The sequence below is a fragment of the Suillus paluster genome, assembly GCF_016628075.1.
Source record: "Suillus paluster strain FC165 chromosome Unknown EDB91scaffold_45, whole genome shotgun sequence".
Classification (NCBI taxonomy): Eukaryota; Fungi; Basidiomycota; class Agaricomycetes; order Boletales; family Suillaceae; genus Suillus; species Suillus paluster.
Window position 1 is genome coordinate 266 of NW_024537605.1, and position 71,276 is coordinate 71,541.

Consider the following 71,276-nt stretch of genomic DNA (forward strand, 5'->3'; position numbering starts at 1 on the left):
AGGTGTCCCCCCCCTATGTAAGCGTCCCCCTTCTAATGCAAGTGTCCCCCCCGTGTAAGTGTCCCCCTCCCAATGCAGACATCCCCCTTATGTAAGGGTCCACCTCCCAATGCGGGCATCCCCCCCTATGTAAATGTTCCCCTCCCAATGTGGGCATCCCCCTTTAGGGCATGGAAACTTTAGTTAAAAAAATGTTGTAGTGCTTGTGAAGGGCTGTCTGTTCATAGTCTTGCAACATAAATGGGACAAGATGGTAGTGAGATACAAGGAAAACAGTTGAAAGTGGTGGGTTCCAGGAAGTTCAGGCACACCAGTCATGTGACCAATGGCTTTGGACTTTTGGTTGACAGTTCACAAGTGTGATTACTGGGGCTAGAAGTTGACGAAGGATAAGGATAGGGATGAGGAATGACTAGGGTCAACCATGGGAAATTGGACAGAAAAAAAACACAACTGATAAGAAAGACAAGGACAAGGACAAGGATAAGGAACGAGAAAGACTACAACAGCCAAAGCGAGGATAAGGAATACGATACAACGCAAGATAAGAAAGACTACAATAGCAAAAGACTAAAGAGATACCCTATGATGATGGCAGGAAAGTCATGAAGAATGAGATGCAACAAAATGAATGACCGTGCAAGCCAAAGGGTCGATTCCCTAATATTGACCGTCCATGTGCTGAATAGGTGCACAGTAAAGCCAGCGCACAAAACAAGCGCGCCATCCAGTAACAGTGTTCTGAGGACGTGATGGTGCTCCTTCCCCATTTGCACTTAGTACTTACTTCCTGGATCCATGATACCCCCAATAACCGCTCAACTAACTGATCCGATGTGTACATATTGATATCCACTCTGACTTATGTTTTCCACCTGTGGTCACTTACAAATTGTATCCTTAGTACATAGCCTCATACCAAGGACTACTAGTCACTGCCTCCTACATAGAGTATATAAAAACCACCTCCTGTACATAGCTACTCCCCAGACTTAATATTACTTGTCTTCCCGCTGTCTCTACTAGTGGGAATTCTCCGTAGTACTTTGCTCCCTCTCCGGACACAAAGTTTACCTTGTCATCACCTCTGACCCTCCGCTCCAACTTAGAGCCACGCTCTAAGTATTCAATCTCACCTCTCTGACTCCACCAATCACTCCCCTTGCTCCCCTCCGTCCCAATAAACTTCCTCCACCTCCTCCGCTCCGCTCCTAGTCGGATTACCGCTAGCAGCACTTACTTCCCAACCCACCAAGCAGACCAAAGCAGTCCACCCGTCCTATCATCGGACATTGTCGGATCCACTCCAAATTCAGGGCATGTACTTGGCTAAGGGTGCAGCACAAGAGCTGCAAGTCGTTGGATTCAGAAGTCGGGTGTTTCAAGTGGAACTCATGGATGCACGAGCATTGTGATTCTGTCAAGAATAGATTCGGGAAGATATTTTAAACAGTGAGTGGAGTACTGGGAAGTACTTTGTAAGTGGAAGTGGAGTCAAGTCTATCAAAAGGTAAAAAAAAACTAAGATCCCATCTATTGCTATCTATATAGGAAGGGTTCCGAAAAGCACTATGCTACAACCAGGCGAGGCTGTGAGATAAGGATCCGGTTCTGAGTAGCGGAAAGATCTGTATAAGTATCATAACACATGTGAAATGAGATAGCAACATGTCAGCAACACAAGGAACATAGCAAGTACTCACCAGTGAGGATGGAAGGACAGGGACAGGACAGAGGAGGACATTCCGAAGGCTAAAGGGATATGATGTGTGTGATGCGTGGTTGTTCTGCTTGGTTCTGCATTGTTCCACTTAGTTCCATGTAGCGGGCGAGTCAAATAAGAAGTGGATAGGTAGTGGAACACATGGAAAGATACTGGTAAGGCTTGGGAAATATACGGGATACAGGCCTACAGTGGGGATGCTCCCCCACACCGTGCTTGTTGAGTTCTTGATGTGGCATGGGGTTCACCAGCTCTGGCTTTACAGCATGCGTCTGAAGATCGGTTCTCCTGATGGCATGGACCTTATGCAGAATATGACTACTTCCCACATTCCCATACATGGCTTGCACTCTCTCACTGGACCACACTGGTACCTTTTGTCTCTATTAGACAAGGTTTGTTTGCCTCTATGCATTCAAACCCTCGACTTGGAGCTGGATGGTCACTTTCTGGCGTCCACTCCCAATTACTTGTCGGCAATCCTAGATATTACCCAACAATTTATTGCCATAGATCACCTGCAACTCAGTTTTTACAACTAACTGCTGATTTCTCCAAGTTTTGATGTCCCATTGGACAAATATTGAACCATTCTGGTCAAGAATCTCACCATCTTTCTACCACATTGGTACAAATATTCAGGTCAACACCCCTTGGTGAGCACTATATATGAAGCCATTTCACATTAAACTAATGTCATGTAGTTCAGCTGCAGTCCTTGGCTACAAGTCTTCCAGCATGTTGAAAAGGTTTGTCTCAGGCCTGGAGACACAACAGCATCTGAGCTGCAGGAGCTCAAGGCTGCTTTTTGTCATCCAGAAAATTCTTATTGTTTGGATATTAGCCATTTTATGTAACATTTATACCTATGTCATACCACTTCAGTGTATTTGTCCTCAATACTTCTCTCCACTATGATACACGCAAACATTTGATACTGAGTATCAGGTGAAAATGACCAGGCCACTAGAATTCAACTGGGAATATCCAGTTCACCATTTAAACCTGTCATATACCTGATCCAACCGCTCCAATATCAATATCCACTCCGCCTTCCGACCACCTCCGCCTCATCCATCCTCCGCTCCATCCAATCACAGTCTGCATCCGCTCCTATGGTTCCACTCGACCACCCGACTGGTCACCTTCTAGAACGTCTCCATTCAACTGGAACCTCTTTCCTCTTTTAGATATATACTTTCCCCTTCAGTACATAGACCCTTACTTCTGGATCACCGGTAACTCCTTTTACCGCTTGATCGCTGATCTGACGCGTACATATTGATATCCGCTCCGACTTATGTCTTTGCCTGTGTAAGTACTTACAAACTATATCCTTGGTACATATCTTTACAACATAAGTCTCCTAATCACTGCCTCACACTTAGAAGTATATAAAATATCCTGTACTTAGATATTTTCCCCAGTCTTAATATTACTTGTCTTCTTGCAGTTTCTACTTCAAGGTGAGAATTCTCAGTAGGACCTTGCCTCCTCTGGACACAAGTTTCATCTTGTTGTCACCTCCGACTTTCCGCTCCGACTTAGAGCCACTTAGAGCCGTGCTCTAAGTCTTTCCCCTTACTTCCCCGCCTCTATCAATAATCCCCCTTTGCCCCTATCCACTAGCACTTGTCCACTTGTCCTATCGTCAGACAACGTCGGACCCACTCCAAATTCAGGGCACATACTCAGCTAAGGGCGCAGCACAAGAGCTGAAGCCAAGCCCCGACCCCTCCACTTCTTGAGCCCGGCACGGTACCTAACAAAACCCCGAGATCATCTGTTAATGTCTTTTCTTTTCTTCCACCATCTATGTACCCCTGACACATTCATAGTAGCTCTTGACTTATGATTGGATGTTACTATCAATGTACAATGGCTCAAGTGTGATGGTTCATGCTATATAGACACATAGGAGCCAAAAACATACCATGGGAAAGACGCTGATCTTCATTGATCCATTTTTAGGCCATATTGCACCATAGCCTAGGTTGCACTCATGATCAATCTGTATGAGAATATCTATAGGTATGTCCCAGTCTGAGAGTTACTACTGTTTCTCAATCTCATTGGGATACTTTGTTGCACTTTGTTGTCATCTGGAGTAATGATCTATACTTGCAGCACTCATATAAATTGGTATTGAGAAGTCAAAGGAGCTCATCTAAGAACCATTCGGGGCGATGGTGAATGAGACAGACAAGATATAGTACATCGTCACAATGAAGGGTATGAGGATGACCACAAATACCAAATGTATGCCTAACAATGTCTCCGGTTTCGTGCCAGAGCTTGAGGATCCACCAGAACATGCTTTCTGAAAATCTGACACAAGCAAGAATGTCTTTGAGTGCAAGGTGTTGATGCTCGTGAAGATTGATTGCGGCTAGTTTGACGTCATGACTGATTTTCCGATACATGATGGTTAATTTGTGATGTATGTATGTGGCTATTATTTATTTATTTTGTTCTTTCTCAAAATGTCGCTACTCAGCTGTAAAACCTTATTAATACAATGTGGAATGTCATTCTTCTCCCCACAACGTCATTCTTCCACAATATCATCCATACACAGACAAAGCCAAACATGTACTGTAGACTGCCTGAGGACCACCACTGGTTGCGGATTTCAGGAATACCTGGCTGAGTTCTATTCACTATTTAATGCTTCAAACCATCAATTTCTGTTTTTTTTTCTCCATCATCATCATCCCAGTGTATGGGGTTTGCTGCCGGAATTTGCCATCATCATTATTTCATAGATCACCAAGATACGTTGTAATACTATATTTACAAATATTATATATGAGTCTCATGCACTGGAGGTGTGTCATATACCTGATGCGACCGTAAGAGGAATTACCGGTGATCCGGAAGTAAGGGTCTATGTACCGAAGGGGAAAGTATATGTCTAAACGGGGAAAGCGGTTCCAGTTGAATGGAGATATTATAGAAGGGGACCGGTTGGGCAGTCAGATCAGGTATATGACAGGGATACTGTCATATACCTGATCCGACCGCTCCAATATCAATATCTGCTCCGCTTTCCGACCACCTCTGCTCCATCTGTCCTCCACTCTGTCCAATCATCATCTGCATCCACTCCTACACTTCTGCTCGACCGCCCAACCAGTCCCCTTCCATAATGTCTCCATTCAACTGGAACCTCTTTCCCCTTTTAGATATATACTTTCCCCTTCGGTACATAGACCCTTACTTCCGGATCACCGGTAATTCCTCTTACCGCTCGATCACTGACCCGATGCATACATATTGATATCTGCTCCAACTTATGTCTTTGCCTGTGTAAGTACTTACAAATTATATCCTTGGTACATAGCTTTACAACATAGTTCTCCTAATCACTGCCTTGCACTTAGAAGTATATAACATATCCTGTACTTAGATATTTCCTCAGTCTTAATATTACTTGTCTTCTTGCAGTGTCTACTTGTGAGAATTCTCAGTAGGACCTTGCCTCCTCCGGACACAAGTTTTATCTTGTTGTCACCTCCAACTTTCTGCTCCGACTTAGAGCCGTGCTCTAAGTCTCCCCCTTTTACTTCTCCGCCTCTATTAATCACCCCCCTCTGCTCCTATCCACCCTCTGCACTATCCTCCACCCTTCTCCACTCCGCTCCTAGTCAGCCTGCTGCTATTAGCGCTTACCTCCCGACCCTCAAAGCGGACCAAAGTGGTCTACTCGTCCTACCGTTGGACAATGTTGGACCCGCTCCAAATTTGGGGCATGTACTCGGCTAAGGGTGCAGTGCAAGAGCTGAAGCTAAGCCCCAACCCCTCCACTTCTTGAGCCCAGCACAGTACCTAACAAGGTGCTTATCAACGAGACTAGCACCACTGTACAACCAAGCATGTTTCAGACACCCCCACAGTTTCCCACCAAGGACTTACAAAACACCCAGCTTACTCCTGCAATCACCGACACTCCTTTCAAACAGGGTAGTTCCACAAAGTTCCCCTGGACAACCAATGCGCGTTGCCGGCATTTCACAGTTAATGCCATGGGCACAGAGATGAAAAATTATTGCGTTGGCCTGATGCTAGTCCAGGAATTTCTTGAGGAGTTCCTACAGACTTCAGAGATACCAGATCTCCCTGCTTTAACCTTCAAGAGTGGCATATTTGATACCACAATCTCTGTCAAAGATGAGGTGCTGGCTTATGAACCATTTGTGAGCACTCCATAACTACCATATTGGGATTGCTGACAGTCTAACTTTAATGTTACAGATTGGCACTTTGAAATCCTTTGCCCCCGCTTTATCATTCATTGACACTTCCAATCATGCAGACACAAAGCTTTCTCAAGCTTTCTCATTCACTGTCAAGCCGGACATCAGCATATATGCTGATGGAACATCCCACAGCTGCAATGTTTCTATTGCAGAAGTTCTTGTCAAATTGAAGTGGGCTGCCGTTCATGATGCCTTTTGCGACCCTCCTCTTGACTCAAAGGACAAATCCTCCTTTATCAACCAGACTGTCTGTGAAGACCATGCTCAGGGGTAAAGTGGAGTCTGAGGGGCTTGGCTTCAGCTCATACGCTGTGCCCCTTACCCGAGTATGTGCCCCTAATTTCGTATTGTAGTCCGACTCAAGTTCTATGAGCTCCGACAGGACGTCGGAGCGGAGGTCCTCTGAAGGAGGACCAACAGACTACTAGGTGAGCGCAGGAAAGTCAGGTGGGGGTTGTTCCGCCCGACAGGAGGGAGGCCGGAGACTACTGTGGTCGGAACCAACAGTAGCAGCGGAGTGGAAGGAACTGCTTGGACAAAGTCCGAAGCAGAGCGGAACAGAGGGGACGGATGCGAGAGTGCGGGGTCTAGTTCTGATGGACGGGAGGTCAGGGGAGCGGAGGAATGGGGGAACGGGGGAACGGGGGAACGGGGGAACGGGGGAACGGGGGAACGGGGGAACGGGGGAACGGGGGAACGGGGGAACGGGGGAACGGGGGAACGGAGGATCTGAGGATGACTGACCTAGGGAGTCAATCCCCTAGGCCGGCTTAACAGGAGTTGACTAGGATCAGGCCCAAGTCAAAGAACAGAAGAGCAGGGCTTAGAAAAGGTAATATTCAGACTGAGTATCTACAGACAAATGTACATATGTTTATATACTCTAAGTAATGAGCATAGCATAGCAGAAGGCTATATGCTGAGTGTACAGGAATACAATAGGATGACTGAGACATACGAGAATAAGGCTCGGGGAACAGTATGTACGCGACGGATCAATAATTGCTAGGGTATAGGGATTACCGGTGATCTGAAAAGCGGAACTATGATACTAAATGGGGATAGGACCAGTTGAGTGGTTCCTAGTCTAGGAGTGGACCGGTGAGGCGGTCAGACGGACTAATAGTTGGGTGGGGGAATATGAGCGGAACTGAAGGATCCGTGCGAGTCGGAAAAGCGGAGGGAGTAGGAATAGGATTGGGCGGACCAATAGGGTGGAGGAGCAGAGATCCAGATAGGGTCGGATGGTAGGGATATGGTGTTGGAGGAAGTAGGGGTAGTGTCAAAGGAGCGGAGTGGAGTTGGGTGGAGGTAGCAGGGCTAGTCCTGCTGAGATGCACTTTGTGCATTGTCGGAGGAGGAGGGATGGAGCGGATGGGAAACAGGGGGTCGGACCAGCAGTAGGGATGTTCACAGGTGGTATTGGAGGTGCTCAGATCCGGTATATGATAGACACATTAGGACAAATCACAAGCTACACTGCAGCCCAGCTTGGTGCTCAATACCGTACTCACACTTTCTCGGCCCTGATTGTGCACAATTTTGCTTGCATCATCAGATGGGACAGGGAGGGAGCCATTGTTACTCACCCCTTCAATTACAACAAATATCCACACTTAGCCAACTTTTTCCATCATTTTTCACAAGCATCACCTGCATTGTGTGGCATTGATACATCAGTGACACCCACTAGTACTGAGGAGGCCATTTGCACACAGTTGAAGTTAAACCTTCATGCTGACAGCGCATGTTCAAGCTTACCATGCCTGCTGCTGAGGGTGTTGGTTCATTCACATTGATTATTCCTGCACCTGTTGCCCATGGTCTTTCACCTGTTGACTGTAGGACACATACATGTCCTGCATTTGACCTTGCTGTTAGGTACCGTGCCAGCTCAGGAAGCAGAGGGTTCAGGGCTTGGCTTCAGCTCTTGCACTGCGCCCTTAGCCAAGTATGTGCCCCAAATTTGGAGTGGGTCCAATGTTGTCTGATGATAGGACAAGTGATCCGCTTAGGTCTGCTTTGAGGGTCGGGAGGTAAGTGCTGCGGGCCAACTAGGAGCAGAGCGGAGAAGGCAGAGGATAGTGCGCAGGGTGGATAGGAGCAGGGGAATACTTGATAGGGGCAGGGAAGTAAGGAGAAGACTTAGAGCATGGCTCTAAGTCAGAGTGGAGGGTCGGAGGTGACAACAAGATGAAACTTGTGTCTGGAGGTGGCAAGGTCCTACTGAGAATTCTCACCTTAAAGTAGAAACTGCAAGAAGACAAGTAATATTGAGACTGGGGAAAATATCTAAGTACAGGATATGTTATATACTTCTATGTATAAGGCAGTGACCAGGATAACTATGTTGTAAAGCTATGTACCAAGGATATAATTTGTAAGTACTTACACCGGTGAAGACATAAGTTGGAGTGGATATCAATATGTATGTGTCGGATCAGTGATCGAGCGGTAAGAGGAATTACCGGTGATCCGGAAGTAAGGGTCTATGTACTGAAGGGGAAAGTATATATCTAAAAGGGGAAAAAGGTTCCAGTTGAATGGAGACATTATGGAAGGGGACTGGTTGGGCGGTTGAGCAGAAGCATAGGGGCAGATGTGGACAATGATTGGACAGAGCAGAGGATGGATGGAGCGGAGGTGGTCGGAAAGCAGAGCAGATATTAATATTGGAGTGGTCGGATCAGGTATATGACACTTGCCAATGACAAGATCATCATGTTCAAGGACTATACACTGTATGGCTGTATATTATATAAAATGTGTCACATTTTTATTGTTTGATGAGTATCTCATTTGATAGAGGGTGTTACTGTGATTGTATTCCACTCACTTTTATAAAATTTGGTGGTCAGGAACATGAGTTATGTCTATTTTACTGTTTGGAAGGTGATACCACTCCATGACCATATTCAACAGGTATTATGTCATCTACAGGGAGTTATATCACTTTCATATAGGTCTATAAGTATTATAATCAGGTAAATTTGGTATCTCCATCTGATGATGACCATACTCAGACATTTGCTCTATGTGAGAGGAGGAGGGGGTGAACTATAGCAATGAAAAAAATTCCTGTGATCCTGAAACTTGGTTTATCATCTTCTCTGACCTTTGAAATGGTGGGCACATGATCAGCTTGGTCACTGGTACATCCAGAGTGATGTGGCTCTGGTGTCTCCTGGTGGGTTGAGATGATCTGAGTTTATCACCTCACAAAAAATTCTGGGGATCCTGAAAACTAGCCTATTATGTTCTCTGGCCTTTAAAATGGTAGGGACATGATTAGTATAGTTACTGGTACATTTAGGATAATCTGGGTTTGGTGTCTCTTTATAGCAGGAGGTGTTCTCAGTCTATGATCTCACAAAAAATTGCTACTGCTCTGAAACTTGGTGCACCATTATTCTTGACCTTTACAATGGTAGGAACATAATCAGCTTGGTCACTGGTGCATCCAAGATGATTTAGTCCTGGTGCCTCCTGATGACTGGAGGTGTTAAGGTTGTACTCAAGGGAAAGACAACTCAAAGGGCTTCAGCTTCAGCTCATGCGCTGCGCCCCTTACCTGAGTACATGCCCTTAATTCCTGAGGGGCAGAGAGGAATTCCAACGGAAGTCTGGGGAAGTCCAGAGGTCAGACATCAGGAGAGTTCAGCGGAACTCCAGAAGACTATGAGAGAATGGAGTAAGGCTACTATGGACAAGTCCAGAGTAGAAACAGAACAGAGTTTAGACTACCCTAAGGTAGAGCCAGAGATTTAATCCTAAGGTTGAACCCTAAGACTCGGAGGTAGACAAGAGATGAGACTCAAGTCTGGAGAAGCAGGAATGAGCAGAACTAAGATGATATTTAAACTGAGGAGTTCCGGAGTATTACAGGAGTTTATATACTGTAGGTATCATGTAAGTAAATCAGTCAGCAAAGTAAGGGCTATGTACAAAGCATGTGGAAAGTCTATTAGTAAGTGTATAATGGATCAAAGCAGTGAGGTCGGAAATGAAGTACGAATGGACGGATCAGTAAGCATAGCGGAAAGGATATAACCGGTAGCCAGAGCAATAGCTATTCTAAAAGGAGCTAGGGGTGAGTATGGAGATGAAGGTGGAGTGCCAGGTGGAATAACAGGACAGAGATCCAGACTTTAGTGAGGGAGTTCTGGAGTTCTGGATCCAGAGGTATGGGATATGACAGGAGGTGACCTAAGTCTATCAGCCCACAAAAAATTCTAAACATCCTGAAACTTGGTCCACCATCTTTCTTGACCTATAAAATGATAAGGACATGATTGGCCTGATCACTAGTGCATCCAAGATGATCTAGTCCTGGTGCCTCCTGATGACTGGAGGACACCTAAGTTTATCACCTCACAAAAATTCCTATGATGCTGAAACTTGGTTCATTATCTTCTCTAACCTTTAAAATGGTGAGGACATGGTCAGCTTGGTCACTTGTCCATCCAAAGTGATCTGGCTCTAGTGTCTCCTGGTGGGTGGAGATGATCTGAGTATATCATCCCATATAAATTGTAGGGATCCTGAAAACCAGCCTATCATGTTCTCTGGCTTTTAAAATGGTAGGGACATGATCAGCCTGATCACTAGTGTATCCAAGATAATTTAGTCCTGGTGCCTTCTGATGACTGGAGATGACCTAAGTCTATCACCTCACAAAAAATTCCTACCATCCTGAAACTTGGTGCATCATATCTCTTGACCTCTGAAACAGTAGGGACATGATCAGTGTGATCACCAGTGCATCCAGGATGATCTGGTTCCCATGTTCCCTGATAGGTGGAGATGATCTGAGTCTAGGGTCAAACATTGTCTACTCTCTAGACATAGCAGCTAGGTGATGCCAGACCCAACTTTGTCCTACCCTCACAGGACTTGTTATTACCACACCGGTGTGGGTACAACAAGTGTAGTAGCAAGAAATCTAACTACTACAAAGTTGGGTCTTTGCTGCCTGCTGCCTCGCTTGAGAACAAGCACATTTGACCCTAAAGGGGATTGCTACTGGGGAGTGCTAGTCTGTTAAGACTGTGCTCAGGGGTAAGGCTGAGTCTGAGGGGCTTAGCTTCAGCTTGTGCACTGTGCCCCTTACCCGAGTATGTGCCCCTAATCCTGGATTGTAGTCTGACTTGAGTTCTACAAGGTCCGACAGGATGTCAGAGTGGAGGTCCTCCAAAGGAGTACCAACAGACTACTAGATGAGCACAGGAACGTCAGGCAGAGATTGGTCCGCCCTATAGGGGAGAGTTGGAGGGCTGCTGCAGTCAGAGCTAACAGTAGGAACAGAGCAGGGGAGACTGCTTGGACGAAGTCTGAAGCAGAGTGGAAACATGGAGGAAAAAGAGTATGAGAGTATTAGCCACAAGTCTGACGCACAGGAAAGGTGGTGGAGGCGTGGGAAGTCGGATGAGCGGAGAAGGGGGCCAACCTAGGGAGTCAATCCCCTAGGCCGGCAAACAGGAGTTGTCAAAGGCTTTGCCCAAGAACAGGGACAAGAGAGCAGGGCTTAGAAAAGGTAATATTCAGACTAAAGATTTATAGACAGATGTACATATGTTTATATACTCTAAGTAAGTGTCATATCCCGTACCTCCAGATCCGGAATTCCGGATCTACTTCATTAAAGTCCGGTCCTCCGTCTTGCTATTCCGCCCGGCGCTCCGCCTTCATCTCCACACTCACCCCTAACTCCTTTTAGAGTAGCTATTGCTCCGGTTACCGGTTATGTCCTATTCCGCTATGCTTACTGATCCATCCATTCTTACTTCATTTCTGACTTCACTGCTTTGATCTGTTACACTTGGTAATAGACTTTCCACATGCTTCATACATAGCCCTTACCTTTGCTGACTGATTTACTTACATGATACCTACAGTATATAAACCCCTGTAATACTCCGGAACTCCTTAGTTCAAATATCATCTTAGTTCTGCTCATTCCTGCAATCTCCGGACTTGAGTCTCACCTCTTGTCCACCTCCGAGTCTTAGGGGTTAAACCTTAGGACTAATCCTCCAGCTCTACCTTAGGGTAGTCTAACCTCTGTTCTGTTTCTACTCTGGACTTCCATAGTAGCCTTACTCTGTCCCCACATAGTCTTCTGGAGTTCCGCCGAACTCCACCGACGTTTGTCCTCTGGAACTCCCCAGATTTCTGTCGGACTTCCCCTCTGTCTACTGGAAATTAAGGGCACATACTCGGGTAAGGGGCACAGCACACGAGCTGAAGCCGAAGCCCTTTGAGTAACCTCCCCCTTGAGCACGACCTTAACAAGAGGGAACAGAGTATCTTGGTTGTGCAGATCATGTATTGAGCACTTCTCATTGAGGGGTGCTTGGCCAAACTTATTATGAAGGTGTTCAGCATATGGCTCAGGAGGTATTTGTCCCTGAGGGTCAACCCTGGCAGTAGGGAGGTTTTCATTAAACTATATACTTTGGTCAAATGGCCACATTGCAATTTCTGGGAGACAATGATTGATTAGTGATGTGACCAAAATATTGTCATGAGGCAGTAACAACATGAACATGCCATCTGGGATAGTCAAAATTGCAACACAGAGCTGCTGTAGGTCATCTGGGAGAGGCAGCATATCTGGGAATATTTGCTCTTGATTGATCCATTGGCTTGCTGCAGCAAGGTGGGATAATGCATTTGGGTCATGCGACTGTTGAAGGAGGTAGAACTCTGGTTGATGACATGGACCAGCCATAATCATTTGGTGAGAGATCTTCCATTCATTGTCGTTGTTGTAATTGTCATGACCCCATTTGTTGTTGTGATACAATAAAATATCACCACTTTTCACCTCAAAGGTGGAAGTGCAACAAGTTAATTCTTTGAGGTGCTGAATTTCTTTGAGATTGTGGGTGATCTCTGTGCACATTTTGCATTTGTCTGCAGTTACAAAAATGTGTCACTTGTGTTTCTTGTCCATAAAAGTTGGCTCCCATCCTTCTGGCCAAAACCTGCCTTTCTCTGCATGACCATGTACAACCAGCAGCAACAGTTAGATGAGAAGCCATAAATGAACAATTGACACACCAAGAGGGCCACATTTCGTTCATTGAGACTCAACAACTTCTTCCCATGGTGAGTTTGCCCAGGAGGAAGCTTCAAATTCCTTCATTTGCTCAGCTTTCATCTCCTCTAATGGTTCCTCTGAGTGAGTAGGGTGTCTAGCAGCTGTGACTCACACTTCCTGTAAGCAACATGTTAGATGCACATTAAATCTTATTACACACCGAGGGCAGATGACCTGCTTTTACTAGCCAACATGACTAGGAGGTTTTTGTGAGGTGGGCAGCCGGGCAGCCTTTCTATGTGAGACTTGTCCAGAGGCTTTGAGTTTGGTGCAAGGAAGGCTTGGTATCAAATGCTGAGCATTTGATGATGTGAGATGTTGCAACAAGACGCAAGAGTCAAATGTTAACGTTCAATATTGGAGATTGGAATGACCAGCTAGAATTACCAGCTAGAGATTCAGGAGTGCCTCAGGGAGTCAAGTCAAATGTTGGCATTCAACAATGGTGAAAGTAAGAGAAAAGCAGCAATGAATGAATTAAACGTTAACATTTAATGTTGGAGATTTGAATGTCTAGCTAAAATTACCAGCTAGAGATTCAGGAGTGCCTTAGAGTGTCAAGTCAAGCATTGGCATTTGACAATGATAAAAGTAAAAAGAAAGCAGCAACATTGAAATGAAATGAATTACTTGAATGTTCCATTATGTAATATTTGGTCCACTGAACCACATGTGGTAAATGATCAACAAATGTGGTGACTGTTAAGGTTGTGCTCAAGGGGAGGAGAACTCAAAAGGGCTTGGCTTCAGCTCATGCACTGTGCCCCTTACCCAGGTACATGCCCTTAATTTCTGAGAGGTAGGAGAGAAGTCTGATGAAGTCCAGAGAAGCCCGGAAGTTAGATGCAGGGGGAGTTTGGCGGAACTCCAGAGATTCAGTAGATGTAAGAGTAAGACTACTACAGACAAGTTGGGAGTAGAAATGGAACAGAGGTAGACTACCCTAAGGTAGAGCCGGAGATATAGTCTAAGAAATAAACCCAAAGACTCAGAGGTGGACAGCAGGTAAGACTCAAGTCCAGAGAAGCAGGAATGAGCAGAAACTAAGATGATATTCAAACTGAGGAGATACAGAGTTTTACAGGAGTTTATGTACTGTAGGTAACAAGTAAGTAATCAGTCAGCATAGTGAAAGGCTGTGTACAAGGCATGTGGAATGTCTATTAGACAGAAAGACAGATCAGTAAGCAAGCCAGAAAAGTGTATAACCGAAGACCACAAAATTTGAATACACCCACATGGTATCAAAATTTAATGTTTGCAGATTTTGTATTAAATATTGGTGTTTGATGAGATAATGATGTCTACTTCAATAGAGATATGAACAATATCAATGAAGGTAACCCTAAAAAGGGACTTTCACAACTTCCAGGACAATTGACCCCAGATGTATAGACACAATCCTCAGGTGTCACAAATTGGTGAAAGCTATGGGTCTGTTAGAATCTATTTTATGGTGTGTGGGAAAACACATTACGTTGAATTGTTACAATGGGAGATTAGGAATGGATGGTAAGAGAAGCATAGGGAGAAAAGGCTTTAAGCAAGCAGGTAAAGAGTGCAGCACAGGAGTATAGGACATGAGAGGAAAGTAATTAGTCTATTACAATGGTTTCTATGGCCTCTTTGATAGCCCATGTCCCAATCTGCACCCAACAATGATCTGTCATTTTCAAATACCTCCCAACCTCCCCTGCTCCAACTAACCCCTTTGCACATATTTTCTTAATGCTTGAGAGCAATCGGATGGATCCTACTCCTGTTTTGCCCTCCATAGCCCTAACTCTTTCACTGTGTGATCCACTGGTTGTGTATGTGCACACTTTGTTACTTCCACATGGTTCAGTCACTAACCCTCAGAGTCTACCTGTATTCATATGCAGGAAGGAATAACCTATACACCCACTTACCTCAAGGCCCACTTTTCTGCTGCATGGATGATTGTATCAGACACCAGACTTGCAGCCAAAAATTATCAACCAAGGTGGCAAGGCTGCATTCAAGTCATACTGTTTGCAGATGATCACTGAAATACAAACCTTCAGTAGCACTTCTCCTCAACCAGCAGAACTCAGTAAGCATGATTGTTGATGACCTCTACTTTGATACACTTACAATATAGTAGGACTCTGACACTATGAAACTGGAAAGACTGAACCCTTGAACATCCAGCACCCAAAATCATTGAAATGGTATGTTATATTGTTGGTTTAGCTCTTCTTACTCCAATATATACCTACAGTCAACTCAAGTTCAGACATCAGCTTACTGAGTGTAAGGGAGTTCAGAACTTTCAAACATTAATGAACATCACAGCCATTTGGAGAACATGTGAGTTACACACTACTAGTAGTACTAATTTTCTTCAATAGTCAAATCAATAGTCTCATCTCCTCGTGTTCCCACACAACAGTGATGCTCAAACATGCATCTTATCATTATAAGCTCACAACCATTGCACCATGTAAGAAAACCACAGAATTTGTTTGTTGTGAGACCAGGCTGGGTGAAAGAGCCCAGTTTCAGAAGCTTCTCAAATGTTTTTCACTTTGCTGAAGTTGGTGCCATTGGATGAGTTCTAGTTTGATATCTATTTACAAATAAGTATCTTTTACTGTACAATCATAACTTGTTCCATATACCATTCCCATCCACAAACATGACTTCATATGATCTGGCCTCATCAGGTGCTGATATGAGACATATTAGATCAATAAGATATTAATGGTTACAGATGCTGGTATAATAGCCTCACCTTGTCTTGGATAATGCTTGAGTGGCAAGCCAAATGAAGTGTGCATTTGTTCAACACAAACTACATAAAGGTTCATCAGGCAATCCGAAGTTTGAAGTTGACCTGAGCTTACTGACATAACCGCATTTGCTTAATGCACAACAGGTGTGTAAGTAAATATGACATCCTTGTCTGAATGATTTTTTCTGTTTGCAGTGCTTGTGCTGTGGCTCAGGCTAAGCCAGGCCAAAGCCAAGCCATTCTGATCTCTGCTCCAGTCTAGCACTCCTCCTTCCTTTTCCATTGTGATCCTGAGTTTCTTGTTTTTCTCTGTGAAGGAACAGCTGCTTGCAACTAAGTCCTATTATGTACATCTGCAATATTGAGCAGGTCAGCATTATAGAAGATGAACACAATAACTGATAGAGGGCAGCCTTGGTCTATGCCGTTCTCAACTCTGAATTCATCTGAGCTGTAGTTCTTAAATGTGAGTGTGTTAGGTACTGTGCTGGCTCAAGAAGTGGAGGGGTCAGGGCTTGGCTTCAGCTCTTGCACTGCACCCTTAGCCGAGTACGTGCCCCAAATTTGGAGTGGGTCCGACGTTGTCCAACAATAGGACAAGTGGACTGCTTTGGTCCGCTTTGAGGGTTGGGAGGTAAATGCTAATAGTGGCGGGCCGACTAGAAGCAGAGGATAAGGCGGAGGGTGGATAGGAGCAACGGGGATGATTGACAGGGGTGGAGAAGTAAAGGGGGAGACTTAGAGCACAGCTCTAAGTCGGAGCGGAAAGTTGGAGGTGACAACCAGATGAAACTTGTGTCTGGAGGTGGCAAGGTCCTACTGAGAATTCTCACAAGTAGAAACTGCAAGAAGACAAGTAATATTAAGACTGATGAAAATATCTAAGTACAGGATATGTTATATACTTCTAAGTATGAGGCAGTGATCAGGATAACTATGTTGTAAAGCTATGCACTGAGGATATAATTTGTAAGTACATACACAGGTGAAGACATAAGTCAGAGCGGATATCAATATGTACGCGTCAGATCAGTGATCGAACGGTAAGAGGAATTACCGGTCTTCCGGGAGTAAGGGTCTATGTACTGAAGGGGAAAGTATATATCTAAAAGGGGAAAGCAGTTCCAGTTGAATGGAGGTGTTTATGGAAGGGGACCAGTTAGGCAGTTGAGCAGAAGTGTAGGGGCGGAAGTGGATGATGATTGGACGGAGCGGAGGATGGATGCAACGGAGGCGGTCGGAAAGCAGAGTGGATATTGATATTAGAGTGGTCGGATCAGGTATATGACAGATATACTCCAAGGGGATTCTCTGTTTTTGCATGTTGTGCAGTGTGCCTTCCATGACTAAACTGGGGAATGTTGGAAATCAGTCCACCAACGTTGTAGTAATACATACTTATCTTCTATCATTTCTGACCTTTGCTCACTATGCCAGCTGACTTACTGTATATAGTAATTCCATGTGCCATAGATTTGCTACACTTGTTTCTCAACTCATACAAGTTCTTTTGCTTTAAGTACACAGTATAATCTCCTATACTTGACTGTTAAGAGTTTGCAAGCCTTGATAAATACTGAATTTCCAACACCATTTGACTCTAGTGCTTTGAATCCTGAGAGTTTCTTGATTACTCTATTTATTTATGCATCAGTGATGCTTTCACATTTGCTGATGGGTTTGGAATATTCAATGTTTGGGTTGATGTGGCTGTTTTTGGGAGCTCACAAAAGAAGGCTTTGTATAGGAGCTTGCTCTTTTCTGTGTTATCTTCTGCTGGTCTAGCGCCTGGTCTCCCTTCCAGGGTGGGGATGTGTGAGCAAATTCAATCAGCTGGTATGTCAATCAGGAAGTTGTGAATGTCCCAGATATGACCTTTGTCAACACTCTCCAGGTATTCCTTCCAGTGCTCTTCTGTTGTGCTCTTCTGCAGCTCCAAGAATTTATTCCTTACCCTGCAGTACTCTTTGTGTATTGGATGGTCAAGTTTGTGGTGCTTCTTGGTTTTTCTTGCTAGTTTCTTCAGTGCCTGGTTTTTGGCATTGAGCTCCAGTGACCACTGGTGTTTGGCATGTGGAGAGGGCTTGCTCATTGGGAATGTCACTTCAATGGCTGTTAGTATTGTGATTTGGAGGAGGTGTAGAACTAAACTTCCATCATGATCTTGGCATATGTGATTCTTGGTATTGGAAGCCTCCAGTGTTGCTATGCCTCTGGCAAGGGCCATGCACATGTCATATTTGGTCAGGAGGTTGATGAGGGTGGCTGAGCACTGTAGGTTGGGTCCTGTGAATAAATAATGGTGAGAGGCATCATCCCACATAGGCTTGTGACAATTAAAGCTCCCATCCATATTATACTGTCAAAGTTAAGCTCAATGATGGTTATATTACTGCTCTTGATGGGGGGTGGTGTATGCAGAATGGAGGAGCATGATTGATGCCCAGAAGGTGTCTGCTATTGCCTGAATGTCTACACCTTGCATGACTTTGCAATAAAGATCACTCTCTTTTATTGTGAAAGAAAATAGCAATGTCTACAGGTAGAGATGGGGGGGATGATAGGCACAGTGAGTCTGAGGGAAACACAACAGGATATAGTGTCCATGAGATTAATGGAAGCATATGTTGACATGGGAATGAAGTGGGCTGCTTCTAGAGGCTACTGGAGTGACCAATAATGATCAGGATTAGAGTCCAGAGTAAGTTGTCAAAGAGGCAGGGAACACTGGACTGTGGAATATGGGTGATGTATGATAAACAAATGTAAACAGACAAGCAACAGCACAAAGGTAAGGGATAACTTGATCTAAACAAGTCCTAGGGATGTCAGGAAAGTAAGTAAATGGACAGTAAAATGTAGGTAGTTGATCTATAGGTAGTCAAGCAATGTCTCTGAAGGGCCCACACCAGCTATCTAAGGTACACCAAAATGCCCATTTATGGTTCCATAGAAGGCCTATGCCTGTACCTGTGGAGGCATCCACCCAGATGTTGTAGTCTTGCATAGAAGGTGTTAGAATAACTATAAGAACCAAGCCACAAGTGAGCTAATGAGAGTGAACAGGACAATAGTCCAGTGTCAGTTGCCCTTGTGTTAGTGTAAACTAATGAGTGTACTATACCTATAGTACAGTGTCAGTTGCTAAAGAGCAACCAACACAGGACTTGCTACCTATGGGCGAGTCTATGTAAACAAGTGTAAAGACCACCTAAGTAAGTAAGGAATTCACATCACATGCTAAGTAAGAGTCCAATAGAGTGAGCAATATCATAACACAAATAACTCACACCATAAGGTGCTCAATCACCATAACAAATAGGAGGTAAGGAAGAGAGGTCTAATGGGGCTTGGTTAGAGGTTAACATATGCAACCACCATTTAAGATCCTAATATAACAGATGGATGGAGATAGTGTGGTGTGAAGTTGTTGTTATATGATAATGTCATATATCAAATCTGAGCACCTCCAATACCACCTATAGACATCCCACTGCTAGTCCAACCCCCAGCTTCCTTAGCCGCTTCATACCTCCTTCCCTGACAATGCATGCAGTGCATTTCAGCAAGACTAGCCTTGCTATCTCCACCCCGATTTCCACTCCAACCTCTAACACTACCCCTATTTATCTAACTCTATACTTCTAGCATCCAACCCTATCTAGAGCTCCACTCCTCTGCTCTGTCAGTTTGCCTGACCCTACTTCTATTCCCTTACCATTTCTGCTCCTCCAACCCCCTCTGTTCCTTTAGTTTCCCTTGTGTCAGCCTGCCTGACCATCAGTTCTGCCTCACTGCCTCACTGGTCCACTTCTAGGACTAGGAACTACTCAATTGGTCTTATCTTTTTTTGGTACTATAGTTTCTCTTGTTAGAATACCAGTAATTCTTATACTCACGTGATTATTGATCTGTTACATACATACTGTTCTCTGAGCTTCCAACTCATACTCAATCATCACCTCCTATGCTATGCTACTTACCTTAGAGTATATAAGACATCCTGCACTTAGTCTATAGTCTTCAGTCTAAATATCACCTTTTCTAAACCTTGCTATTCTGTTTCTGGACTTGGGAATTATCCTTGTTAACTCTTGTTTGCTGGGCCAAGGGGATTGACTCCCTAGGTTGACCACCTTCTCCACCTATCAGACTTCCTGTGCCTCAGCTGCCTTCTCCACCCTTCAGACTTGAGCTTAGTGCTCTTGTACATTTGACCTCCTTGCTTCTGCTCTGCTTTGGACTTCGTCTGATCAGTCCTCTCCACTCCACTTCTACTGTTGGTTCCAACCATGGTAGTCCTCTGCACCTCCCCTGTTGGGTTCTCAGCTCCATGCTGCATGACCTTGTAGGTCAGCAGTTGATGCAGTAATAGCATTGTGGGTCTGCAGCACTGAAGCCACATTCCAAGGTCCAGTCCACCAGTGCCACAGGTGTCAGTTTCTTGGCAACATGTTCCCACTATGTGGTCACTGGTGAGTTGCTAGTATTTCAAGCAACATGTAGGCTCTGGGAGCAGTTTCCAGATGGAGATCTTGCATCCCTTGATGGACATTGTTGGCACTTTCATCATTAGCCTAGATTTCAGTGTGTAAGGAGTTTGATCCATTTCACTCTTGTTAGAAACCTTGAGAGTGCCTACCATCAAGGTATCTTTGGGAATGGAGAGTTGAGGTGACTGGAGAACACATTAGGAAGAAACACCATGAAGGGAGAGAAAGGGTGTACTTGGGATTTGATACTTATAGGAAGATCTAGTCAGCAGTTAATAGCTCATAGATCAAAGCAAACAATTGATCTAGTGAGATTCACATTTGATGTGAGATGGAATGTGGTGTCGAGTGCAGGGCGAAACACTGATGAGCACATGAGAAGTTGAAAAATGCACTTTGCAATGGTATTAATACCATGCTCAGGGGTAAGGCAGAGTCTGAGGTACTTGGCTTCAGCTCATGTGCTGCACCCCTTACCTGAGTACATGCCCCTAATTTCAGATTGTAGTCTAATAAGAGTTTTATGAGCTCCGACAGGACATCAGAGTGGGGGCTCTCCAAAGGAGGGCTGACATACTACCAGATGAGTGCAGGAAAGTTGGGTGGGGGTTGGACCACCCAACAGGGGAGAAGCAGAAGACTACTGCAGTCAGAATCAACAGTAGAAGTGGAGCAGAAGAGACTGCTTGAATGAAGTCAGAACGGCTTCGCCAACAGTGCACTTGATGGGGTCAATCCCGTGTCCACTTCATGGAGCACCGAGACAGTGGAAGACTGAATGAAGGCTGTTCATCCAGAATGACTTGAGTCCAGCATCAGACCAGATACTAGAGTCATATATCACAAGTGAAGATCAAGTTAGAGAAATACATGGTTCTAACTATTGGGTATATATAGGTATCGTCCTATGAGTTCAGGGTAGGCCTATATGGCCAGAAAGTGTCCCAACTAGGTAAGCATCTGTGTGAGTCATAAGGACTCAGAGATAAGAGTCACCGGTTTAACGGTAAGGGTCCAGGGTATAGTACTGGCACAGCGGTGAGTGTCCAAGTCAGGTAACACTATCTGTCATGATAAGCAATAAGGGTTACCAGTGTATCAGTAGAGGCGATAAGGGAGAAGCGTGTGGCTTCTATTGATCCTAGTGTGGGTTTCGGTTGCTACTGTGATATCAGCGTGACTGTGGCCGATTCAAGTGCATTTGACCCTATAGGGGAAGCTATGCAATGCAAACCACAAACAACAAGTTGTATTGTCCAATTTAATAGTCAATGCCGATGCTGATGCCGATGCCGACTTGGCCAATTGAAGTTGAGCAAAGATGGAGTGAAACTGAGCGAAGTGGAGTGGACCTGAGTGGACCTGAGTGATAAATGAGTGGAATAGAGGAGGTGTGTGTGTGGTATGATGAGCAAACATTTAAGAGAGTCAGCCGACGACTCAATGGGAAATCACACAAGAAATCATTCCAAGTGAGAATTTGCTAGAGAAACTAAGAACATGGGCGGAACATATAGTAAGTGAGACTAAGCAATGAAGGGGAACTTTGGGTTGCTTAAGATGCCTCATGGATCACTAAATACTCGTTTCTCTGTGTCCATGTAATAAGGTGTGAGGTGGGGCGATAAAAGGCCAATAAGCAGTCCAATTATGCGAATGGGGATGGAAAGTGATCAAAGTAAGAGATATATGTACCAGTAGACGATGGGCCAATGACATGAGACGATGGACAGTGACCGATTGTGTGTGCAGACGATGTCCGACTTGGATCGATCATGACTGACTGGGCCGATTGTCAGCCAATGTCAATGTGGAGCAGCAGTGCGGGAAAGTGGGTCAGAGAGGATTGGAAAGATAGGGGATACTAGACAATATGCATATTAGTCAACATAGAACTTGCAGAAAACATCACCAGTCTGATGGTGCTGATGTTGCGGAGGAATAAATCAAGTACCATATACAGGAATAAGGCATGCAGCACAGTAGATCAAATCAATATGAATGATGGAAATATGGGGAGTCTCATTTGCATTAAGCAGGCTGTACCACACCCCACATTTTACAAGGTGTTTTGGCCAATTCAACATGTGCTTCAATGTTGGTTGGCCCATCATTGACTTCATTATCATTATTATTCTTGGCCTCTGCGCCATTGACAGCACATCTCCTGTAATGATGCACCTTCCAGTACCATTCCATTGTGTGATGTAACAAGTGATTGTTAGAAACATGAACGAAGCAAGGGCATTAGAAAATAAACCAAGTAACAACAAGTGGGTATTAGAACATGAACAAAGTAGCAAATAAACCTAACAACAACTTCTAAAATAAAGGTCTGTACAATTCCATTGGTGGATACTGGGCATCAGCCAGAGTGCACAACTTTGCAGCATGACTGCCAGATCTGACTTGCCCAGGGTCATTGTACTTAGTGATGGTATATTGACCTTTGGTTTTGATTCACTTCTTATGGGTGAAGATATTTTTCATGTTGTGAGAATCAATGGGGGAGAGACATCTTTGAAACCAACTTCTTGGCCCACTCTCCTTGCCACTTGAGGCACTTTTCAAAGATGTCAATGGGAGACCATAAAGAACTATTTCCAGTGCTGCCTAACAAAAGGTCAATATCAGCATTGGTGGCCTGGCCAGGGCAGCAGTAAACAGACTTTCCGGCCCTCACAGTGCCAGTGCAGGGTTTGACCCCAGGCATTGAGATGGGTGGGGACAGCAATGTGTGTGGCTGTCATATACCAATCCAACCGCTCCACCGACATCAATATCTGCTCTGCCTGACACTTCATCCCTCCTGCTTTCCTGTCACCTCCGCTCCACCTGTCCTCTGCTTGAGCCAGTTGGCTCCTGCATCCACTCCTATGGTGCTGCTCGACCGCCTCGTCGGTTACCTTCTGTGTTGTCTCCATTCAACTAGAACCTCTTTCCCCATTTAGGTATATACTTTCCCTATTGATACATAGAACTTACTTCCCGGATCACCGGTACTTCATATAACCACTCAACTAACTGATCTGGTGTGTACATATTGATATCCACTCCGACTTATGTTTTCATCTGTGTTGTACTTACAAAATGTTTACTCAGTACATAGCCTCATACCAAGGACTACTAGTCACTGCCTCCTACATAGAAGTATATAAAAACATACCATGTACTTAGCAACTCCTCGGTCTTAACATTACTTGTCTTCCCGCAGTCTCTACTAGTGGGAATTCTGTTAGAATAACCAAGTGAACCAAGCCACAAGTGAGCTAATGAGAGTGAACAAGACTATAGTCCAGTGTCAGTTGCTATTGTGTTGTGTAAACTAATGAGTGTACTATACCTATAGTCCAGTGTCAGTTGCTGAAGAGCAACCAACACAGGACTTGCTACCTATGGGCGAGTCTATGTAAACAAGTGTAAACACTGCCTAAGTAAGTAAGGAATTCACATCACATGCTAAGTGACAGTCCAATAGAGAAAGCAACATCATATCACAAATAACTCGCACCATAAGGTGCTCAATCACCACAACTAACACTCCCCCCTGATTGTGCACCTCTACACATCTCAGCTCCCCCTCAAGCTACTCAGTCCCATCATCTGGCAGAACAACTGCACCTTGGGTCGAGCCAATGCCTTGGTCAGGATGTCAGCTGGCTGGTCAGCAGTGGGCACAAACACTGGTGCAATAATCTCCTTGTGCACCACATCTCGAAGCCAATACCAGCTGAGATCAAGCTGCTTCATCCGACCATGGTGCTCTGGGTGCTTGGCCACAGAGATGGCGCTCTGGTTGTCGATCCTAAGGACAGAGGGTGCAGTGGCAGGGAAGCCCATCTCAAACAAGAGATTTCGCATCCAGCGGATCTCCTTGCCTGCCTCAACTGCAGCCATGTACTCAGCTTCAGTAGTGGACAAGGCCACAATGCTTTGAAGCTTCGACGACCAGGAGACAGCACCTAGGCCAATCTTGACCAGGTAGCCACCAGTAGAGCGACCAGTGTCTTTGCATCCACCGTGATCAGCATCAGAGAATGTGGAGAAGAGTTCCATGGAATTGGGATCAGGAGCATAGGTGATGGAGTAGTCTGCAGTGCCCTTCAGATAGCGAAGCAGGTGCTTGACAGCTTGCCAATGGGCAGGGCCAGGGTTGGAGTTGAATCGAGCTAAACAGCCAACAGTGTAGGCAATGTCTGGCCTGGTGGTGGTGGCAAGATACATCAGAGCACCTACAGCTTCAAGGTAAGGGGCAATGTCTGGCCTGGTGGTGGTGGCAAGATACATCAGAGCACCTACAGCTTCAAGGTAAGAATTGAGATAGGCATGTGAGATGTCGATGGAGCGAAGGTGGAGGTCATGGATGGCAGCCATAGCAAGGACAACGCGAATGGTGGGCATACGCACAGTTGGAGCAAATATTTCGACATAGTCAAAGCCAGGACGCTGGTTGTAGCCCTTGGCAACAAGTCTGCCCTTGTAGCGCTCAATGGAGCCATCAGCATTGCGCTTCACCTTGAATATCCACTTGGAGCCAATGACCTTGATTCCAGCTGGTCTAGGTACGAGTTTCCAAGTCCCATTGCTGCGATGAGCATTGAGTTCCTCAAGAGCTGCTTGATTCCACTGCTCTGCATCAAGTCGAGTCAATGCCTCCCTATAAGACAATGGCTCGGTGGAAGAGCTGGTGGACAAGGCAAGCTCAAATCCTTGAGCAAAGTCAGCATCCTCAGTCTCATCATCAACAACATCAGTTAGCTGAGCTGGAGAGAGCTTCCACCAGTCTCTGGGAGGTTGCCTGTTGCGTCGAGGGAGTCTGGCACCAATGCCTATGGGAGATGGTGGTCTAGGAGGTGGATTGGGACGAGCTGCAGGAGGAGGAGTGACTGGATCAGGAACAGGGACGACAGGAGGGACATCAGGAACTGCTGGAGGCACCACATCTCCCCCTTGATCCAGTGACTCATCAGAACTGGACTCATCATAGTCAGAGTCAGAGTCAGAGTCATCTGAATGAGGAGGATAGTAATAGGAGGGCGCTGCTGGGGGCTCAGAGGTAGTCTTCGACTGTCTGGGAGGATGGGGAGCATTGACAGGAGGTGCTGGAGCGATGGGAGCTGGAATGGATGGACCGGATGGGCGCTTGGACAGAGGGAAGTATCTTTCATCAAAGTCAGCCCTTTCACAGATGATTGTCTTCTTGGAGGTGGGGTTGTAGAACTTCCAGCCCTTGTAGCCAGCAGGGTAGCCAATGAAGACGCACTTTTCCATGTGGGAGCCAAGTCCATCTCTCTTGTCCCTCTGGACGTGCACATAGGCAGTGCATCCCCAAACTTGAAGATGTGAGACGTCAGGCTTATTACCATGCCACAGCTCATAGGGTGTAGCGCTGTCCACAGCTTCGGTAGGGCATCTGTTCCAGACATGGACCAGAGCAGCAAGACACTCGCCCCAGAAGGCCTTGGGAAGCCCAGACTCATCCAGCATAGCAGTGAGTCGCTCAGAGAGGACTCTGTTAGCTCTCTCAGCAACTCCATTCTGCTGTGGTCTAGCACGAACAGTGTGCTGCCTCTCAATGCCGCACTGGGTGGTGAATTCAATGAAGGCATTGCTCATGTACTCCCCTCCCTTGTCATCTCTGAGGATCTTTAGCTTTCGCTCTGACTGGTTCTCAGCATAGGCCTTGAATGTCTTAAAAGCCTCAAAGACATCAGACTTAGCTTTAATAGGGAGCACAAAGCGAAATCGAGAGAAGTCGTCGATGAACGTGACCCAATAGCGATAGCCAGAGAAGCTGGGGTAGGGGACCTTATGGACATCGGTGTGGACAAGCTCCAGAGGTCGAGTAGCACGCCATTGAGATGAGGGGAATGGGTTTGCATGCATCTTGCCAGCTAAGCATGGCTCACAGATGGGATCTGGCATTTTCTTTGAATCTAGCTTGAGTCCAGTGACCATGTCATGATCAATTAGCTTTTTGACACCTGCTAAGTGATGGTGGGCGAGTCTCCTGTGCCATTGGTCCATGTCCAGAGGTAGAGTGGTCGCTGCAGAGGCATATTCAGAGAGAGGGATGGTGGAGCCATCTAAGAATGCTGCATTGCTGCTGCTGATGGGTGCAACAAACAATGTGGTGCCTGCAGGACGCTGAAATGACATCTTGGTGGAGTCAATGGTGACATGGAAGCCACTGTGGCGAGTGAGGTAGAGGACAGAGAGCAGGTTGTTGCGAAGGTCAGGGACATGCAACACTCTTGAAAACTCGACAGGTCTAACGCTCTTGCCATCAATGACTGGGTTGAAGACCACAGTGCCAACACCAGCAGAGTAGACAAAGGTGTTGTCAGCTAGCTTGATAGGGATGCGATTGGGAGTGTAATTGCGAAGCCAGTGACAATGAGGGGTCATGTGGGATGTGGCACCTGTGTCTGCATTCCAGTCGACAGTAGCATCAAGTTGAAGGGGACAGATGGTGCTTGAAGGGTCAAAAGAGCGAAGACAAGCAGTGCCAGCAAACTCAATGATAGTAGAGTTGATAGGAATAGGAAAGGAAGTGGGAGAGGGCGATGCAGTGGGGTCTGTGAGACTCTGAGTCTTCCTGGAGAGCTTCTTGGTCTTCTTCCTCCTGCTACGACGCTGTCTAGAGTACAGGGAGGCAAGGGTAGACCAGATAAGCACAGGATGATCTTCAATAGCATCAATCTGGGACCTCATCTCCAATGGGCAAGCCAGATAGAGTTCCCCAGCAGCTTGGTCAGCCTTAAGGTCCCATAGAGCCTGTGCCTCAGGCTGTGAGTCTGCAGGACGCTTCTCAGAGCCACTGACAAGCAGCCACAAGCCCTTGGAGCGCAGGTAAGACTCCATCTCTGATCTCCAGATAGGATAGTTGGAAGAGCTGAGTTGAGCGATAGTCATGGGCGACATAGCAAGGGATGGAGTGGCAAGTAGGACGGTCTAGGATGATGCAGGACGTTCAGGAAAGCAATGGACAGGACAGGGAGCAACAGGGGTGGGAGTGAGCAACAGGGGGTAGATGACCAAAAGGGGCTATGGAAAATTTCAACAAAGCCACTTGGTTGAACTACTCAAAAGCAACACAATGGGTGTTCCAACAGTCCAAATGGTGCTCAGACACAAAGATAAGGGTTTCCTGGGGCGTAGAATGCGATGGAATACACTAGGGAAGGAGTGGAGCAGCAGTTGGATGAGGAATGAATGACTTGAGGTCCTTAAAGCGCAGGGCTCATAACCTGTTAGAATAACCAAGTGAAGCAAGCCACAAGTGAGCTAATGAGAGTGAACAGGACTATAGTCCAGTGTCAGTTGCTAAAGAGCAACCAACATAGGACTTGCCACTTATGGGCGAGTCTATGTAAACAAGTGTAAAGTGAGGAATTCACATCACATGCTAAGTAAGAGTCTAATAGAGGAAGCAACATCATAAGACAAATAACTTGCACCATAAGGTGCTCAATCACCACGAATAACAGCAATGACAACGACATCTGGAGTTATCCGCTCATATCTATTTATGGTGAGAAAGCTTATTATAACATATGCCAGAATTAGTAGTACATAGTGAGCTCAAATTCACCTAAGGTAATGCTGGAGTGCTGGTTTTATTGCTGGTAGGGGGAAGATAGGTAGCCCTTACTAAGTAGTAACGAAATGGGATACCTGATGTTATTACTAATTAGTAAGATTAATGGTATCACTCAGGTGCCATAGGACGGGCCATTGCAAGTCAGGAGGTAAATGCTACTAGCGGTGATCTGACTAGAAGCGGAGGAAGTGTGTTGGGATGGAGGGGAGTAAGGGGATTGATTGGTTGGGTCGGAGAGGTAAGAGTAAATATTTGGAGCGCGGCTCTAAGTTAGAGCAGAGGGTCAGAGGTGACAATAAGGTAAACTTGTGTCTGGAGAGAGCAAAGTCCTATGGAGAATTTGTTAGTTGTGGTGATTGAGCACCTTATGGTGCGAGTTATTTGTGATATGATGTTGCTTTCTCTATTGGACTGTCACTTAGCATGTGATGTGAATTCCTTACTTACTTAGGCAGTGTTTACACTTGTTTACATAGACTCGCCCATAGGTAGCAAGTCCTGTGTTGGTTGCTCTTCAGCAACTGACACTGGACTATAGGTATAGTACACTCATTAGTTTACACAACACAATAGCAACTGACACTGGACTATAGTCTTGTTCACTCTCATTAGCTCACTTGTGGCTTGGTTCACTTGGTTATTCTAACAGGTTATGAGCCCTGCGCTTTAAGGACCTCAAGTCATTCATTCCTCATCCAACTGCTGCTCCACTCCTTCCCTAGTGTATTCCATCGCATTCTACGCCCCAGGAAACCCTTATCTTTGTGTCTGAGCACCATTTGGACTGTTGGAACACCCATTGTGTTGCTTTTGAGGAGTTCAACCAAGTGGCTTTGTTGAAATTTTCCATAGCCCCTTTTGGTCATCTACCCCCTGTTGCTCACTCCCACCCCTGTTGCTCCCTGTCCTGTCCATTGCTTTCCTGAACGTCCTGCATCATCCTAGACCGTCCTGCTTGCCACCCAATCCCTTGCTATGTCACCCATGACTATCACTCAACTCAGCTCTTCCAACTATCTTATCTGGAGATCAGAGATGGAGTCTTACCTGCGCTCCAAGGGCTTGTGGCTGCTTGTCAGTGGCTCTGAGAAGCGTCCTGCAGACTCACAGCCTGAGGCACAGGCTGTATGGGACCTTAAGGCTGACCAAGCTGCTGGGGAACTCTATCTGGCTTGCCCATTGGAGATGAGGTCCCAGATTGATGCTATTGAAGATCATCCTGTGCTTATCTGGTCTGCCCTCGCCTCCCTATACTCTAGGACAGCGTCGTAGCAGGAGGAAGAAGACCAAGAAGCTCTCCAGGAAGACTCAGAGTCTCACAGACCCCATTGCATCGCCATCTCCCACTCCCTTTCCTATTCCTATCAACTCTACTATCATTGAGTTTGCTGGCACTGCTTGTCTTCGCTCTTTTGACCCTTCAAGCACCATCTGTCCCCTTCAACTTGATGCTACTGTCGACTGGAATGCAGACACAGGTGCCACATCCCACATGACCCCTCATTGTCACTGGCTTCGCAATTACACTCCCAATCGCATCCCTATCAAGCTAGCTGACAACACCTTTGTCTACTCTGCTGGTGTTGGCACTGTGGTCTTCAACCCAGTCATTGATGGCAAGAGCGTTAGACCTGTCGAGTTTTCAAGAGTGTTGCATGTCCCTGACCTTCGCAACAACCTGCTCTCTGTCCTCCTACCTCACTCGCCACAGTGGCTTCCATGTCACCATTGACTCCACCAAGATGTCATTTCAGCGTCCTGCAGGCACCACACTTGTTTGTTGCACCCATCAGCAGCAGCAATGCAGCATTCTTAGATGGCTCCACCGTCCCTCTCTCTGAATATGCCTCTGCAGCGACCACTCTACCTCTGGACATGGACCTATGGCACAGGAGACTCGCCCACCATCACTGTTAGAATAACCAAGTGAAGCAAGCCACAAGTGAGCTAATGAGAGTGGACAGGACTATAGTCCAGTGTCAGTTGCTATTGTGTTGTGTAAACTAATGAGTGTACTATACCTATAGTCCAGTGTCAGTTGCTGAAGAGCAACCAACACAGGACTTGCTACCTATGGGCGAGTCTATGTAAACAAGTGTAAACACTGCCTAAGTAAGTAATGGATTTCACATCACATGCTAAGTGAGAGTCCAATAGAGGAAGCAACATCATAACACAAATAACTCGCACCATAAGGTGCTCAATCACCACAACTAACACTCCCCCCTGATTGTGCACCTCTACACATCTCAGCTCCCCCTCAAGCTACTCAGTCCCATCATCTGGCAGAACAACTGCACCTTGGGTCGAGCCAATGCCTTGGTTAGGATGTCAGCTGGCTGGTCAGCAGTGGGCACAAACACTGGTGCAATAATCTCCTTGTGCACCACATCTCGAAGCCAATACCAGCTGAGATCAAGCTGCTTCATCCGACCATGGTGCTCTGGGTGCTTGGCCACAGAGATGGCACTCTGGTTGTCGATCCTAAGGACAGAGGGTGCAGAGGTAGGGAAGCCCATCTCAAACAAGAGATTTCGCATCCAGCGGATCTCCTTGCCTGCCTCAACTGCAGCCATGTACTCAGCTTCAGTGGTGGACAAGGCCACAATGCTTTGAAGCTTCGACGACCAGGAGACAGCACCAGAGCCAATCTTGACCAGGATAGCCACCAGTAGGAGCGACCAGTGTCCTTGCATCCACCATGATCAGCATCAGAGAATGTGGAGAAGAGTTCGATGGAATTGGGATCAGGAGCATAGGTGATGGAGTAGTCTGCAGTGCCCTTCAGATAGCGAAGCAGGTGCTTGACAGCTTGCCAATGGGCAGGGCCAGGGTTAGAGTTGAATCGAGCAAGGCAGCCAACAGTGTAGGCAATGTCTGGTCTGGTGGTGGTGGCAAGATACATCAGAGCACCCACAGCTTCAAGGTAAGGAGTGGATCGCATGTCCTGAGTCTCATCAGCAGTCTGGGGACACTGAGCACGAGTGAGTCGAAGATTGGGCTGCATGGGAGTGGAGACAGGCTTGCAATCAGCCATGCTGAAGCGATCAAGGATGTCAAGGCAGTACTGGCTGCTGGGAGATGGTGATGGAGTGCTTGGAGCGATCCCTGTCAATCTTGATGCCTAGAAGCTGGGTGGTAGGGCCTAAGTCTCGAAGCTTGAAGTGCTGAGACAAGTCCTTGATGATCTGATCAATTGCAGAAGCAGACTTCGATGCAAAGGTCATGTCATCAACAAAGACAGGCAAGATGATCCTGACTTCACCCTTGACATAGATATAGATGCTGGCATCAGAGTAGGACTGGGTGAATCCAATAGACTCGAGAACAGAGCGCATTTTCTTGTTCCAGCGATTGCCACCTTGCTTGGTTCCATAGATGCTCTTCTGCAACAAGCAGACCATCTTCTTTGGATCACCTTCAGCAAAGCCTTCAGGTTGTTCCATGTAGACGTCACAGTCCATCTCCCCATTGAGATAGGCATGTGAGATGTCGATGGAGCGGAAGGTGGAGGTCATGGATGGCAGCCATAGCAAGGACAACACGAATGGTGGGCATACGCACAGTTGGAGCAAATATTTCGACATAGTCAAATCCAGGACGCTGGTTGTAGCCCTTGGCAACAAGTCTGCCCTTGTAGCGCTCAATAGAGCCATCAGCATTGCGCTTCACCTTGAATATCCACTTGGAGCCAATGACCTTGATTCCAGCTGGTCTAGGTACGAAGTTTCCAAGTTCCCATTGCTGCGATGAGCATTGAGTTCCTCAAGAGCTGCTTGATTCCACTGCTCTGCATCAACTCGAGTCAATGCCTCCCTATAAGACAATGGCTCGGTGGAAGAGCTGGTAGACAAGGCAAGCTCAAATCCTTGAGCAAAGTCAGCATCCTCAGTCTCATCATCAACAACATCAGTCAGCTGAGCTGGAGAGAGCTTCCACCAGTCTCTGGGAGGTTGCCTATTGCGTCGAGGGAGTCTGGCACCAATGCCTATGGGAGATGGTGGTCTAGGAGGTGGATTGGGACGAGCTGCAGGAGGAGGAGTGACTGGATCAGGAACAGGGACGACAGGAGGGACATCAGGAACTGCTGGAGGCACCACATCTCCCCCTTGATCCAGTGACTCATCAGAACTGGACTCATCATAGTCAGAGTCAGAGTCAGAGTCATCTGAATGAGGAGGATAGTAATAGGAGGGCGCTGCTGGGGGCTCAGAGGTAGTCTTTCGACTGTCTGGGAGGATGGGGAGCATTGACAGGAGGTGCTGGAGCGATGGGAGCTGGAATGGATGGACTGGATGGGCGCTTGGACAGAGGGAAGTATCTTTCATCAAAGTCAGCCCTTTCGCAGATGATTGTCTTCTTGGAGGTGGGGTTGTAGAACTTCCAGCCCTTGTAGCCAGCAGGGTAGCCAATGAAGACGCACTTTTCCATGTGGGAGCCAAGTCCATCTCTCTTGTCCCTCTGGACTGTGCACATAGGCAGTGCATCCCCAAACTCGAAGATGTGAGACATCAGGCTTATTACCATGCCACAGCTCATAGGGTGTAGCGCTGTCTACAGCTTCGGTAGGGCATCTGTTCCAGACATGGACCAGAGCAGCAAGACACTCGCCCCAGAAGGCCTTGGGAAGCCCAGACTCGTCCAGCATAGCAGTGAGTCGCTCAGAGAGGACTCTGTTAGCTCTCTCAGCAACCCCATTCTGCTGTGGTCTAGCACGAACAGTGTGCTGCCTCTCAATGCCGCACTGGGTGGTGAATTCAATGAAGGCATTGCTCATGTACTCCCCTCCCTTGTCATCTCTGAGGATCTTTAGCTTTCGCTCTGACTGGTTCTCAGCATAGGCCTTGAATGTCTTGAAGGCCTCAAAGACATCAGACTTAGCTTTAATAGGGAGCACAAAGCGAAATCGAGAGAAGTCGTCGATGAACTGTGACCCAATAGCGATAGCCAGAGAAGCTGGGGTAGGGGACCTTATGGACATCGGTGTGGACAAGCTCCAGAGGTCGAGTAGCACGCCATTGAGATGAGGGGAATGGGTTTGCATGCATCTTGCCAGCTAAGCATGGCTCACAGATGGGATCTGGCATCTTTCTTTGAATCTAGCTTGAGTCCAGTGACCATGTCATGATCAATAAGCTTCTTGACACCTGCTAAGTGATGGTGGGCGAGTCTCCTGTGCCATAGGTCCAAGGTCCAGAGGTAGAGTGGTCGCTGCAGAGGCATATTCAGAGAGAGGGATGGTGGAGCCATCTAAGAATGCTGCATTGCTGCTGCTGATAGGGTGCAACAAACAGTGTGGTGCCTGCAGGACGCTGAAATGACATCTTGGTGGAGTCAATGGTGACATGGAAGCCACTGTGGCGAGTGAGGTAGAGGACAGAGAGCAGGTTGTTGCGAAGGTCAGGGACATGCAAGACTCTTGAAAACTCGACAGGTCTAACGCTCTTGCCATCAATGACTGGGTTGAAGACCACAGTGCCAACACCAGCAGAGTAGACAAAGGTGTTGTCAGCTAGCTTGATAGGGATGCGATTGGGAGTGTAATTGCGAAGCCAGTGACGATGAGGGGTCATGTGGGATGTGGCACCTGTGTCTGCATTCCAGTCGACAGTAGCATCAAGTTGAAGGGGACAGATGGTGCTTGAAGGGTCAAAAGAGCGAAGACAAGCAGTGCCAGCAAACTCAATGATAGTAGAGTTGATAGGAATAGGAAAGGAAGTGGGAGATGGCGATGCAGTGGGGTCTGTGAGACTCTGAGTCTTCCTGGAGAGCTTCTTGGTCTTCTTCCTCCTGCTACGACAGCTGTCTAGAGTATAGGGAGGCAAGGGTAGACCAGATAAGCACAGGATGATCTTCAATAGCATCAATCTGGGACCTCATCTCCAATGGGCAAGCCAGATAGAGTTCCCCAGCAGCTTGGTCAGCCTTAAGGTCCCATACAGCCTGTGCCTCAGGCTGTGAGTCTGCAGGACGCTTCTCAGAGCCACTGACAAGCAGCCACAAGCCCTTGGAGCGCAGGTAAGACTCCATCTCTGATCTCCAGATAAGATAGTTGGAAGAGCTGAGTTGAGCTGATAGTCATGGGTGACATAGCAAGGGATTGGGTGGCAAGCAGGACGGTCTAGGATGATGCAGGACGTTCAGGGAAGCAATGGATAGGACAGGGAGCGACAGGGGTGGGAGTGAGGGACAGGGGGTAGATGACCAAAAGGGGCTATGGAAAATTTCAACAAAGCCACTTGGTTGAACTACTCAAAAGCAACACAATGGGTGTTCCAACAGTCCAAATGGTGCTCAGACACAAAGATAAGGGTTTCCTGGGGCGTAGAATGCGATGGAATACACTAGGGAAGGAGTGGAGCAGCAGTTGGATGAGGAATGAATGACTTGAGGTCCTTAAAGCGCAGGGCTCATAACCTGTTAGAATAACCAAGTGAACCAAGCCACAAGTGAGCTAATGAGAGTGAACAGGACTATAGTCCAGTGTCAGTTGCTGAAGTGTTGTGTAAACTAATGAGTGTACTATACCTATAGTCCAGTGTCAGTTGCTGAAGAGCAACCAACACAGGACTTGCTACCTATGGGCGAGTCTATGTAAACAAGTGTAAACACTGCCTAAGTAAGTAAGGAATTCACATCACATGCTAAGTGAGAGTCCAATAGAGGAAGCAACATCATAACACAAATAACTCGCACCATAAGGTGCTCAATCACCACAACTACAGGTCCCCTACCCCAGCTTCTCTGGCTATCGCTATTGGGTCACATTCATCGACGACTTCTCTCGATTTCGCTTTGTGCTCCCTATTAAAGCTAAGTCTGATGTCTTTGAGGCTTTCAAGACATTCAAGGCCTATGCTGAGAACCAGTCAGAGCGAAAGCTAAAGATCCTCAGAGATGACAAGGGAGGGGAGTACATGAGCAATGCCTTCATTGAATTCACCACCCAGTGCGGCATTGAGAGGCAGCACACTGTTCGTGCTAGACCACAGCAGAATGGGGTTGCTGAGAGAGCTAACAGAGTCCTCTCTGAGCGACTCACTGCTATGCTGGACGAGTCTGGGCTTCCCAAGGCCTTCTGGGGCGAGTGTCTTGCTGCTCTGGTCCATGTCTGGAACAGATGCCCTACCGAAGCTGTAGACAGCGCTACACCCTATGAGCTGTGGCATGGTAATAAGCCTGATGTCTCACATCTTCGAGTTTGGGGATGCACTGCCTATGTGCACGTCCAGAGGGACAAGAGAGATGGACTTGGGCTCCCACATGGAAAAGTGCGTCTTCATTGGCTACCCTGCTGGCTACAAGGGCTGGAAAGTTCTACAACCCCACCTCCAAGAAGACAATCATCTGCGAAAGGGCTGACTTTGATGAAAGATACTTCCCTCTGTCCAAGCGCCCATCCAGTCCATCCATTCCAGCTCCCATCGCTCCAGCACCTCCTGTCAATGCTCCCCATCCTCCCAGACAGTCCAAGACTACCTCTGAGCCCCCAGCAGCGCCCTCCTATTACTATCCTCCTCATTCAGATGACTCTGACTCTGACTCTGACTATGATGAGTCCAGTTCTGATGAGTCACTGGATCAAGGGGGAGATGTGGTGCCCTCCAGCAGTTCCTGATGTCCCTCCTGTCGTCCCTGTTCCTGATCCAGTCACTCCTCCTCCTGCAGCTCGTCCCAATCCACCTCCTAGACCACCATCTCCCATAGGCATTGGTGCCAGACTCCCTCGACGCAATAGGCAACCTCCCAGAGACTGGTGGAAGCTCTCTCCAGCTCAGCTGACTGATGTTGTTGATGATGAGACTGAGGATGCTGACTTTGCTCAAGGATTTGAGCTTGCCTTGTCTACCAGCTCTTCCACCGAGCCATTGTCTTATAGGGAGGCATTGACTCGAGTTGATGCAGAGCAGTGGAATCAAGCAGCTCTTGAGGAACTCAATGCTCATCGCAGCAATGGAACTTGGAAACTCGTACCTAGACCAGCTGGGAATCAAGGTCATTGGCTCCAAGTGGATATTCAAGGTGAAGCGCAATGCTGACTGGCTCTATTGAGCGCTACAAGGGCAGACTTGTTGCCAAGGGCTACAACCAGCGTCCTGGCTTTGACTATGTCGAAATATTTGCTCCAACTGTGCGTATGCCCACCATTCGTGTTGTCCTTGCTATGGCTGCCATCCATGACCTCCACCTTCGCTCCATCGACATCTCACATGCCTATCTCAATGGGGAGATGGACTGTGACGTCTACATGGAACAACCTGAAGGCTTTGCTGAAGGTGATCCAAGAAGATGGTCTGCCTTCTTCAGAAGAGCATCTATGGAACCAAGCAAGGTGGCAATCGCTGGAACAAGAAAATGCGCTCTGTTCTGGAGTCTATTGGATTCACCCAGTCCTACTCTGATGCCAGCATCTATATCTATGTCAAGGGTGAAGTCAGGATCATCTTGCCTGTCTTTGTTGATGACATGACCTTTGCATCAAAGTCCGCTTCTGCAATTGATCAGATCATCAAGGACTTGTCTCAGCACTTCAAGCTTCGAGACTTGGGCCCTACCACCCAGCTTCTAGGCATCAAGATTGACAGGGATCGCTCCAAGCACTCCATCACCATCTCCCAGCACCAGTACTGCCTTGACATCCTTGATCGCTTCAGCATGGCTGATTGCAAGCCTGTCTCCACTCCCATGCAGCCCAATCTTCGACTCACTCGTGCTCAGTGTCCCCAGACTGCTGATGAGACTCAGGACATGCAATCCACTCCTTACCTTGAAGCTGTGGGTGCTCTGATGTATCTTGCCACCACCACCAGACCAGACATTGCCTACACTGTTGGCTGCCTTGCTCGATTCAACTCCAACCCTGGCCCTGCCCATTGGCAAGCTGTCAAGCACCTGCTTCGCTATCTGAAGGGCACTGCAGACTACTCCATCACCTATGCTCCTGATCCCAATTCCATCGAACTCTTCTCCACATTCTCTGATGCTGATCATGGTGGATGCAAAGACACCGGTCGCTCCACTGGTGGCTACCTGGTCAAGATTGGCCTTGGTGCTGTCTCCTGGTCGTCGAAGCTTCAAAGCATTGTGGCCTTGTCCACCACTGAAGCTGAGTACATGGCTGCAGTTGAGGCAGGCAAGGAGATCCGCTGGATGCGAAATCTCTTGTTTGAGATGGGCTTCCCTGCCACTGCACCCTCTGTCCTTAGGATCGACAACCAGAGCGCCATCTCTGTGGCCAAGCACCCAGAGCACCATGGTCGGATGAAGCAGCTTGATCTCAGCTGGTATTGGCTTCGAGATGTGGTGCACAAGGAGATTATTGCACCAGTGTTTGTGCCCACTGCTGACCAGCCAGCTGACATCCTAACCAAGGCATTGGCTCGACCCAAGGTGCAGTTGTTCTGCCAGATGATGGGACTGAGTAGCTTGAGGGGGAGCTGAGATGTGTAGAGGTGCACAATCAGGGGGGAGTGTTAGTTGTGGTGATTGAGCACCTTATGGTGCGAGTTATTTGTGTTATGATGTTGCTTCCTCTATTGGACTCTCACTTAGCATGTGATGTGAAATCCATTACTTACTTAGGCAGTGTTTACACTTGTTTACATAGACTCGCCCATAGGTAGCAAGTCCTGTGTTGGTTGCTCTTCAGCAACTGACACTGGACTATAGGTATAGTACACTCATTAGTTTACACAACACAATAGCAACTGACACTGGACTATAGTCCTGTTCACTCTCATTAGCTCACTTGTGGCTTGCTTCACTTGGTTATTCTAACACAAGAGAGATGGACTTGGCTCCCACATGGAAAAGTGCGTCTTCATTGGCTACCCTGCTGGCTACAAGGGCTGGAAGTTCTACAACCCCACCTCCAAGAAGACAATCATCTGTGAAAGGGCTGACTTTGATGAAAGATACTTCCCTCTGTCCAAGCGCCCATCCAGTCCATCCATTCCAGCTCCCATCGCTCCAGCACCTCCTGTCAATGCTCCCCATCCTCCCAGACAGTCCAAGACTACCTCTGAGCCCCCAGCAGCGCCCTCCTATTACTATCCTCCTCATTCAGATGACTCTGACTCTGACTCTGACTATGATGAGTCCAGTTCTGATGAGTCACTGGATCAAGGGGGAGATGTGGTCCCTCCAGCAGTTCCTGATGTCCCTGCTGTCGTCCCTGTTCCTGATCCAGTCACTCCTCCTCCTGCAGCTCGTCCCAATCCACCTCCTAGACCACCGTCTCCCATAGGCATTGGTGCCAGACTCCCTCGACGCAACAGGCAACCTCCCAGAGACTGGTGGAAGCTCTCTCCAGCTCAGCTGACTGATGTTGTTGATGATGAGACTGAGGATGCTGACTTTGCTCAAGGATTTGAGCTTGCCTTGTCTACCAGCTCTTCCACCGAGCCATTGTCTTATAGGGAGGCATTGACTCGACTTGATGCAGAGCAGTGGAATCAGGCAGCTCTTGAGGAACTCAATGCTCATCGCAGCAATGGGACTTGGAAACTCGTACCTAGACCAGCTGGAATCAAGGTCATTGGCTCCAAGTGGATATTCAAGGTGAAGCGCAATGCTGATGGCTCTATTGAGCGCTACAAGGGCAGACTTGTTGCCAAGGGCTACAACCAGCGTCCTGGCTTTGACTATGTCGAAATATTTGCTCCAACTGTGCGTATGCCCACCATTCGTGTTGTCCTTGCTATGGCTGCCATCCATGACCTCCACCTCCGCTCCATCGACATCTCACATGCCTATCTCAATGGGGAGATGGACTGTGACGTCTACATGGAACAACCTGAAGGCTTTGCTGAAGGTGATCCCAAGAAGATGGTCTGCCTTCTTCAGAAGAGCATCTATGGAACCAAGCAAGGTGGCAATCGCTGGAACAAGAAAATGCGCTCTGTTCTCGAGTCTATTGGATTCACCCAGTCCTACTCTGATGCCAGCATCTATATCTATGTCAAGGGTGAAGTCAGGATCATCTTGCCTGTCTTTGTTGATGACATGACCTTTGCATCGAAGTCCGCTTCTGCAATTGATCAGATCATCAAGGACTTGTCTCAGCACTTCAAGCTTCGAGACTTGGGCCCTACCACCCAGCTTCTAGGCATCAAGATTGACAGGGATCGCTCCAAGCACTCCATCACCATCTCCCAGCGCCAGTACTGCCTTGACATCCTTGATCGCTTCAGCATGGCTGATTGCAAGCCTGTCTCCACTCCCATGCAGCCCAACATTCGACTCACTCGTGCTCAGTGTCCCCAGACTGCTGATGAGACTCATTTGAATAGAAGGGGGGGGACGAAAAGATAAAGAGCATCCTGTGAAAATAACTATGTACAATGAGATATAGCGCGCAATTAAAAATATCACCCTCACTGAGATATAGTCTCATTCGAGCGTTGAAATCTTTCACTGGTGTGTCTGATAGGTAAGCCCGTGACTACTGCATAGAGGAAAATTGCTAGTTGTTCCTCTAGCGAGACAAACTTGGAGTCCGTGTGCCCAAGGGTACGAATCTCTGAGATGAGTTCTGTGAACACATGTGCATGTACACCAAGCTCGCATCGTATACGCTCGGGGTGACCAGTTAATAGTTCTATGACCCACGCTTCTCCCGAGAGAGCAGATGTGTGATATGGTTCTGGATCTTTTGGATAGATTGAGTGTAAGATACTAGTTGTAGCGCTAATCAAGATGCTGATCAAAAGGATCATGTATCGTATGAGACGTTGCTGGACTTCGGGATGATGGGGCATGAATAGTGGGACATCCAATCGAAGGTCGATGGGAGCAGGGACTGCTGGTAGAGCGTCCATTGTCAGGAATATACAGTACATACATTGTACTAGCACTGCGATGGCTAGATAGTATGTTCAAGTTCCGACCCTCGGGACGGCCCAAGCCGACAACCTTCACACGTGATGTTATTTTGCCAGATGTTCGTCAACATCTCGTTGACGAACTGGCTCTTATGGTGTGAGTTATTTGTCTTATGATGTTGCTTCCTCTATTAGACTCTCACTTAGCATGTGATGTGAATTCCTTACTTACTTAGGCAGTGTTTACACTTGTTTACATAGACTCGCCCATAGGTAGCAAGTCCTGTGTTGGTTGCTCTTTAGCAACTGACACTGGACTACAGGTATAGTACACTCATTAGTTTACACAACACGATAACAACTGACACTGGACTATATAGTCCTGTTCACTCTCATTAGCTCACTTGTGGCTTGGTTGTATCATTTATTCTAACAATTGCTTCCCCAGATCAAGCAGGCTATTTTCCATACTCACATGGTTGTCAGAAGCTTATGCTAATTGTTGTCAACGATGAGCTCATCTCTTCCCTCGTTCTGGACCATTTCCCTCTGTTTTTTTAACAGAACTCAGCTTGTATTATGCCTGCTAGACGATAGTCCGCCTCCCAGAGCCTTTTAGCTGTGGCTTTCCATATTGTAGCATTGTTTCAACCAACCAGAACATTCCCACGGATAACCTACTCTACACCTCTCAATGCAATGACCAAGTGCAAACGCACCTTCAAATGTTCGACCTTTGGCTCTGTTCAGGAGATGGTCATCACAGACACAGGCACTTCTTGGACACCCGGAGCCAACCACAGCAAGATCCAGGCAGATAGGCTGGCATTTGAAAGGCAATAGTTGGACGACCAACAAGGTATGTTGTCTGTGCTGTCTTTGTTTGTTTGTTGAATCTCACACAAAGGCAGGTATCTCTGACCCCGAGTCAAGTGGCACCCAGCCATTGACAACTCTACTTCATAGACTGGATACCAACGAGGATAAGATCTAGACGAGCTTACTTGCTCATGAACTAGACAGCGGCCCCCTCACTCGTGACGTCAGCTCCATCCCCACCCATCTTGTCCTCGTCTTCATTCTCATCTTCATCCTCGTCCTCCTCATCCTCATCCTCATCCTCCACCCACTCCGCACTCTTAGCGCTTGATTCCTTTGTTGCCTTTGATCCCTTTGTTCACCATTTCCGGGCCTTGTATACTCACTCGCCATGAGCCTCACACTCCTGGTTTTCATTCTTGTGCTCCGCTATCTCATCTTTGGTGAGTGTCACCCACAAACAACTTGAGTTCACAAGGCTGTTGAGCATCTTAATTAGATCTTCACAGTGGCCAATCTCCCCAGGATTTTGCACAGCAGCAAGCAGGTGGTTTTGGAGAGCAACACCATAATTTTCTACAACCTTTTGCTCATAATTGTCATAGTTCATTGTGATTTTTTTTTTTCCTTTTTTGTGAATGATTAAATTCGGCCAGAATTATATCTGCATGACACATCAGCAACAAATCATGCAATCAGTGCAACAAATTATCAAGTCCGTCTTGAACATTCCACCCACACAAGCTTATGAGTCTTGTCATTGACAGCCATTGAGTGATCATGGTGGTATTATCTATTAATGCTGAGTACATTCGACACTTCATTGGATAAATTCGACTTACCAAAATCTCCAACGACCCAAGAGTCAAGTTCCAGTGTGAGACACTTTGGCTCCATGCCAAGCACACCTTTGATGAATGAGGCGACCTTTGGTGTGTAAAAGAGCTTCGGTTCATGATACTGCTCAACGTCACCATGAACAACAAGGTAGAGCCCTTCGAAGCCTGTTCAAGCCTGGATAGCAGTCCACTATTCAATCATTTAGTGAGTATTTCACAGACAAAAAGAAATCATTCTGGTACCTCAGTCTTCGTTGTGTCGAAAGTACCATTGATATCTTTCTGTAGTGCCTTAGGGTTAGTGCAAGTGACTTTTATGTGGGACTGATGTAGTGTCTCAACATTATCTCAAAGACAGTTCTTGTCAGCCACCATCAAGCGCAAATAACGCGACATTAATTGCGCACAGTTTTCCACGACAAACCTGGGCAATTTTAAACGATCCCCCACCCCACGTCCTTTTACTGTAGGTCAAGATATGTTCTTTTTTGGTAGGTCATAAATATAAGTACCTTTGTTGTACTTGTTCAGCTCTTGTCTCACAAATGTGTTCCAGGGATTCGCACAGCGTTTGTTGAAAATACCCTTGCTCACATGAAGCTGCTTGCGTGTCCATGTCAAGCTTCTGTAGACAAGTGAGTATTCAGTTTTGGCATGTTATATAGACTTACCGGCCATGTTCTTGGGCAATGGTCCGTGCTTCCTCCTGGTAAGCATTTTGTGCTGTTGTCATATCCTGTACCTCTGGATCTGGAATTCCGGATCTCCCCTATGGAAGTCTGCTTCTCTTATCCTATTCTCTGTCCAGCACTCCATTTTCATCTCCGGGCTCACTCCTATCTCCTGTTAGTATAACTGTTCTCTGGCTACTGGTTATGTCCTTTCCGCTTGGCTTACTGATCCGTCCATTTATACTTCATTTCCATCTTCACTGCTTTGATCCGTTATACACTTACTGACAGACTTTCCACATGCTTCGGACATAGCTTTTACTTTTCTGACTGATTTACTTACATGATACCTACAGTATATAAACTCCTGTAATACTCCAGTACTCCTTAGTTCGAATCTCACCTTAATTCCTGCTCATTCCTGCATCTCCGGACTTGAGCTTGGTCTCTTGTCAATCTCCGAGTCTTAGGGTTGATTCCTTTGACTGTACCTCCGACTCTCATCTTAGTTCTGCTCATTCCTGCTTCTCCGGACTTGAGTCTGATCTCTTGTCTACCTCTGAGTCTTAGGGTTAAACCTTAGGACTATATCTCTGGCTCTACCTTAGGGTAGTCTAACTCTGTTCCGCTTCTACTCTGGACTTGTCCGCAGTAGCCTTATTCTGTTCTTTCCTAGCCTTCTGGAGTTCCACCGAACTCCCCCTACATCTGACCTCTGTACTTACCTGGACTTCCGTCAGACATCCCCTCTGCCTCTTAGAAATTAAGGGCACGTACTCAGGTAAGGGGCGCAGCGCACAAGCTGAAGCCAAAGCCCTTTGAGTTGTCTTTCCCTTGAGCATGACCTTAACAGCTGTGGTGAGTGCATTTGTCAAGTTCATTGATTTTTCATGGTGTGTAGCCTTCTGGACTGTTGTCAGCTTTGCATGGATCCGCTTCGTTTTGGCCATGGATTGGACAATCATGATGAGAAGTTAAAGTTCAGAACAGTGATGGTTGGAGTTGCTTGTAGGTAGGACTTAGTTCAAGCTTCATGCAAAATTCATTGTTATCAGTTGTTTCATACATCAAACAATATCAATTTTCACTAGTGTCTATCTCCTCCATTGGTTCCAAATAACTCCCTCAAAATTAACTAAAGTGTGTCTCCTTGATTCATGGCGATATTCCAAATAGGACCCACTCTAACTACCATTCCCTAGAATAATGTCAACTCATGAAAATGATAGGGACTTGAAACCAAATATTGTGAATGAAAACTGTTGGTGTACGAGTGTCTGCAATGCTCTCAGATGGTGGGGGAAAGACATGCTCTTCAGCTCTGGAAGATTCAGAAGCAGAAGGCATCAAGGTTGATCGAGAAGGACCAGAACAGCCATGGTCTAGGTGGGAGGCAGTATCATTAAAATGATGAGGGGGCCAATTGTTACGCGAAACCTCTCAGATGAGATCCAGCGGCACTAAACCCGCAAGGGGTGTTTGAAGCGTGGCCTTTGGCGCTAGCCCAGCAAGGAGCTTGCCTGCGCTAAGTCTAAGTAAGGGTTGAGGCCCTTACTTGCGTAGAGTCGATTGGAGTTTCTCGAGGATACGATCCAAGAGATGGAGTTCAACTCAAGAGTATCGTCTCAAGAGCAGATGGTTCTGTGTACAGAGGGAGTTCTCTTAGGCAAGAGAAGTTCAGACCTAACGACAAGTATCAGATGAGAACCGAGTAGATTCAAATTAGAGAATCTATCTACAGTACAAGTGAGATATATATATGTATGAGGGTGATATACCGGTGGAACGGTAAGGGTACAGGGTAAGCGGAAGCAATACCGAGTCAGTGGTAAGGGTCAAGGGTTGTGTGAGTCATAAGTAGAAAGAGGTAAGAAGTACTGGTTGAATGGTAAGGGTAAAGGGCATGGGGAATCCCCATCAATGAGAGAACCAAAACAGTGGGAAGGGAGACAGTGTGGTACCACGAGAGTGAGGGTGCATGACGGAGGCTGGCTGGTTCCTTGACTGTGCGAGAAACCACATCTCAAAGTCAGGACAGTTTAAAACTTCTTCAATATGACCCTGAATATGTGTAATAGCCTGACGAGCAGCCAGAGACTTGGGAAGTGGTGGAAATGGTAGTGATGAGCGGCTGCCTTGCTGAAATAAATTTTCTTGGGTGAAAGCTTGGAAACAAAATGTGAATTGATCTATGCGATGAGCAATGCGTGTTAGAAATACACACCTGAGGTACAAGAAACAGTAGGTGTATTTTTCCAACTAGTATTGAAAACCGACGTACAAACCCTTTCTGCAATCCCAGAGGTGAAGATATCCTCCAGCAAGTCCACAGCTTGAGCTATATCTGTGCTGTTAAATTGCTGGTGTACCATTTGCGATCCAGCGACCTTGCTTGATGTGATAAGGACTACAGCCTGCTCAAGACCATTTCCTGGTAGAATCTTAGCGGGTGTAGACGATGTGTGTAGCTGCACTGTGTGTTTCTGAAAGATAAATTGTGCTTCCAGTGTTACGATGATAGATTTCTTAAAATTTAAAACAGTTCAGCAGAGTTTGCTAAAGTACACACTGGGAAGACATAAATTTTGGTTGCCGTGGCTAGCTAGATCGAGCCATTGGAGGCTTGTAAACATTTCCCTCGGTATTGCAATTGAGTGCAGATTGAAGGTATTCGAACTGAATCTAGAGATGACAGAGACTAGATGCAAAAGTGAGTTGTTAGATGGGCTGAGAATAAAATCGGCGCTAACAATATTAGTTATGGCCACAATTGTGAGACTGTGTTAAGACCATGCTCAGGGGTAAGACAGAGTCTGAGGGGCTCAGCTTCAGCTCATACACTGTGCCCCTTACCTGAGTATGTGCCCCTAATTTTAGATTGTAGTCCAACTCAAGTTCTACGAGCTCCGACAGGATGTCGGAGCGGAGGTCCTCTGAAGGAGGACCAATGGACTACTAGATAAGCGCAGGAATGTCAGGCGGAGATTGGTCCGCCCTATAGGGGAGAGTCGGAGGGCTACTGCAGTTGGAGCTAACAGTAGGAATGGAGCGGAGGAGACTGCTTGGACGAAGTCCGATGCAGGATGGAAATACAGAGGACAGAGGTACAAGAGTATTAGCCACACGTCCGACACGCGGGAAAGGCAGCGGAGGCGCACAGCTAAGTTTGCTTTCACAAGTTCAAACAAGACCTTCTAGATGCTGAACGGCATGAATAGACTGCCAATTATGCAAGTATTTGAGTGCTTCTTGATATTTGGGGTCAGCCGGTGTCCAACATTGTGTAACACCGATCTTCCTCTCTAAGTCAAGCACAGTGTTCATTTTGAGAAGGAGTTTGTTGTACACAGCTCAATGTTCAACTTCCCGTGCTCTGGTGGCTGCTTGAGGTCCCTTGCATAGCCCAGAGTTTTGTGTGAAGTTGCCTGGTACATACGAGAGAAATTGAACTGAAGTGATACCACCATATTCAGCCCTATGTTAAGGTCGTGCTCAAGGGAAAGGTAACTCAAAGGGCTTCAGCTTCAGCTTGTATGCTGCACCCCTTACACGAGTATGTGCGCTTAATTTCTGAGAGGCAGAGGGGAAGTCTGACAGAAGTCCAGGTAAGTCCAGAGGTCAGATGCAGGGGGAGTTTGGCGGAACTCCAGAAGGCTAGGAATGAACAGAGTAAGGCTACTACGGACAAGTCCAGAGTAGAGGCAGAACAGAGTTAGACTACCCTGGGGTAGAGCCAGAGATTAGACTCAAGTCCAGAGAAGCAGGAATGAGCAGAACTAAGATGATATTCAAACTGAGGAGTACCGGAGTATTACAGGAGTTTATATACTGTAGGTATCATGTAAGTAAATCAGTCAGCAAAGTAAAAGCTATGCCCCGAGCATATGGAAAGTCTATTAGTAAGAGTATAACGGATCAAAGCAGTGAAGTCAGAAATGAAGTACAAACGGACAGATCAGTAAGCAAAGTGGAAAGACATACAACTGGTAGCTGGAGAGCAGTATTCTAAAAGGAGATAGGAGTGAGTATGGAGATGAAGGTGGAGCACTGGGCAGACAACAGGATGGAGAACTGGACTTTTGCAGGGGAGATCCAGAATTCTGGGTCTGGAGGTATGGGATATGACACCCTACAAAGCCAGTGTCTCATTGACATCTGAGTCAAATGACTCCAAAGACTTGCCTCTGAAAAGAACAAGGCTATCACATTCACATTCTCGAGCCCCCAGACCTGCAAGCATCAGTGATCACACATCAGATGAAAACTGGCAACCCCCTACTGTCCTTGACAGTATAAAATTTGTTGCTCACAATGATGAATCAGATATTGAGTCAGATGAAGAGGATATCACTCACTTGGACGATCTGGATAACAGCAACTGCTGTTCAAGGCTAATTTATTTTGCAGCATCCATGGATGATGATCCATGTGACGAGACATGGCTGCCTCCAAGGGAGTCCAAGTGTAGGGCTGAACGAACAGGCTGTCCAAGTCATTACAAGAAGGGTCCTGATGTTGGGAGCAAATCAGCTCATACTCAACGACGGTATAAAAAACTCCTTCAAAATCAAGAATCACTGACCAGCCTTGGATTCACGGTTAAACCAAAATCATACCAGTCAGCACACATCACATCTGCCACCCAGCCTTCAACATCACATCACAACCCAGTGGAACCTGATTTGGAGTTGAAATAAAATGGTCTCAATGCAGATATCATGTCTATTAGGTACCATGCCGGCTCAAGAAGCGGAGGGGTCAGGGCTTGGCTTTAGCTCTTGCACTGCACCCTTAGCCAAGTACGTGCCCCAAATTTGGAGCGGGTCCGATGTTGTCCGACAATAGGACAAGTGGTCTGCTTAGGTCCACTTTGAGGGTCGGGAAGTAAGTGCTAATAGCGGCGGGCTGACTAGAAGCGGAGCGAAGAAGGTGGAGGATAAGGCGGAGGGTGGATAGGAGCAACGGGGGATGATTGACAGGGGCGGAGAAGTAAAGGGGGAGACTTAGAGCACAGCTCTAAGTCGGAGCGGAAAGTCGGAGGTGACAACAAGATGAAACTTGTGTCCGGAGGTGGCAAGGTCCTACTGAGAATTCTCACACGTAGAAACTGCAAGAAGACAAGTAATATTAAGACTGGGGAAAATATCTAAGTACAGGATATGTTATATACTTCTAAGTATGAGGCAGTGATCAGGATAACTATGTTGTAAAGCTATGCACCAAGGATATAATTTGTAAGTACTTACACAGGCGAAGACATAAGTCGGAGCTGAATCAATCTGTACGTGTCAGATCAGTGATCAAGCGGTAAAAGGAATTACCAGTGATCCAGAAGTGAGGGTCTATGTACCAAAGGGGAAAGTATATGTCCAAATGGGAAAGAGGTTCTGTTATGGGAAAGCCCGGCTTTCCAACAGTGCACTTGATAGGGTCGATCCCGTGTCCGCTTCATGGAGCACCAGGACGATGGAAGACTGAATGGAGGCTGTCCATTCAGAATGACTGACTGAAGTTTCAATGGTGGAAGCTAGAGTTGTATATCACAAGTGAAGATCAAGTTAGAGAATACATGGTCTAACTACTGTGGTATATATAGGTATCATCCTATGAGTTCAGGGTAGGCTTGGGTAGCCAGAAAGCGTCCCAACTAGGTAAGTGTCTATATGAGTCATAAGGACTCAGAGATAAGAGTACCGGTTCAACGGTAATGGTCTAGGGCATGGTACCGGCGCAGTGGTAGGTGTCCAAGTCAGATAACGCTATCTGTCATGATAAGCGATAGGATAAACTGATAGTCAGTACCGGTGTATTGGTAGGGTGATAAGGGAGAAGCGCGTGGCTTCTATTGATCCCGGTCTAGGTCAGTTCCAGAGCTGTCTTGCTCCAACAGCTGTCATGCTGTGCTCTGCAGTTTAGTCACGTGCCGGTGACATCATCTGTCACGTGTTGTGATGCGGTTGTGACAGTGATGTTTGGCAGAGACGATAGGGGTCTGAGGGTCCCTGTAACAGGTTCCAGTTGAATGGAGACGTTATGGAAGGGGACTGGTTGGGCAGTTGAGTGGAAGCGTAGGGGCGGATGCAGATGATGATTGGATGGAGCGGAGGACAGATGTAGTGGAGGTGGTCAGAAGGTGGAGCAGATATTAATATCGGGGCGGTCGGATCAGGTATATGACAATGTCCAAGACACCAGCCCCTGACTCGCTACTCAACACTGGTCTTGTTCATGATGCAGAAGAAGCATGGGAGAATTGTGCAAGGGAACAGCTCGATGCTTGCCCGACTGAAGTGATCAGTCATTTTATCAACTGTTCATGGTGCTTTATGAGTGCATATTGATTGGGTCTCATGGGAAAAGCAGCGGAAGAGGCAGTTCAAAAGCAAAAACAGCATCACTAGGTCTCACAGTGCGCTATGATGTCAATAGAAGCGGTACTGGACAGAGCGTAGGCATAGATACATGTTGTTGAAAACAGCCAAAAATTTGGCCAGCCCAAAAACACGTGGGAAAATACAAATGAGACCGGTTTTAGACGTAGTTTGACCCTCTGAATCTGTTCCCATACTCAGTTTGATGCCAAAAAAATTCCCTGAGCCAAAAACAAAGTTGTCGAGTTTGCTTGTCCGGAACTGTACTGCAGTTGGAGCTATCAGTAGGAATGGAGCGGAGGAGACTGCTTTGATGAAGTCCGAAGCAGAACGGAAACACGGAGGACAGAGGTACAAGAGTATTGGCCACAAGTCTGACGCACAGGCAAGGCGGCCGAGGTGCGGGAAGTCAGATGAGTGGAGAAGGCAACTGACCTAGGGAGTCAATACCCTAGGCCAGTAAACAGGAGTTGTCAAGGGTTTTGCCCAAGAACAAGGACAAGAGAGCAGGGCTTAGAAAAGGTAATATTCGGACTAAAGATCTACAGACAGATGTACATATGTTTATATACTTTAAGTAAGTAGCATAGCATAGCATAGCAGAAGGCTATGTGCTGAGTGTACAGAATTACTAGAAGGATGACTGAGACATATGAGAAGGAGGCTCGGAGAATAGTATGTATGCGACAGATCAATAATCACTCAGGTGTAGGAATTACCGGTGATCTGAAAAGAGGAACTATGATACTAAATGGAGATAGGACCAGTTGAGTGGTTCCTAGTCTAGGAGTGGACTGGTGAGGCTGTCGGGCGGACTAATAGTTGGGTGAAGCGATATGAGAGAAACTGGAGGAACTGAGTGGGTTGGAAAAGCGGAGATGGTGGAGGGAGTAGGAGTAGGATCGGTCGGACCAACAGAGTGGAGGAGCGGAGCTCCAGATAGGGTCGGATGGTAGGGATATAGTGTCGGAGGACATAGGGATAGTGTCGGAGGAGTGGAGTGGAGTTGGGCAGAGGTAGCAGGGCTAGTCCTGCTGAGATGCACTTCATGCATTGTTGGAGGAGGAGGGATGGACTGGACAGGGAAACAGGGGGTCGGACCAGTGGTGGGAATGTTCACAGGTGGTATTGGAGGTGCTCGGATCCAGTATATGACAGAGCTATCGACACGTTTCAGCAAGTTATTGCCATGAAAGGCATCAAGTCATGCAGGGTAAAGAGGCACCTCATTGAGTTGCTGTCACAAGTTTCATAAGTGTGCTTTGCAATTATATTTAGTGCCTAACCTTATAGTCACATGCTGGGCAAGCATGTAACATGTACCAATGTGGTGTGTCCCATCCCAGTGTTTGATCAACAAGACTTTTCACCTGTCTCAGAATTTCAAGATATGCATCCAAGGCCACAGCAAACTGGTCCTGCAGTGACTGATAATAAGTATGCTAATGAGATAGTAGGGTCAGTAAGGATGGGTTCGAGTTTGGACTTGGTACTTGAGACTCACATTGTGGAGTGCACATAAGACCTTCACCATCACCTGTACACTGAATAAGGCTTTCCTTCAGCAAATTTGGTGGTAGAGTTTGAGGCACTCCAAAGACACAGCCACCATAGGTTGAAAAGGGGAGCTGCCAAGATAACCGGCCCTTATGTTAAGATTGTGCTCAGGGGTAAAGCAGAGTCTGAGGGGCTTGGCTTCAGCTTGTACGCTGCGCCCCTTACCCGAGTACATGCCCCTAATTTCGGAATGTAGTCCGACACAAGTTCTATGAGTTCCGACAGGACGTTGGAATGGGGGTCCTCTGAAGGAGGACCGACAGACTACTAGGTGAGCATGGGAAAGTCGGGTGGGGGTTGTTCCACCCGACAGGAGGGAATCGGGAGACTACTGTGGTCGGAACCAACAGTAGAAGCGGAGTAGAGGGGACTGCTTGAATGAAGTCTGAAGCAGAGTGGAACTGAGGGGATGGATGGGAGATTGCAGGGTTTAGTTCCGACGCACAGGAAGTCAGATGAGTGGAGGAATGGGGGAACGGGGGATCAGAGGATCGGAGGGTGACCAACCTAGGGAGTCAATCCCCTAGGCCGGCTAACAGGAGTTGACCAGGATCAGGCCCAAGTCAAAGAACAGAAGAGCAGGGCTTAGAAAAGGTAATATTCAGACTGAGTATCTACAGACAAATGTACATATGTTTATATACTCTAAGTGATGAGCATAGCATAGCAGAAGGCTATGTGCTGAGTGTACAGGAATACAATAGGATGACTGAGACATATGAGAATAAGGCTCGGGGAACAGTATGTACGCGACGGATCAGAATTGCTAGGGTATAGGGATTACCAGTGATCCAAAAAGCGGAACTATGATACTAAACGGGGATAGGACCAGTTGAGTGGTTCCTAGTCTAGGAGTGGACTGGTGAGGCAGTCGGACAGACTAATAGTTGGGTGGGACAAGACGAGTGGAGCTGGGCGGGTCAGAAAAGCGGAGGGAGTAGGGGTAGGATTGGGCGGACCAATAGGGCAGAGGAGCGGAACCCCAGATAGGGTTGGATGGAAGGGGTATAATGTCAGAGGACATAGGGGTAGTGTCGGAAGAGTGGAATAGGGTCGGGCGGAGGTAGCAGGGCTAATCCTGCTGAGATGCACTTCGTGCATTGTCGGAGAAGGAGGAATGGAGCGGATGGGGAAACTGGGGTTCAGACCAGGGGTGGAGATGTTCACAGGTGGTATTGGAGGTGCTTGGATCTGGTATATGACACCTTATCAGCAACTCATTGGCAGGTTGATCTTCATGTTGATTGACAGACCACACATGTTCATAGTCTAAAAGAATGCATGAGAATAACGAAATAAAAAATAAAAAAAACCAACTTGTAATATTGATGGTAGCGATTTGAAAAGCCATCACCATGCAGTTTGCTTCAATGGGATCAGGCGGTATGCAAGTATTAGCTGGATCATGTTTCCACTGCAAGAATGCCTCAATGAGGTCTGGCATTTGATTGCGCCAGGCAGCATGCATCTGACGGTTACACAGAAGGCAGGTCCATGGGGCACAATGTTGTTGATGCCTAACTTGAATACTACAAAAATTTAGTTTCACTGAAGTTAAGAATATCAGAAAACTCACCATGCAAAATGTGCATTTGTGCTGCACTAACTGCATGCTGTTCACCACCAGTAACAGGTGCACGAATGTCGGAGCCTTTATCTGCACTATTGTCAACAGAGGCATCTGTCCACTGGTGCAGCATTTGAGTCCAATGCACTGAAGTCTGCAAAAGAACTGCTGGAATCATTGGAGTAATTGTTGGCATGAATGGCAGCCTCAGCAAGAAGCTGTTGTGTAGCAGCAGAGATACCTGCCTTTGTGTGAGATTCAAGAAAGAAAGAAAGAAAGAAAGACAGCACAGACAACATACCTTGTTGACCATCCAACTGTTGCCTTTCAAATGCCAGCCTATCTGCCCGGATCTTGCTGAGGTTGGCTCTGAGTGTCCAAGAAGTGCCTGTGTCTGTGATGACCGTCTCCTGAACAGAGCCAAAGGTCGAACATTTGAGGGTGCATTTGCACTTGGCCATTGTGTTGAGAGGTGTAGAGTAGGTTATCCGTGGGAATGTTTGGGTTGGTTAAAACAATGCTACAACATGGAAAGCCACAGCTAAAAGGCTCTGGGAGGTGGACTATCATCTAGCAGGCATGATGTTATTACTAATTAGTAAGATTAATGGTGTCACTCAGGTGCCTATGGTTGGACATTGTCAGACCTGCTCCAAATTTGGGGCACATACTTGGCTAAGGGCGCAGTGCAAGAGCTGAAGCCAAGCCCCAACCCCTCTGCTTCTCTGTTCAAGCACGGTACCTAACAGTGGCAGGGCTAGGAAGCACAAGATCATTATGGCTAACCAAGACCTGCCAATCCAGGCCTTGTGATAGGCACCAAATGCCCAAAAACCACAGTAGTACATCTGGGTATTGTGCAGTCCACATGCACAGTCTCATTTTGATCCTTTTCAATACTACTAACCAACCACATGAGATGATGTGCAAGGAAGGATAGTTGGGATGCACCAAGTCAACAGTATTGGCTGCGTCAAACTGACCGTGCTGAATGAGCCAGCAAGTTTAGTGGTGTCAGTGGCAGAATGGCTCATCCTGTTGAAGCCTGCAATTGATGTCATGTTTGCAAGAGGTGAGAGTTGTATGGAGTGATCAGAGCAAGCAACAAAGGGCCAGGAGTGGATGGCATGGCAGACAAGACTTGCATCAAAGGACCAGCAATAGGATATATAACAGGGGTTGCTAGAGACATTTCAAGTTAGTCTTAAAATTATGTTCATTGTAATGTAAAATTCATGGGGATGGGTTACTCAATGGTTGTGCTGTGATGAGTAGCTGTGAGCAGTGTGTGCTACAGGGACACAAATTAGTTGTGTATAGGCATGTGATTGAAGGATACTCACAGTTGCAACTTACTTGAGGATTTTGGCAATGCAACCTCTGATATTCTCCTTGTGGTATTAGTGGGGGAGAATGGCCACACCAAGGTGGGGAATGAGATTGACCTCAACGAGGAGACATAACACCCTCCCACTAAGAGGGGGCATAGTCTCTATAAGACATCAACCTACTGCAATTATCAGGGGAAGAGACTGGTCAATGAGAGGGATAGTCCCTGTAGGAGGATTTATGTAGAGTGGGGGAGCTAGAATATTGTGTGTTATGATTGGAAGGAGGGGGAGGGTTGTCTTCTTCACCAGACAGGACATGCATGGACTCATATGGAGGGGACATGTGCATGTCAGTATCCATGCTGTTGTTGTTTATATCAATATTGTCCATATTTACCTTTGCCTTCTCAACCATTTCCTGTTCAAGCTGTTCTGCTTCTGCCTTCTCATATTTGAGCCATTCTGCCTTCTTGCATTCTGCCTTCTCAACCATTTCACACTGCTCCTGCTGCTGTGCCTGAACCTGTTGGATGTGTTGTTTCCCAAGATATAAATGTTTCTGCACAGAGAGGTGAAGGCCCACCAGCAACCCAGGATGAGATGATGGCCCCACATCATTATTAGATCCATCCAAGGCAAATAGGGTGCCTTGATGGTCCATCTGATTGTGCAAGATCAAATAAAATCACCTGGCATGCTCAGCAGGAGGGTTGGCATCATGTTGGACTACAATCAGTCTTAACAGTTTCAAAGTCAATTTCTAGCACAATGTAATGACCCTCAGTGTAGATAGGAGCATAAAGGTATCTGTGAGCCGCCACACTCTCTGTGAATTTCTCCAGTGGGTCATTTTGTGACTTCTGGTATGTCTCACTAATCTGAGGATGGCATTGTTGAAATAGGTGTTGGTGTCATATACCAGATCCAAACACCTCCAATACCACCTGTGAACATCCCTACTGCTGGTCCAACCCCCTGTTTCCACGTCTGCTCCATCCCTCCTTCTCCAACAATGCACAAAGTGCATCTCAGCAGGACTGTCACATACCGGATCCGAGTACCCCCAGTACCACCTATAAGCATCCCTACTGCTGGTCCGACCCCCTGTTTCCCCATCCGCTCCATTCCTCCTTCTCCGACAATGCACGAAGTGCATCTCAGCAGGATTAGCCCTGCTACCTCCGCCCGACCCTATTCCACTCTTCCGACACTACCCCTATGTCCTCTGACATTATACCCCTTCCATCCAACCCTATCTGGGGTTCCGCTCCTCTGCCCTATTGGTCCGCCCAATCCTACTCCTACTCCCTCCGCTTTTCTGACCCGCCCAGTTCCACTCGTCTTGTCCCACCCAACTATTAGTCCGTCTGACTGCCTCACTGGTCCACTCCTAGACTAGGAACCACTCAACTGGTCCTATCCCTGTTGTAGGGAGTATCCCTATGCTAGGCTCGTATCCACCACTTTTCCAATGCATCAGGCATCCATCCGACGTCCATCCGACACCTATCCATTTCATCCAATACCCATCTGCTTTTCGGACGACATGCGGATACCTTTGGATCTCCTCCTATAGCTCGCACATCCGCCGCATCCGTCCTGTCCACGTCCATTCTACCTCATTGGTACGTACTCACATGCATTTTCTTGTTACTGACTGAACACAGACATATCCTCTCACACTCCAGTATTTTTCAGATAGCTTATGGCACGGTCTAGACTCACTACCTATATCTCTATGTTCCTTGAAAATACTGTACCCTATAAGCATGGAGGTTTTCGAAAAATACTTACTTCATGTAACTTCCTCCCACTTTTCCTGCACCTTACCAGAAGGTCGCTTTGACTTATACCCACTATCCATCTAACCTTTAATGAACTTCCTTTGACTTTGATTCACATCCTGTCCGATCCACAAGTGCCATCCGCTCCATCTGACAAATCTGTACGTTTCGCATCCTATCCGTTTCATCCGCTTTTGTGGATCTTTCATCCTATAGGGTCGCTTTAGACAGAGACTAGTATTCCCCAGTAGCAATCCCCTTAAGGGTCAAATGCATTTGTTCCCAAGCGAGGCAGCAGGCAGCAAAGACCCAACTGTGTAGTAGATTGATTTCACTCTGCTGCACTTGTTGTACCCACACCGTTTAGTATCATAGTTCCGCTTTTTGGATCACTGGTAATCCCTATACCCTAGCAATTCTGATCCGTCGCGTACATACTGTTCCCCAAGCCTTATTCTCGTATGTCTCAGTCATCCTATTGTATTCCTGTACACTCAGCATATAGCCTTCTGCTATGCTATGCTCATCACTTAGAGTATATAAACATATGTACATTTGTCTGTAGATACCCAGTCTGAATACTACCTTTTCTAAGCCCTGCTCTTCTGTTCTTTGACTTGGGCCTGATCCTAGTCAACTCCTGTTAGCTGGCCTAGGGGATTGACTCCCTAGGCCAGCCACCCTCTGATCCTCCGTTCCCCTGTTTCCCTGTTCCCCCATTCCCCCGTTCCTCCGCTTGTCCGACTTCCCGTGCATTGGAACTAAACCCCACACTCTTGCATCCATCCCCTCCGTTCCGCTCTGCTTCGGACTTCGTCCAAGCAGTCCCTTCTGCTCCGCTTCTACTGTTGGTTCTGACTGCAGTAGTCTCCCGCCTCCCTCCTGTCGGGCAGAACAACCCCCGCCCGACTTTCCCATACTCACCTAGTAGTCTGTCGGTCCTCCTTCAGAGGACCCCCATTCCGACGTCCTGTCGGAACTCATAGAACTCGTGTCAGACTACATTCCGAAATTAGGGGCATGTACTCAGGTAAGTGGCGCAGCGTACGAGCTGAAGCCAAGCCCCTCAGACTCCGCTTTACCCCTGAGCACGGTCTTAACGAGGACTAGCCCTGCCACCTCTGCCCGACTCCACTCCACTCCTCCGACACTACCCCTATTTCCTCTGACACTATATCCCTACCATCCGACCCTATCTGAAGCTCTGCTCCTCCGCCCTATTGGTCCACCCAATCCTACTCCTACTCCCTCTACCATCTCCGCTTTTCCGACCCACTTGGTTCCTTCAATTTCTCTCATGTCACTCCACCCGACTATCAGTCCGCCCAACCGCCTCACCAGTCCACTTCTAGACTAGGAACCACTCAACTGGTCCTACCCCCTTGTGGTATCATAGTTCCTCCTTTCGGATCACCGGTCATTCCTATACCAGTGTTAGGTACCGTGCCGACTTCAGCACTTGCGCTGCGCCCTTAGCTGAGTGCATGCCCTGAATTTGGAGCGGGTCCAATGTTGTCTGACGATAGGATGAGTGGTCCGTTTAGGTCCACTTTGAGGGTCGGGAGGTAAGTGCTACTAGTGGCGGGCCAACTAGGAGCGGGGCAGAGAAGGCGGAGGATAATGCAGAAGGGGGAAAGGAGCAGGGGGAATACTTGATAGGGGCGGAGAAATAAGGAGAAGACTTAGAGTGTGGCTCTAAGTCGGAGTGGAGGGTCGGAGGCGACAACAAGGTGAAACTTGTGTCCAGAGGAGGCAAGGTCCTACTGAGAATCCTCACAAGTAGAAACTGCAAGAAGACAAGTAATATTAAGACTAAGGAAAAATATCCAAGTACAGGATATGTTATATACTTCTAAGTATGAGGCAGTGACCAGGATAACTATGTTGTAAAGCTATGTACCAAGGATATAATTTGTAAGTACTTACACAGGTGAAGACATAAGTTGGAGTGGATATCAATATGTACGCGTCGGATCAGTAATTGAGCAGTAAGAGGAATTACCGGTGATCCAGGAGTAAGGGTCTATGCACTGAAAGGGAAAGTATATATCTAAAAGGGGAAAGAGGTTCCAGTTGAATGGAGACATTATGGAAGGGGACTGGTTGGGCGGTTGAGCAGAAGCATAGGGGCAGATGCGGACGATGATTGGACGGAGCGGAGGATGGATGGAGTGGAGGTGGTCAGAAAGCGGAGTGGATATTAATATTGGAGCGGTCGGATCAGGTATATGACAACCAGAGTGATTATTAATCCGTCATGTACATACTATTCTCCAAGCCTCTTTCTCATATGTCTCAGTCATCTCTTTAGTAATTCTGTACACTCAGCACATAGCCTTCTGCTTATGCTATGCTACTGTCATATACTGGATCCGAGTACCCCCAGTACCTCCTATGAGCATCCCCACTGCTGGCCCAACCCCCTGTTTCCCTGTCCGCTTCATTCCTCCTTCCCTGACAATGCATGAAGTGCATCTCAGCAGGATTAGCCCTGCTACCTCCACCCGACCCCGTTCCACTCCTCCGACACTACCCCAGTCCGATTCATCTAGTAGCACACCGACTTCTTTGTTTCTCACATTGTAATCATCAAGGTCATTTAGTCGATAACGAACCCAGGTGGATACCAGGCTCCAATGGTCTGCACGTAAGATCTAATATGGCTCCCAACAATCAACATACTAAACTTGATTCAGAGACGATAGCAGACCCAACCTGTTTTGCGACATCCTTGAAATTTGTCTGAAGTTCATAGGATTTCTTCAGTGGTCAATGTGCTTTCTCATTTGGCTTCGTATTGAAATTTTGGGTAACACCTTTGCGCCTGATGTCATTGAAAAGGTGAGTAGCCAGGTGAATCTTCAGGAAATTCCAATTCTTCAGTTTGGATTTGGACTTCGAAATATATGTCTACAGTACAACATCAGCACTCGTCAGCACTAAGAGTGTGAAGTACAATGTAAACTTGCCTTCATGACCTGTGAAAATTCATCTAGAGCTGCTCAGCCAGCAGCAAGAGTCTCTGCAGTATGCACCTCAAGAGCTGCAAACATATCAACATTCAAGTATGCCCAAATACATTGTAGTAGAAGATATCCAAGCTTGCGTGATTTGTGATCGAGCACTTCGTGAGCGATGAAAATGATCAACTGTAGAACAAGCAAAGGGTGGACATCATTCTAATTGGCATCTCAAGAGCCTCTCGCCTTTAATATATCTTTGTACTTTGTTTCATCGGAAAAGCTGATTCCCATGACTTCTTTGAAGTGATTGAGGTTTTGCCATCTTGGTGCGTCTGCGAACCTAAGAAACTCATAATGAATGTCCGAGGTATTAAGTAACGAAGTGAAAAAAAAATTAACAAACCCTTGATTTATCTTGCTTGCAGCATCTCGACCAATGTCATTGATCATTCTTTGTAGCTTACTCCACAGATGCTTTCCTCCCCTTCCTTCGTGGTTAGTATGCAGATGGTCAAACAAAAGGGCACGAAAGACATCCACAAGTTTTGACTTGAGGAGAGCATTCTGTTGAGGTCAATATATTTTGAACGTGATTCAGAATCAGCAAGTCACTTACATTGACATCTCACAAAGACTGAGACTTCAACTTCTGTTCTCATTTTGCCTTTGTAGGCTTCTTTCTTGCCTTCCTAAGTAGGTGAACTGCACCGTGATGTGTAAGAAGTGGCCAAATCTTCAACAAGTCAAACAAGTCATCCCAAGGGACCAAACAAATGGGGCATGGAAATTTGCCCATAACTCCACGGATGAGCGACATAACACATCTGGGAATGTTGAAAGGTCATGTGGAGTATCAGTAAGAATACATTGTTGAACACCATGCTCCTCGTAATCTGCAGACAAGATTGGCACAATGGGAAACAAATGGTGTTGAAGTTTGTCCCAACATTCAATCCATCCACCATGCTTCCTTTTCGATCTAAGACATTTCAGTATTGTCTTGAAGGATTTGTGCCAAATGGCTGCCTTGAAATCTGCGAACTTCTGTTTTCCCGACTTTGCAGGATCATCTTTGACCTAGAAAAATCAGGGTTAGTTCAATGTTAGTTGCATCATATATAATTAAAATAGTACAATTGGGAGCCATCCCACAACTTGACCACCACCAACTCCTTCGCCATTCCGGACTGAAGCTGGGAGGTTCGCGATCTGAGCAATAACAGGGTAACCTTTGGCACGGCCAAAGGACGACAACTTTGCTTTGTCTGCATATAGTATGAATCCAAGAGGCTTCCCATCTGCAGGCATGGCTGACTAGATGCATTACATTTCAGTGCATTGCTCCAACTTATCAAATTGATACTTACCTGAGCATCCCAAAAAGCATCTGCAGTCCAGGGCTCATCGATAAATCACACAAACTTCTGCCCATCAAATTTCGACAGGTGTTGAGCGTTGAAAGTAAACTGTGGGCTGATGTAAGGATCTTGAAGAAGGTCACATGCCCAGTCCCACAAGTCCCAGTAGTGAAGCATGAATTCTTGATCAACGCCATTATATGGCACTCTGATGGTTTGTTTTGAAACTAAGATCCATACATTAGAACAATGAAACTGAATCAACAAGATACTCACTGGTGTTAGACGATGAGACATAGCATTCCATGTCTTACGAATAACATTGTGGTTGCGCAGTGTGAAGGACTCCTGCTTTGAGTGATGCAGGAGGTTGATCAGTCGTTCAATTTGATGTTTGCTGAGGGTAGTTTCATGAGCGAGCTCAGCTACCTCAAAGTCCAGGCGGCTTTGAAATGGCTCCCAGGGTTGTTTGTTGGGAGTTGGTGGGTCGTGTGAAATGTTGTGTTGAAAAGTCGAGAATGTTCATGTCTGCATTGGGATTTCAGAGTGAGGGTGAAATTCCGTCTGGACATCAGTCGATGTTAAATGCGATTTCGTGTTGATCGGATTCATCTGCAGACAATTCATGTGGTGGAATCACTCCATGAATGCCTAATATCATGCTGTAAGTTGTAGTGTCAAAGGTAGAGATGACTTACACACCATCCAAATCATTGATATCCATCCACTTGTCAATGTCTATGAAGTTCGGCTCAGTTGAAAATCTGAGCATCATGTACCTCACAGTTGATCATTAACTTGATCGGTGCAATATGTATTGACTTGGACATTGTTAGGTACTGTGCTGGCTCAAGAGGCAGAGGGGTTGGGGCTTGGCTTCAGCTCTTGCACTGCGCCCTTAGCTGAGTACGTACCCCTGAATTTGGAGCAGGTCCGACGTTGTCCGACGATAGGACGAGTGGACCGCTTAGGTTTGCTTTGAGGGTCGGGTGGTAAGAGCTACTAGCGGCGGACCTGACTAGGAGTGGGGCGGAGAAGGTGGAGGATAATTGGGAGGGTGGAAAGGGGCTGGGGGAATGCTTGATAGGAGTGGAGGAGGTGGAGGATAATGCAGAGTGCGGAAAGGAACAGGGGGAATACTTGATAGGGGTGGAGAAGTAAAGAGAAGACTTAGAGCATGGCTCTAAGTCGGAGCGGAGGGTCGGAGGTGACAACAAGGTGAAACTTGTGTCCAGAGGAGGCAAGGTCCTACTGAGAGTTCTCACAAGTAGTGACTGCGAGAAGACAAGTAATATTAAGACTGGGGAAAATATCTAAGTACAGGATATGTTATATACTTCTAAGTAGGAGGCAGTGATCAGGATAACTATGTTGTAAAGCTATGTACCAAGGATATAATTTGTAAGTACTTACACAGGTGAAGACATAAGTTGGAGTGGATATCAATATGTACACGTCGGATCAGTGATTGAGTGGTAAGAGGAATTACCAGTGATCCGGGAGTAAGGGTCTATGTACCGAAGGGGGAAGTATATATCTAAAAGGGGAAAGGGATTCCAGTTGAATGGAGACATTATGGAAGGGGACCGGTTGAGCGGTTGAGCGGAAGTGTTGGAGCAGATGTGGTCGATGATTGGACGGAGCAGAGGAATAGATGGAGCGGAGGTTGTCGGAAAGTGGGGCGGATATTGATATCGGAGCGGTTGGATCAGGTATATGACAGATGTCGACCAACATCGTAGCTAAGTGGAAATTCAGTGACCAATTCAGATGCTTCAAAACAGACAAGAAACATACCTGAACTGTTATGAGTGTTCGCAACATGAAGCAGATCCTCCTGCAAGTGCCTCGCATTTTTCACGCAGGCGGTGCGGTGTGTCTTGAAACCATGCAGTTTGAATGTTCTACCGCAGTGGTTGCAAGTTAGTTCTGTGGATGAATCTGGCATGTTGTTGGATGAAACTACCGAGCACGGCAGTTAATGATAGAAAGGGCTGTCAACTGGATAATGAATGAACAATGACTAATGTGTTAAACAGATTCAAACGTCTGAATCAACCTAATAATTACATACTGATACTAACTTGAGCGCAGATCAGTCAGGGCATTATGTATTAAAGCTTTCTCTGAATCATCTTCCATGTTTCTGGTAGCGATGCCAGGTAGGACATCTGAATCGCATCAATGACAGTGGGACAGAAAGATAATCAGATAATCAAGTCCACTTGGACTTTAAAATAATACAGACGACATGTATGTGATTATAATAGACTTGTGTTGATAATCGGTGTTTCCAAGATGATGTAATACGATCATGTGCATTGAAATACTATTGTAATTTTAATGTAACCCTTATCTCAACCGCCGGTCATTGCAATGAAGGTGGGAAATTTCCGTCATATAACTTTGATTTTTTTTCGAAAACAATTCCCATGGTCTACCATCATCATATAGTGGCACAATGTACATCTAAAACCAAAAAGTGCAAAAATGGCAGAAACCAATTTCCTGATCAAGTTAGAATTAGTCAGCCTCCCATAGGATTAAAATTAGGATTGGGGTTAGGGTTGGATTAGCATTGTGATAGGATCAGGATTTGGAGTTAATTTTTCTCTATGCTGCAATATATGTATCTATAAGCATATAGTGGCACTATATGCACTTAGAGCCATTCAGATCCAAAAAGTGCAAGAACCAGTTTTCCTGATGCTCATCATGGCTTCAGGAATATGACAACCAAAGTACCACTCAAACATGTTGACACATTCATGACACTACCTGCTGCTGTAGAAGCATTAAAGTTAGAATGAATCTCACCTTCAAGCTTCATTTCGCACATCCTATTGTTATTGCTTCGTGCATTGTTGTTATATCACTTCCCATGGACATTGTCTCTATGTGCAGTCATACTGTTTTTGTTGACATGCACTTGCACTCACTGAAATTGTAAATGTAGAATTAAGTTTGTATTTCTTGTTGCGCATATAGTCACTGTTGTCACAGTATATTAAGTTCTTAATCATGTGTCTTACCCCAAATGATGTTGCCCAATCTTCCCCTTAACCCTGTATTCTCCTTAACCTTCAATCACTATGGCATATTGGAAATGTTCTCCAAGTCCATCAGGATCATCAAACATCTCCTCGAGTGACTCAGAAGACTGTCAACCTGCTCACAAATGTTCTTCTAAGCAGAAGAAACATTCATCAAAGTCCAATGATGATAAACAAAAGTAAGCTCTTTCATATCCATCTTGAGCCCTACTTCTCACTCTCAATAGGCTGGAAAAGAAAGAAAGAAAATTAGATTTACACAAAGATTACCTCACAGCTCCACACTGCATTACTCAATGTGTCAACTGTAGTTATGATAGCGACCAGACACGGAGAGTGAGCTGACAAGAGAATGTATTATCTCAGTATCTGATAGAAACTCTGTAGCACAAGTATAGTACCTGACAAGAGAATGTATTCTATGTCTAGTTAGCGCTCTGTATAGTATAGAAATAATGACAGCTTACATCTCAGTATCTGATAGAAACTGAGATGTTCGAATGGGATACTCATAGCTTTATACGTAGTCAGTATAACAACGCGAAATATAAGATGCATATAGGATGGCATAGGGATCAAGTCCAATTATCAACTAACCTCGGCCAACATTAATACATCGCCTCATCTCCTAGCATGGTTGCGCTCGTCATGTCTCACTCTGACATCGCTAGCGTTCCCTTCATTTCGTCTTCCGATCCTCCCGATACGTCAGAGCTCAACACTCCCCCTCGAGCGCAATCCAGGCTCATCAAACTCCGCAGTCTTTGAAGGTGTGGGCGTGGAAGGGCTTTCGTGAAGGCATCAGTGATGTTGTCCTCGGTTGGACAATAAGTGAGGCTGAATGTTCTGTTCTTAACATGGGATCTGATGAAGTGATATCAAAGGTTGATGTGCTTCGTAGGTGAGTGGAATTTGTTGTTTGATGCTAGGGCTATGGCTGCCTGGTTATCGCAGGAGATTGGTGTGGTGAGGCTTGGGGACTCATACAACTCTTCAATGAGTAGTTGTAGGTATAGGATCTCGTGTCCGACAGTTGTCAGAGCGATGTATTCTGCTTCAGCCATCAACAACGCGATTATGGGTTGTTTCTGTGTGCTCCAGGCGATGGGACCTCCGTTGAGTAAGACAATATAGCCAGACATGGAGTGGCGATGAGCCTGCGAGGTCCAGTCTGCGTCTACATAGGCTTCTAGCCCAGCATCTGAGCCGCCTAGGGTAATACCATAGTTAGCAGTTCTGTTAAGACTGTGCTCGGGGTAAAGCAGAGTCTGAGGGGCTTGGCTTCAGCTCGTACGCTGCGCCCCTTACCCGAGTACGTGCCCCTAATTTCAGGGTGTAGTCCGACATGAGTTCTAGGAGTTCTGACAGGATGTCGGAACGGGGGTCCTCTGAAGGAGGACCGACGGACTACTAGGTGAGTGCGGGAAAGTTGGGTGGGGGTTGTTCTGCCTGACAGGAGGGAAGTGGGAGACCACTGTGGTCGGAACCAGCAGTAGAAGCGGAGCGGAAGGAACTTGCTTGGACAAAGTCCGAAGCAGAGCGGAATGGAGGGACGGATGCAAGAGTGTGGGGTTTAGTTCCGACGCACAGGAAGTCAGACAAATGGAGGAACGGGGGAACAGAGGATCGGAGGAATGTAGGAATGGGGGAACAACGGAATGGAGGAACAACGGAACGGAGGAACAACGGAACGGAGGAACAACGGAACGGAGGAACAACGGAACGGAGGAACACGGAACGGAGGAACAACGGAACAGTGGAACCAGCGGGACGGAGGAACGGGGAAGTGGGGAAGCAGAGGATCAGAGGACAGCCGACCTAGGGAGTCAATCCCCTAGGCCGGGAAACAGGAGTTTGACTTGGGATAAGCTTTAAGTCAAAGGGCAGAAGAGCAGGGCTTAGAAAAGGTAATATTCAGACTGAGTATCTACAGACAAAGGTACATAGGTTTATATACTCTAAGTAAGGAGCATAGCATAGCAGAAGGCTATGTGCTGAGTGTACAGGATTACAATGGGATGACTGAGACATACGAGAATGAGGCTCGGAGAAAAGTATGTACACAACGGATCAGACTCGCTAGGGTATAGGGATTACCGGGGATCCGAAAAGCGGAACTATAATACTAAACAGGGATAGGACCAGTTGAGTGGTTCCTAGTCTAGGAGTGGACCGGTGAGGCGGTCGGACGGACTAATGGTCGGGTGGGTCAATACAAGTGGAACTGAAGGATCCGAGCGGGGAGGAAAAGCAGAGGGAGTAGGAGTAGGATCAGGCGGACCGATAGGGCGGAGGAGCGGAACCCCAGATAGGGTCGGATGGAAGGGGTAGGGTGTCGGAGGACATAGGGGTAATGTCAGAAAAGCAGAACAGAGTCGAATGGAGGTAGCAGGGCTAATCCTACTGAGATGCACTTCGTGCATTGTCGGGGAAGGAGGAATGAAGCGGACAGGGAAACAGGGGGTTGGGCCAGCAGTGGGGATGCTCATAGGAGATACTGGGGGTACTCGGATCTGGTATATGACAAGTTCCTTTGAGGTAACAGAGTACGTGCTTGGTTGCTTCCCAATGAGCAGTGCCAGGGTTGTGCATGAACTGCGAGAGCATCACAACTGAGAAGGCTATATCCGGATGAGTGCTCGTGGCGGCATACATCAATGAACTGATGGCGCGTTGGTATGGTACATCTTGCATTGCTTCATGTTGAACGTGGGTTGCGGGAGACTGTGTGTCGGATAAGTCTGCGCCTGACTCCATAGGCATCTGCATGCTCTTGGCATCTGTCAGATAGAAACACTCTAGAATGGTGTCAACGTAAGCCTTCTGCGATAGCATGATGGTGCATTCTGCACAGTTCCGCTCAACCTTAAGTCCCAAGAGCCAATTGAGCTTGCCCAAGTCTGAGATTTCAAAGTACTGGCTGAGTTCGTCCTTGAACTTCATGATGTGGTGTAGATGTCGGGACATTACCGCCATGTCATCGACAGACACAGTAATGATGGTGTGTTCTTGATCCGAACGCTTGTAGTCAACAGCCTGGTCAACGTGCGACCGTTTGAATCCCAGCTTCGAAAACACTCCCGCCAACTCTTCCGACCACTCAAATCCAGCCTGCTTTAAACCTGGTAGGCTCCTCAGCAACTTCAAAACTTTCCTTTCGTCTCCTTTCTTCAAGTATCCTGGTGGTGCCCGCATATAGATGTCTTCCTTGAGCTCTGCATAAAGGTAAGCACTCTTGATGTCGACCTGGTGTATCTCCCAGTCATTTTGGGCTGCCATCGTCAGAACAGTACAGATGGTGGACATGTTCGAAGTATGTCATATACCTGATCCAACCGCTCCCATATCAATATCCGCTCCGCTTTCCGACCCCCTCTGCCCCATTCATCCTCTGCTCCATCCTATCACAAGTCTGCATTCTGCCCTATGCTTCCGCTCAACCACCCAACCAGTCCCCTTCCATAAACCTCTCCATTCAACTGGACACTCTTTCACCTTTTAGATATATGCCTTCCCTATTGGTACATAGACCCTTACTTCCGGATGACCGGTAAATTCCTATTACCGTTTGATCACTGATCTGATGTGTACATATTGATATCCGCCCTGACTTATGTCTTCGCCTATGTAAAATACTTACAAACTATATCCTTGGTACATAGCCTTACTGCATAGTTATCCTGATCACTGCCTCATACATAGTAGTATATAACATATCATGTACTTAGATATTTTTCCTTAGTCATAATATTACTTGTCTTCTCGCAGTTATATCCTGTGAGGATTCTCAGTAGGACCTTGCCTCCTCTGGACACAAGTCTCAACTTGTTGTCACCTCCAACCCTCCGACCCTCCGCTCTGACTTAGAGCCGTGCTCTAAGTCTTTCCCTTATTACCCTGCCTCTATCAATATCCTCCTATCACCCCTTTCCCTATCCTCTGCATTATCCTCCGCCTTCTCCGCTCCTATCGAAATATCTCCCTAGTTCCTATCCACCCTCCACATCGTTCCCCGCCTTCTCTGCCCCGCTCCTAGTTGGTCCACCGCTAGCAGCTCTTACTCCCTGACCCCCAAAGTGGACCCAAGCGGTCCACTTGTCCTACTGTCAGACCTGCTCCAAATTCGGGGCACATACTTGGCTAAGGGCGCAGCGCATGAGCTGAAGCCAAGCCCCGACCCCTCTGCCTCTTGAGCCAGCACGGTACCTAACAAAGTAGGAGCGAAGGTATTGAAATAATTGATGCCGTATTTCTGGCGTTGGCCGTTCACTACTAACTGAGCTCTGAGCTTGAGCTTCTCGCCGTTGGGTCCACATTTCGTTGCCAAGACATAGTGACAAGGGATGAGGTTTGCACGTGCAGGTGCATCTACTACTTTCCATGTACCCAACTTTTCCAGCTGACTAATCTTGTAGTTGATGGCTTCTTGCCACTCTATAGTGTCGGGTCCATTTAACGCCTGCTGAAGTGTGACCTCTGGTTCAACTGTGGCCATCGCATGGTGCATCTGTACTTGCTCATCTGCGAAGTCTGACTCCTCAGGCTCGAAGCTGCTCTCGACTGCAATGCTTGCGGTCTTGCCTTGATTCAGGGCGGCATAGTAGCCTGGAGGTGGACGCATTCAAGTCGATCGGGGTGCTGGTGGTGTTGAGGGTCGCTGGGAGGGTCTGCTGGGAGTGCTGGGAGTGCTGGGAGGAGGTTGGGGAGGTGAGGTGACCTGAATGTTTGGTGCGTTTGCACTCTGTGTGCCTGTGTTGTTAGCGCTAACAGGCATGGACTCCCCCTCATTCTGGGTATCCTCTCCGACCATGACCTCTATGGGTGCAAACGTCACGTTTCGCTCCACGGAGATCTTCTGCTTCAGCGGCCAGTACACTCTATAGCCCTTACTCTTGGTATCAACCCCCACAAATATCACCTCCTCTGCCCACAGCTCTAGCTTGCCCGTATCCTGAAGATGCATGTATATGGCAGCGCCGAACTCGTGCACTTGCGAGAGGTTTGCCTTAATGTGGTGCACCAGGTCGTAGGGTGTGTGTCCAGGAATTGCACTTGAAGGTAGGCGATTCTTCAGCCATGTGGCGTAGTTCACAGCCTCGGCCCACAGGAACATTGGGAGAGATTTTGCGATAAGCATGGCCCGTGCATGCTCTACCAAGGTGCGGTTCAAACGCTCTGCTACTCCATTCTGCTGTGGGGAGTCATGGATAGTAAGCTGACGCTCAACACCCTGATCCTTCAGGTACTTGTTGAATTCCACGCTGAGGTACTCACCGCCTCTGTTGGATCATACCTTGTGCAACCGAACGCCAGGGTTCTGCCGAGCGATCCACATCTTGTAATGTTTGAACGCAGTCAGTGCCTCACTTTTGAGCTTGAGGAACTCAACTCGGGTCTCCCTGCTGAAGTCGTCCATGAAGCTAATATAGTAGCTGCATCCGCCCAAACTTTCAGTTCTAGCTGGACCCCACAGGTCCGTGTGAACGAGTTCTGCATAAGTCTTTGCATGGCTCTTTGTTTCTTCTGGAAATGGCTGATGGGTAGCTTTCGCCTTGGTACAGGCTTCGCAAAACTCGGGTTGAGTGGCAGAGTCTAGCTCGACGCCCTCGACAAGTCCCTTCTTCACGGCCTCAGCCACTGCCGTCTGAGAGACATGCCCTAGAATCCGATGCAATTCGCAAATGGTGAGCTTGCCCTTTGCAATGTTAGCCCACTCCTTGTGCTGATTGAGGACTGTATAAAGTCCCTCAACTTGAGGTATTTCACCTATGAGCTTGCACTTGGGCCCAGGCAATAGGATCTTGCACTTTTGGCCCTCAAAATGGACAGAAAGACCGGCAGCTGTGATCTGGTTGGTGGAAATGAGGGTAAACGCCAGGTTCGGCGCATATAATGTGCTCTTTAGCGTTACAGAGGTGCATCTGTCGCCCAAGGGTAAGTCTATCCTTACATTGCCCTTGCCTATTGCGCTGACTGTGGAGCCGTCCGCAGTATGAATGTCTTGCGGCGCGATGGGTACGAAGTTCGTGAACTTGGAACGATCAGGGCAGAAATGGGAAGTGGCGCCTGAATCGACTATCACCCCACGACGGTCGTAAGGTATGCCTAGGTCTTTCGCCACCACTGCTAAGTCTGATGTTAGAAAAGCATATTCGTCCTGGGATTCACTTTGGGTCGCGGCGTTAGCAGCTTGCTTGGGTCCTCGACCTCCCTTCTTCTGCATCTGCTTAGGTCTCTGGCCTTCCTTCCCACCCCCTGGCCTCCAGCAATCGGCTTTATAGTGCCCCTTCCAGTCACAATTAAAGCAAGTGATATCGGAATTGTTCTGGGGCGCGCTGCTCGAGTTGCGTGGCTTGTTGTTACCTGTCTTTGCGGATAATGCGGCATTGCTGCCCTTCTTTGCAGGACGACGGTCGGTGAGCACTCTATGTTCATACTCCTCGCTGACAATGTTGATGAGTTCGTTGGGGGTGAGTGGCTTCTGGGCAATTTTAGCCACTGCATTCACTGATGAGAGCAAAGGACAGTAGGATTCGGGAAGGGAACCAAGGATAATGACGTAGAAGTCGCGATCCTTGATATCTGAGCCCATGCCAGCCAAGGATTCTTGGAGGCGCAAGAGCTCACTAAAGTGGGCCTTGACGTCTCCGTTCTTGTCGCATCTCATATCCTGGAGACGACAACAAAGGTCGATCTGGACTAGCTCAGTTTTGCCTTCATGGATGTCATGTATCTCCTCCCAGATCTCTGCAGCGCCGTCTAGCTTCTGCACGCGCAGGAGCAGTCGATCTGTGATCGTACTGAACATCTGCTGCTTCACGAGTGAGTCCTTTTGAAAATGCTCATTGAGTTTCTTATCTAACTCGTCAATCTCCGTCTGCATAGGTTTCGAACCATCATGTTTGGACACTACTTTCGTTGTCAGGTCAATTAGGAAGGGGGTAGGCTTCACTGCATGGCCGTCGACGTAGCGCATCAGACCTCTTGCACCAATGGCGGTCAACATTCGTTCCTTATAGGTAATCCAGTTGCTGCCATCCTCGGCTAGCTTTGGGATGTTGAACAATGCCGAAGTGGTGCTGGGGAGCGCGGAATCCATAGCCGTGTCAGGGCTCATAACCTGTAGTTATGATAGCAACCAGATGTGGAGAGTGAGCTGACAAGAGAATGTATTATCTCAGTATCTGATAGAAACTCTGTAGCACAAGTATAGTACCTGACAAGAGAATGTATTCTATGTCTAGTTAGCGCTCTGTATAGTATAGAAATAATGACAGCTTACATCTCAGTATCTGATAGAAACTGAGATGTTCGAATGGGATACTCATAGCTTTATACGTAGTCAGTATAACAACGCGAAATATAAGATGCATATAGGATGGCATAGGGATCAAGTCCAATTATCAACTAACCTCGGCCAACATTAATACATCGCCTCATCTCCTAGCATGGTTGCGCTCGTCATGTCTCACTCTGACATCGCTAGCGTTCCCTTCGTTTCGTCTTCCGATCCTCCCGATATGTCAGAGCTCAACATCAACATGTTCTGTAAGATCGACAAAGTTATTGACATCGGCACCCTACTCAAACAGCATGAACTTACTGATTCTGGAGACTTATCTGAAGATGAGAATGATGCAGCTCATCAAGAGAAGCAGCTGTCAAAGTTGTATGGCTAGCAAGTATCCTACTGATGGTGATGAACTAATTTTGTCTTCTATAGATTCAAGAAAACACAGGATCAGTACCAGAAGAACTATAAGCAACTACTGGAGCTTGCACCAGGCTTGAAACCTCTCATTGCCAGTGTTAGGTACCATGCTCGGGCAGAGAAGTGGAGGGGTCAGGGCTTGGCTTCAGCTCTTGTGCTGCACCCTTAGCCAAGCAAGCACGTGCCCCAAATTTGGAGCAGGACTGACATTGTCCAACAATAGGACAGGTGGTCCGCTTTGGTCCACTTTAAGGGTTGGGAGGTAAAGGCTACTAGTGGCAGGTTGACTAGGAGTGGGGCAGATGAAGCGGAGGAAGTGAGTCGGAGTGGAAGGGGACAAGGAGATTGGTTTATGGGGCAGAGGGAAGTAAGAGTAGTTTAACTTAGACTATGGCTCTAAGTTGAAGTGGAGGTGATGACACAATGAGACTTGTGTCCAGAGTGAGTAAGTCCTATGGAGAATTCCCACCAGTAGAAACTGAGACAAGACAAGTAATATTAAGACTAAGGAAACTAGCTAAGTACAGGATATGTTTATATACTTCTAAGTGAGAAGGCAGTGATCAGTATTGCATAGCAGAAAGCTATGTGCTGAGTGTATAGTATGTAAGTAAGTTTACCAAGGAAAACATATGCACCGGAGCGGATATCAATATGTATGAGACAGATCAGTAATTGGGCAGCTAAAGGAAATACTGGTGATCCGGGAAGTAAGATTTATGTACCAAAGGGGAAAGTATATACCTAATGGGGAAATGGTTCCAGTTGAATGGAGTTGATATGGGAGGTAACCAATGAGGCGGCAAAGTGGAAGCACTAGGGCAGGGAACGAGCAGAGCAGGATGAAGGGTAGAGCAGGAAGGATGTAGTCAGGTGGAGCAGATATCAATATCGTTGGAGTGGTTGAATCTGATATATGACAGCTGGCTCAAAGGACCTGAAGAGAGCCTCAGAACTCAGGAAGATAATCTGAAAGGTGAGTACATGTGCATATATGCACATGTTGTTGCCTCCTGATGTTTATTTTAGATGGAGTCTGCTATCTCAGGCACTCGCTCAGATGATTCAACATGTTTAAAGCTTCAGATCAGTAAATATGTGGCATTAAATCCAGCAAAGGATTGCCATATCTCCACCTCTTGATGACAGCAGTGGTTGTAGATCTCATATGGGCATAAACCATCCGGTATTAGCCCACTTTCTTTGTCCAATTGGTGAGATCGACTGTCATATACCTGATCTGACCACTCCAATATTAATATCCGCTCTGCTTTCCGACCGCCTCCACTCCATCTATACTCCACTCCATCCAAACATCATCCGCATCCGCCCCTACGTTTCCGCTCAACCGCCCAACCGGTTCCCTTCCATAAACGTCTCCATTCAACTGGGACCGCTTTCCCCTTTTAGATATATACTTTCCCTTTCGGTACATAGACCCTTACTCCCGGATCACCGGTAATTCCTCTTACCACTCGATCACTGATCAGACGCG

At 46.9% G+C, this 71,276-nt stretch overlaps 9 protein-coding genes across 9 annotated transcripts; 4 read left to right on the forward strand and 5 right to left on the reverse strand.

Annotated features, from left to right (window-relative positions):
- Positions 1 to 5,598: 5,598 nt before the first annotated feature.
- Positions 5,599 to 6,256, forward strand: EDB91DRAFT_1250578 (uncharacterized protein; the record flags this gene model as incomplete). Its single annotated transcript, XM_041323244.1, has 2 exons — positions 5,599 to 5,919; positions 5,978 to 6,256. The coding sequence occupies 2 exons, from the start codon at positions 5,599 to 5,601 to the stop codon at positions 6,254 to 6,256; spliced, it is 600 nt and encodes a 199-aa protein (XP_041174994.1).
- A 1,165-nt stretch (positions 6,257 to 7,421) lies between these two features.
- On the forward strand, positions 7,422 to 7,622 carry EDB91DRAFT_1021199 (uncharacterized protein; the record flags this gene model as incomplete). Its single annotated transcript, XM_041312564.1, has 1 exon — positions 7,422 to 7,622. A coding segment is annotated over one exon (201 nt), but the record flags the coding sequence as incomplete, so codon positions are not given.
- Positions 7,623 to 17,664: 10,042 nt separating this feature from the next.
- On the reverse strand, positions 17,665 to 18,192 carry EDB91DRAFT_1250581 (uncharacterized protein; the record flags this gene model as incomplete). The annotated part of the gene is made up of 1 exon (XM_041323245.1): positions 17,665 to 18,192. The coding sequence occupies one exon, from the start codon at positions 18,190 to 18,192 to the stop codon at positions 17,665 to 17,667; it is 528 nt and encodes a 175-aa protein (XP_041174996.1).
- Positions 18,193 to 40,772: 22,580 nt separating this feature from the next.
- Positions 40,773 to 42,031, reverse strand: EDB91DRAFT_1083812 (uncharacterized protein; the record flags this gene model as incomplete). Its single annotated transcript, XM_041315683.1, has 6 exons — positions 40,773 to 40,902; positions 40,963 to 41,152; positions 41,419 to 41,580; positions 41,685 to 41,706; positions 41,840 to 41,879; positions 41,928 to 42,031. 6 exons carry the CDS (start codon positions 42,029 to 42,031, stop codon positions 40,773 to 40,775), a joined length of 648 nt encoding a protein of 215 aa, XP_041174997.1.
- A 4,194-nt stretch (positions 42,032 to 46,225) lies between these two features.
- Positions 46,226 to 46,546, forward strand: EDB91DRAFT_1021466 (uncharacterized protein; the record flags this gene model as incomplete). The annotated part of the gene is made up of 1 exon (XM_041312566.1): positions 46,226 to 46,546. A coding segment is annotated over one exon (321 nt), but the record flags the coding sequence as incomplete, so codon positions are not given.
- A 4,818-nt stretch (positions 46,547 to 51,364) lies between these two features.
- On the reverse strand, positions 51,365 to 52,042 carry EDB91DRAFT_1083813 (uncharacterized protein; the record flags this gene model as incomplete). Its single annotated transcript, XM_041315684.1, has 4 exons — positions 51,365 to 51,543; positions 51,591 to 51,695; positions 51,730 to 51,822; positions 51,883 to 52,042. The coding sequence occupies 4 exons, from the start codon at positions 52,040 to 52,042 to the stop codon at positions 51,365 to 51,367; spliced, it is 537 nt and encodes a 178-aa protein (XP_041174999.1).
- A 596-nt stretch (positions 52,043 to 52,638) lies between these two features.
- EDB91DRAFT_1083814 (uncharacterized protein) lies at positions 52,639 to 53,632 on the reverse strand (the record flags this gene model as incomplete). The annotated part of the gene is made up of 5 exons (XM_041315685.1): positions 52,639 to 52,763; positions 52,938 to 53,073; positions 53,310 to 53,435; positions 53,496 to 53,560; positions 53,602 to 53,632. 5 exons carry the CDS (start codon positions 53,630 to 53,632, stop codon positions 52,639 to 52,641), a joined length of 483 nt encoding a protein of 160 aa, XP_041175000.1.
- Positions 53,633 to 53,924: 292 nt separating this feature from the next.
- EDB91DRAFT_1250590 (uncharacterized protein) lies at positions 53,925 to 56,053 on the forward strand (the record flags this gene model as incomplete). The annotated part of the gene is made up of 4 exons (XM_041323246.1): positions 53,925 to 54,273; positions 54,344 to 54,537; positions 55,374 to 55,580; positions 55,628 to 56,053. The coding sequence occupies 4 exons, from the start codon at positions 53,925 to 53,927 to the stop codon at positions 56,051 to 56,053; spliced, it is 1,176 nt and encodes a 391-aa protein (XP_041175001.1).
- Positions 56,054 to 58,394: 2,341 nt separating this feature from the next.
- Positions 58,395 to 58,967, reverse strand: EDB91DRAFT_1250591 (uncharacterized protein; the record flags this gene model as incomplete). The annotated part of the gene is made up of 2 exons (XM_041323247.1): positions 58,395 to 58,736; positions 58,794 to 58,967. 2 exons carry the CDS (start codon positions 58,965 to 58,967, stop codon positions 58,395 to 58,397), a joined length of 516 nt encoding a protein of 171 aa, XP_041175002.1.
- Positions 58,968 to 71,276: the final 12,309 nt, after the last annotated feature.